Source organism: Dermacentor andersoni, chromosome 10 (genome assembly GCF_023375885.2).
Source record: "Dermacentor andersoni chromosome 10, qqDerAnde1_hic_scaffold, whole genome shotgun sequence".
NCBI lineage: Eukaryota > Metazoa > Arthropoda > Arachnida > Ixodida > Ixodidae > Dermacentor > Dermacentor andersoni.
This window is the reverse complement of record NC_092823.1, coordinates 67,102,498-67,174,586: the sequence shown is the minus strand read 5'-3', so window position 1 is coordinate 67,174,586 and position 72,089 is coordinate 67,102,498. Positions and strand designations below refer to the sequence as shown.

The window sequence follows — 72,089 nt, the reverse complement described above, 5'->3', positions numbered from 1 at the left end:
AGCGAAATATTTTTAATAAAAACACTGATTACAGGGTCATATGGCATAAACCATTTACGTGCTCGTGCTGCAACCAGGAAGATAACATAAGTGATTTTCATCTTAGCACTGAGTCTGCAATGAGTCTGCAGTCTTAGCAATGAGAACTGCTCACTTTCTCAACAAGAGAAATTGCGTTTGCACTGACGATACCTACAATTATACTTTTCTACAAGTTTTAACATATTGCTAACCCTGTTAGGTGTATACTTTGCCTGTGAAGCTGTGCTACCACTTAAGGAAATTAGGTGTGCTGCTCTGCGGTCCCCCTCAAGGTGACGTTAGCGCAGTTTCTTATATGCGGTAGTCTGTATGCAGGCTACTTGACATAAAGCACGCAGATCTCGCATGTTGGACTCCAGATAGCCAGATGCATAGATTACATGTGCATTATATGGTACACCTTGCAGATTCAGTACTTCCATTAGATATCGTAATATATCCAGAAAACGTTGCATGGATGTACTGTGGATCATCACAAATGCATCCAGAACATCAAAGTAATATGTTGTGGGGAGGTGAGCGCTGGATATATGTAACATCAAATAGATGTCCATATCATCTTGTAGATGTATTTATCGCATCTAATAGATATCCACAACCTCCAATAGATATCCATATTAACCACATTTACGTCTATAGGGCATCCATTGTACTATTTTTGGCTGATTCTTTTATTCGTCATGCATGCTTGAAATGGGCCTCTTCAATTTGTTGTCCCAGACTGCCCCAGACTGCTTGACACGCTACTACAGCCAGTGATTATCGGCGTACGCAGCTTCTCGGACAGTTCTGGACTGTTTGGGACAACAAATCAGTGCCACTATTACTAAGCGAAGAGAAACTCAAGTTGTCTCCACCGACTTTTATATTGTGAAACCTTTCATTGGTATCAACTGTTTGACAAGTACGTAATAATGCACACAATATTTGCAGTGAAATACAATGGCAGGCTGCTGCTGTCTGATGAAAATAAAGTGAACAGTAAAAATACAACATAATGTCACATCTTGGTTTCTGAATGGCACAATGAGCAGTTAAGGCACGAACCAATACAAACATACCACATATGCATAACAGCTAAGCATAAACATACCAAAGATAAATAAAATGATACTTTAAAAGCAACGCTTGCATATGAACACTTCTCATAGTGCAGTGTTAGTCCCATTCTCTCCAGTAAAATAAAACACAAATGGCACATTATGTGACGTATGTCTCATGAACAAAAACAAAAGCAGAATTCTCATATAGAAACATCAAAACACTATTGGACGAGTCCTGTATTCAGCAAAATAAAAAAATAGAAACCACGTAGTGAAACATAAAGAAGAGCAACAGCTGAATTCCCAAAAGAGAAAAATATTCTATAGGAAAAACAATCTGAAAACCACCAATACGTTAACACACGGGCAAATTCTGTAAGAGAAGCAGGACACCCCTTGCAGCAAAAGGGCGCCAAATTAGCTTCTCAATAAAGGAGAAAAATTCGGAACACAGCTGCTGCATAAAAAAATTGTTTTAACATAGTGTTCTCACTCAGAAATTAAGACTGTTATTATGACGAGGAAGTCATTCTCCTCGAATAAGTAAGCATGCAGTATAAGTACAAAATGGTATGCTCTATAAAATATTCGAGTAGCCTCACTGTACCATATCTCCACGCGAATGAGACTACAGCCAATTCGTGTGTAGATTCATGGATCATAAGGAATGTCAATGTAGTTGCAGCTAGTGGTTACTTGGTACCACAGCACAGTTGACATGCACTAGTCAACCAAATGCAGTGGTACCAGGCCACACCATGCTGCTCAGAGAGCTGAGCCACTTGTAGCAGTGTCAAATCAGCCATTTCCTTTTAAATCGTCTCACTGCTTTCCGTACACTTAGCCTGACATCAGGTAAAAGGATTCTATATTTGTCACATTTTTGAAAACATACAGCACTAGTTAAAATGCAATCAGGTGCAACCATAGGCCAAAGCTTTGATTCAGCTGATGCTCCAGACGAGGTGCTACTTCTGCATCTCTGTAGCGTTATCTGGTTGGTGTTCAGACACTGGGCTCAGCATAGCAGCAGTGCTCAATTTCACGGGCCCTTGCAGCAGTATTACCAAGGAAACATGGTGCATTGAGTGCTCATCTTAAGGATGCCTCTTCAAAGTAAACATTATTTTTGGGTGCTGAAGATTCTGACGTTTAGCCTTGCGATTGTTATTGTAACTACAAGTTAGACCGCTACCAGTTTCAAAAGAGGAAGAAAATTTGTCAGTGCTCCTAAGGGCACACGGTACGATGCTATGTCTGGCTGGCCTAACCTGAAAAAGAGGACAGAGTCTTTACAGCTATGCAAACACATCGCTTATTACTTACGTCGCATTCAGGTATTCCCCCTTACTTGAAGCAAATGCTTGAACGTTACTATAACGACAGGTGCAACCGTGCCCAACCCACTCACTGTTTCTCCTTGGGCGCGTGCGCGTCGGGCTTTATCTCAACCAAATGAAGCATGGGCTTCAAATAAGGCAAATGTCTGAATGCGTGGATAAAACATTAAAAGTAGCTTAAGACGCCCTAAAGTAACCTGTTTTCAGCTTCTGTAAATTCAGTGATTAGGTTAAAATCCCAGAGTGTAAATCTCCACCTATAGCATCTTATCACGGAGGCCGATCAAAGGCATCTGCTTAAATAGTAGAACTGACAATAAAATTTGTCCTTGCAAGCAGTAGAGCACAGCAAAGCTTTGTATAACGTGCAAAAAATCGACTGTTCAAAAACACGTGAAAGTACATTGCTTGTGCCTACAAATGCTACAAGCACGTAATACTGCACGCTGTACACAGGAGCTATAAAAACGTACAGTAGAGAGGTGCAACAAATCGTGCGAAATATCACGTGACTCTACAGACAGCCCTTATTACAAAAGACTTCCACCGGCAGACAGAACAAAGGCAATGCATGAACGGTGACTACCTCTCAACATCAAGCACTACTATCAAAAACATGTGCCAGAACCACTGAAACTGTCGTGCCGTTGTGCACAAAACCGCGAGGAGCACGTACAGTAGAAAAAAGACCAGGATGAGTATGAGAAGCTGAACGGAAACATGCGACAAAGGGAAAAAAGAACGTCGCTTCTCTATCGCCATTTGTTCGGGTTGCAGTTCTGCTGTTCAAACTAGTCTCAGCTATGCACCAATTGGCTCAGCTCAATACTATTCCAAGAAGAAACACCACGGACATGCCTTGAAGGGTACTGCCGAAACCGCTGGGCGTTTGCATTGTGCATCAGCTCTTCCGGCCCATGCAAAGCACTCATTACCGGCATAAATGAGAAGAAATTACAAAAACAAACCACCAATATACCTTGAAAGCTATGTACCTGCTGACGACCGGACGCCGCCGCAGAAATGGCAAAAATAAGAAATTAAGGGTCACAGCATCAGCACCGCACCCTAAAAGTGAGTCGTTGTGAGAACGGAAAGGTTGGCGCTATCCTGCTATCTTCTGCGGCCCTTCAGGGAGCACAGCATAAAGCAGCACGGCTCAGCCATAAAGAGAGCTCAGTGCCAGCAGTGGAACACAAGCACACAGATGCCCGCATATGCTTGCTTGCTGCACCATTGTAATGGCTATGCTTATGGTGGCGTATCAGATGCACGCGACTGTGAGAATAATTGATAATTGGATAATAATGCTGCGGAAAATCTCTTTAAATTATTTACCTTTTCTGGCGTCTTTAAACACCATTTTTAATTTAGTGCATAATCTATGGCATGCTTCCTGATCCTTGCTTTCGAGCATGCTTTGGATGCACATGTCATGGTCAAGTGACGGACGCCACGCAATAACTTCCGCACTGGAAGTTTGTCGCTGTTTAAAAGTTTGGTCGGGCTCAACAAAATAAGAGTGTCTTGACATAATTTTCATACAATTTTTTCTACTCTATATATCAGTTCATTCCCAAGCATGCTGTACCTGGTTTTTTCAATTACTTTTCCAAAGTCGGAAGTAAAGGTCATCAATTGCAAAAAAGAATGGGGCGACTATGGACATCCATTACATGTTCACAGATGATACCGCGCGATCGTCGCACTAAACTACAGGCTCCAACTGCTCAACATTGTCCACGTCAAAATCACAGAAGCGCGCGTAGACAATTGCGCAAGCTTTGGGGGCCTACAATGCACGTCAAAAGTACAAATTTTATGGACGCTCCAAGGACATCTAAAGCTTTGTGCAATGTACGTCTGAAGTACTCTTTTTAGAGAAGTTCCATGGGCATCTAAGAGGATGTCTCCTGTATGTCTCATGAACGAACTAAATGGATGTTCATTGGAGGTTCAAAACTTTGATGGCATTGTACGTCCCTTGGAAGTCATCATCATCATCACCCTGGTTACGCCCACTGCAGGGCGAAGGCCTCTCCCATTCTTCTCCAACAACCCCGGTCATGTATTAATTGTGGCAATGTCGTCCCTGCAAACTTCTTAAGCTCATCCGCCCACCTAACTTTCTGCCGCCCCCTGCTTCGCTTCCCTTCCCTTGGAATCCAGTCCGTAACCCTTAATGACCATCGGTTATCTTTCCTCAATACATGTCCTGCCCAGGCCCATTTATTTTTCTTGATTTCAACTAAGATGTCATTAACTCGCGTTTGTTCCCTCACCCAATCTGCTCTTTGCTTATCCCTTAACGTTATACCCATCATTCTTCTTTCCATAGCTCGTTGCGTTGTCCTACATTTAAGTAGAACCCTTTTCGTAAGCCTCCAGGTCTCTGCCCAGTAGGTGAGTACTGGTAAGTCACAGCTATTATATACTTTTCTCTTGAGGGATAATGGCAACCTTCTGTTCATCATTTGAGAATGCCTTCCAAACGCACCGCAGCCCATTCTTAGTCTTCTGATTATTTCCGTATCATCATCCGGATTCGCCGTCACTCGGCGCACGTCTTTATGTGAGCCAATGTCGCGCTCATGGACACGAAAAATATCTACCAACTACAGTCTAGCAGCTTCGCTATTGTAGGGGGTAATTGGGACATGTGCTTTCTAAAAACGAAATCACGATATAGCCCATCAAGCGAAAAATCCCACCTTAACATGCGACGGTGGCAAAACCCATGTGACCAAGTGGGGACGTCACGTTTGAAATAATGGCAAAACGTGCTGATGTCATCAAATCAAAGGTCGCGTGATGACATCAGCACACCAATGTCTCGTGATGACATCACCACAACTAAGGTTACGTTTAGTGAGACGGGCATCGTCAGGTCATGTTACAACCTTATGAAGTCATGTGGTGATGTCGTTGCAACAAATGTGACGTCACGTGATGAGATCATCTTTAAGTGATGATGTCACCAGATGACGTCATGTGATACCTCTTGGAGAAGCAGCACACTTCTCGCTTCCCGCTTCTTTTCACTCTCCCTAGGATCGGCGCACATCTTTATGTGAGCCAATGTCGCGCGCATGGACACGAAAAATATCTACCAACTACAGTCTAGCAGCTTCGCTCTAAGATGTCCTGCAAGGTGACTACATCCTCAAGGCTGAGGATCTGAGTCCTTCTGTAACCTCTGGCCAAATCTATTTTAAAAGTGTTTATTTCGGATTCGGAAATGTAACGACTGATCCGGCGACCACCACCTCAGGTAAACCTTCAAAAGTGAGAGTTCTTGGTCTCCTTACAACTTCTTGGAGCGTAAACACGCCCCCACTTAACGGGAACATCATGGTGCCTGTTTTTATGGCAGTTAGAATACAATCAGCAGGAAAGTCATAGCGTGGCTTTACTTTTTTGTTACGTTTTATTTGAAATGTTAGGTACACAGCCAGTTGGAAATTTTTTGTGCAGCCCAGCAAAAACTTCAAAGCAAAAATGATGCACACTCAGCTTGCATCTAATAAAATAGCTTTGGTCATAAGCCTTAATTTTGTTTGCTTCTCGTTACGCAGTAAAAAAAAAAGACCAGCACGGAAATTGCTCGTTCGCTGGGTTCCATCAGCGTATTTTTGTACAAAAAATCTGCCGCACACAATAGAAACATATGTGATTCAGTTGAACAGATCATGAAGCATATGTATAGTGGATTTATGCAAGTAGAACAGCAGAAAGTGATCGGCTTTCACTAAAGCTTTATATTTGTATGTGAATGACATGGGCTTTTTTTGCCTTTACACGTAGCCAAGGACTAACATTAGATGAGTACTTTTCCTCATCCGTAATACATGAGGCACCTATTAAAGAGGGCAGTTGGAGGTACAGATCAAGACCATCCATTCACGAAATACAGGAACTCTTTATACAGCACTTCTTTTCCTTTGAATCAAGCGCGAAGGTTAACACATTTCATTATTCCTTAATCTTCAGACCATGTGTTTCTCGAAATATATATTTTATAAAAATTGCGCAAGTGTTTTTATAGAGAGCAAGCGTAACAATTGGTTTACTATAATGCTGTCCTTAGTTTTCAAGATAAAATAACACTTTCTTCTGCATTCATTTCTCTATCAGGTGGGAGGAGAGTGCCGTGTGGTGCTTTCAAGATCAGCTTCAAAGCCCACGTAGTTCGGCCGTTGAACAACAATATAACGGCTGTAGACCCAATTTTCTCGCTGACCCTGCAGTGGACGAATGTTACTCCGGTGAGTGGAGTAGCGGTAATGAGGGCGGACTTGAAGTCCAGGCATCTAAGCAGCTTGCTCCGCACGCTTGGCAAATGGATCAGCATTGTCGGTGCTGGCCCATCATGCGTCAGGTGAACGCATACGCTATTCCAAAGTGAAGGCGAAAAGACAAGAAACCTATGGTTACGAACAGAAGTATCTTGCCCTAGAGTCACGAAAGATGGGAGGGTGAATCACTTCATGTGATGCTTTTCAACATACCCGGGTACCACATTCCCCGTAATCTCGAATATTTGGGTAAGAACCTGTGCTTTAAGATAGTGTTGAATGTAATGACTCCTTGCACCAGCTGGGTAGTAAATCTATTAGCTCAATCGTTAATAACCGTAGAATATTGAAAATGGTAGTGCAAAGAAATAAGGGATATATATGTTAGCAAAGTGGCTAGCTACATCTCTATGAAGTGGCTTTATAGTTCAGTACTGGTTCGAAGTGCCCATCGAAGCTGTGGGCCATGGTTTTCCAGTCATAGATGTCGAATGCGAGGAAGATTATACCAGCATGTCCATATGATATCTTTTCCTGATGGGTTTTCTATGAAGCTTCGCTCTGCAATAGCACAAATAACAATTTTCCCTATCAGCTACCAAGATGCATCAGAGAATATGGCGTGGATTCTATATGGTTCGGCCAATAAACCAAATCTTACGTTTCAACGAGCAGTAATACTGGGCCAAGTGAAATAACAAAGTATGTTTCATTAGCCACAAAGAAAACAGAGATGTCTATATCGCTCTGAGATCAGGAAGTATCTTTTTAAAACTTCACTGTTTTGAAAGAAAAACGCTTCTTTGTTACGAGCTTATGATATTATAACGCAAGAATAGCCTAATAATTTATTGCTCTTGCATTGTCTTGATAATGTTTACAGGTTACAAAAACCACTTCTCTCACTTCACTCCTTTACCGTGCCTCGTGCTAATGAAGCACATACAGTATTTCGCGAGTTTTTTTACGATGGAATAAATAGCGCCCACTTTAGGCACTAGTAATTAGTTAAAGCAACCATTACACACTCTCCCAGTTATTTTATATTACACTAGCCTTGATTAAGTACTGGAGGAGAGAAGGGAAGGAGCGCAGATCGTACATAACTGATGCATCAATTCTCAGAACTGTTCGGTGTCGATTCAACTGAAATATGGTCGTTGTTTGAGGTGGTGGTGGCAAATAAAAAAAAAAAATTGAATTTATGAACGCCACCGTCATATGGTATCAGTGAGTTCAGCGCTAATGTTCTTTAGCTCCGCAGAGCAATAGTTTAAATCAGTCTTCAACAACGCATACATGAATTCTCTGTGCAATTATCTTATTTCACTTTTGCGAGAGGATGCGCATAGTCAATTTTACCGAAGCAGAGTACACAATACTAAAACCAAATTGTAGACCTGTCATGCGCATAAAAGTAAGTTACCGTTGATAAAAATATGCTTCAGGCTTCCTGTTTTTGAGTGTGGCGCTGCAAGCAGGCAATCCTTTAAAATATAAATCAATCTGACATACCTTGGTAACCAAACATGGTGCATAAGAGATAAAGCACGTTTCGCATCTGTCGTATATATTTAAAATTAGGTTGTTTTCGCGAAAAATACGCGTCTGGTTTGCAGTTTGCGAGTACGTTTTTGTACTAGTGAGCATCGCTTTATATTTGGAATCAAACCGACGTACCTAGGTTAGTACAATTTCCGGGCAGATGCTAGGTCTCACCTAAAACGCAATTCAAATACGTGGTGAATGTAAAATTAGGTCTCCTATTGTGAATTATATGCATCTGGTTTCCTATTTCCGATTATGTTTTTCTAGAAAAGTGCATCGCTGTAGAATATAAATCAACTTGACATACGTTGGTCACCAAAAAGCAAAAGCGTTATACCGTGTAAACTCTGTCCATGAACAACTGTGTGGTACTTCTCAACATGTGTCTTTTCGGCTCTCATGAGCTACATAAAAAGCGATCCACTGGCGGGCCTTAATCAGTACTGCAGCTTTTGCGCGATCGAATATTTAGTCTGATTCTAGCATCTTTTCAGGTAGGTTTTTCACACCTCTATAAGCAGCTAAGAAGTTATATTCCGAATTTGCCGGATGATGTGGTAAAACGCTTAGGTTATTTCCTTTGTTAGCGTATTATCTTTTGATATCTATGACACCCTCAATGCTTCATTGCTTTAGCACAAAAAGTTCCTATATCTTCAACAAAAAGTTTCGTGTTCAGCAATGAATGCTCAGTTACAAAAATAAGAATTGTTTCGTAACTGTCGTAGTAAGGAGCACTCTAATCATAAGCTTAAAGTGACGCTTACAAAATAATTTTTCTAAAAGGGTGCGCACGGGCATAGGACGTTTTCCAAGCGAGAATCCAAATAATTCTGAGTTTAGCGGCATTGGCGCTAGGTTACTTATGTTTCCAGAATGTCTTTCCAAACACCCGAAAACAACAGCTCTCCCTCAGCGACAACACCAATACCGGCAGACTTGCTTCTCACATGAAAGATTTAGCCTTGAATCAATGTAATAGGCAGATGGGATTTGCTGCTAGAATCAGTGAACGGCCTTGTCAAACTAAATTTCTTCATCATGTAACGATCACACAGTGTATTGCTATCTTCCCACAGATGGCAGTCCTATTTGTCAGATAGGGCGTATGTGCAATGCTCCGTATGTGTAATGCTGCCATAAAGTACAGCTCCTAAACTAAGTAGAAGCAGTGTCTCTGAAAAAGGTCGCACGTATTAATAAACCAACAGAGGACCTACGCGGGCCAACCAAAGGCGTACTTGCATGATAAATATTTTAAATAAAAAAAAATATTGTAAACTACCTAACGTTCTCAGCACAGTGAATTTTCATTTTTCGCCACAGAATTCTGTGGCATGTAAGGCACATAATATGAACATTTCTCATCGTCCTCGCAGGCAGCAAAATCAATCTCATCGCCAAGATAAAGCTCACCTATGCAATCTTACTCCTCGCATTCCTTACAGGTAAGTGGGCTGCACAAAGTAGCAGTGCATTCCTTATAGTAAAGGGCAACGCTGTTTTTATATAAACGCAATACATGATCCTGGTACTTCGAGAGTGGGCACACACTTCGGCCACGTAGCATCACGTTCTCGTTTTATATGTAGTTTGAAAAGGCGTGAAGCGAGATTCTAAAAAATACGCACAGGATTGGATATTGTTCCGTCTCCTGCGAAAAAACATATTCCAAAATCTGGTGAAATCTTCCTTAGCAATTGGTGAAGCTCTAGCTTCACAAAGAAACTTAGACATAAGCTGTGAATTTTTTTACAATGGCACCTACCTGCGTGCAGCATCCTTCGCCATGATGGCTGATGTGGAGGAGAGAACCGAGGAGAAGAGTTGTTTCTGCAGTAGGTATGAATCATTCGCACGTTTGAGTGTTGTAACTCATTGCTTCCGTTTACGAAGCTAGAAGGTGCTTTTTTATGAAATGCCAAATACAAATGTCGCCAAACAAACTCGAGAAAAAGATATGTCTGAGTCCCCCCTCAGTACCGGTTTATTGACCGCAGTTCCATGAGTGTCACGTTCTGTTCTAGAGTGTCTATCTGCTTTTACTCCCTAGCATGATGAGCACTTGCACGATATAATGCATTTATCTCTGCAACGTAAAGTATAGCAACACAATGCAGAAAACAAGCCGCTGAGCATTCCATCCAGTTCGTTGTTGTAAAATCAAACTTGTTGAAATATATTCCTTAGCATAGCGGATGCTCGTCGCACAGTAATCCGCCCTGCCACTGTCGCCTAAGACAACTCGACATCTTGGTCAGCGAAATATTCTATTGCTTGCTGAACTACAAGCAATCACACCGCACGGCAAATACTTATTTACCAACGTGTCGAGCAATTGTGGAAGAAATACCCTAAAGAGAGGTGTACTCTGTGTTTAGAGAAGAAACGTATTTCTGGCTCTTCCTTTCCTCACTGGCAGAATGTGAGAACGTAGGCTGTTTGTACAAAACTGCATGCTTCACTGTATATCAAAATGCCAGGTGAAATAAAATTTACAGTAAAACAAATTAGGCACCCCTACTCAAGTTATCTTTTTCTAATCTTTTATATCATCGCTTCAACCAAATGTAAGCTGTTCTCCATTTCCCCTACTCAGTATTTAAAACCTAAATTAAACGTGTCTAGATGCCATATAAGGAATCTGATATTGCTACATTGATATGTTTCCGCTTTTGTGGCTCTATTCGTATCAGGTTGGATTGTGTATAATGCTTTTGATAACTTGCCTGCACAACAAAATATACGCACCGTGTTTGTGGTGAATCACACTGTGGAAGTTTCTTCGAGTGAATACCGAACGGCTAAGTCTGCCGTCGAAATGTCCGGTTTGCGCTGAGAAGGGTAGCAGGTTTGCAGAAAAGGGTAGCGGATGCCCGGACTCCGCTGCCTGCCTCAAGAGCTGCAAGGACCAGGGCGTAATACTAGGTTTGTGCATTCCTGATTTAGCAGACGCCTGCGTGTGTCTGGATATTAAGCTCTCCTTCGGGGCCGGAACCTCGCCTACACATGTGCTCAATAAAGGTACGCTCGTTACTGTCGCACACTGAAAACATTTGTTCTCATTTTATTCGCTGTATACTGTAAGTCTATGTGCATCGCCCCAGCGAATTGTCTGGTCCTGCAGCAGGTGCTCCAGAATCATCGGACGCAGCTTCTGCCCTGACTAAAATAGTTCTCATCAAATAATCCAACATAGCACACGTGGGTGTGCGACTGAACTAATCAATTTTCGTCTTGGAATCATCAATGCCGATTTTCAGTATGAACGTGCATTGATCGCTGCGATAGTGAATCACATTTGAGCTGATCAATAAAACAGTTAACTACATCAGTTTAGTTGATATGATGCTGTGTGGTGAACAATTACGTTTCCGTCATATTGTCATGTAGTATTGATGGCGAAAAAAAAAACAGCCGCAAAATTGAATGACGAATCTAACTTCCTCATTGGTGAACCTAATGAAACTTCTATCCCAGACTACATGGGGCAGGGACAGGAAGTGCTTAATGAATCTGTATAAGAGCCTGATTCGGTCAGAATTAGATTATGGTGTCGTGGTATACAACTCTGCCGCCCCGAGCGCGTTCAAGATGCTAGACCCTGTTCACCATCTAGGTATCCGCTTAGCCATGGGCGCTTTCAGAACAAGCCCGATTGAAAGCTTATATGCCGAATCGAATGAGTGGTCGCTCCACCTGCAGAGATCCTACATCTGGTTTACATATTTCCTTAAAGTGCGCTATAATCTTCAACATCCATGTTTTGGTAACGTTACCGATATGACGCGCGCTGCACTTTTCAGCAACCGCCCCTCTATAAGGCAGGCTTTCTCGCTGCGGGTGAAAGAGCTTAGCGATGAAATGCATGTCCCAATCCTCGAGCATCGCTTAGTGCACCTAACCAATCTTTTACCTCCTTGGGAGTGGCAGGTGATAGAATGTGACATATCCTTTATAAAAGTTACAAAGCACGCTCCTGAGGCCGAAATAAGAATGCATTTCCTAGAACTTCAGTATAAGCCCTCCTGCGCAAAGTTCTATACAGACGCTTCGAAGTCAAATACCGGGGTATCCTATGCAGCCATCGGCCCATCCTTCTCGGAATCCGATGTACTACATCCGGAAAGAAGTACCTTTACGGCCGAGGCCTACGCATTACTCTGCTGCGAAGCATATAAGAAAATCAAAACTTCCAAAAGCATCGATCTATACAGACTCTCTAAGCGTCCTGAAGGCCTTAATGTCACTCAGCAAACATAAAAATCTCTTATTTAATGAACTCTATTCGGTCTTGTGTAAAGTGCACGTATCTAACAAGAATATCATAATATGCTGGGTACGTGGCCATAGGGGAATCGAAGGTAACGCTCTGACGGACGAGATGGCCACGTCAATCACATCGCAAGCTGTTAACTCTACCGCAGATGTGCCTGTCACAGATCTGAGGCCTTTCTTACGAAAGAAACCGCGAAACCACTGGCAGTGCACGTGGGACGCGCAAACAAATAATAAACTGCACGTGATAAAGCCACAGTTAGGTTTCTGGCCCTCTCCAACAAAATCTCGGCGAACAGATGTCCTATTCTGTCGCCTCAGAATAGGACACACATTTGGCACCCATAATTTTCTGCTTACAGGAAGTGAGCCTCCAACCTGTGGTAGATGCGGCGAAAGGCTGACCGTCCTCCATGTGCTCCTGAAGTGTCGAGAAGCCGAAATGGAGAGAAAGAAACATTTTCCGTTTGCATACCATTATCACATCCCTCTACACCCGGCGATGTTTCTTGGTAAGGGGGCGCTTTTTAACACCAAGGCAGTCCTCAACTTCTTAAATGGTGTTGTCGTACATGTTATAAGCCCATTAACTTCGTAGAGCATCCTCGTTCCAGAGGATGCCGCTGCGATAATTGTTTTGCGTAGCACATGCCTCCAGGCCCTTGTGTTTCAAGGGCTCTAAGGAGGCAGTAGTGCTCTAGTCAATCTTATAATCTGATATATTTTACACATCGTGTCATTCTTTTGAAATGGATCTTAATGTTCATAGTACACGTCACCCGTCATTGCCATTTCTTATTATACAGATATTACACACTTTAGAGCGACCATTTTTAAGGCCCCTTTACAGCCACGTCACACCAACTTCATAGAAATCATAATTACACTGCAAAATCATTACGACAGACATGGCGCTCTTTGGTCATACTTGGCCCTTGCGCCATTAAACATCAAACATTCATTCATTCATCCATTCATGCCTGCGAGGGAAGAATGTTTACAGGTATACAGCTATATTTCACATAATGTCTGAGCAATAGATCTGGTTCACTTAACCCTAATAATGTCGAAACCAGCAGCAGTATGTGTTTTTATTACCTTTAACATAATTTACGAGGGCCCACTAAACGTACTCCATCTCTGCATCTGCATGTAGTGCTGAAACGGGCAGCTGTGGTGCGTCGGCTACGTTGAGGGGCGATGGTGGGGGCCATCCTATCATGCCAAATGTTCACGGCCTTTGACGAACCACAGATAAGGTTACTTGATCAACAGTTCTATTTGCAGAACTGCTGTCCTCAAGGTATAATTTTTATGGTGATTTCATACCTACAAAGGATTGCGATGTGATTATATCAACACGATCGCCCTGTCATGCCAGTTGCGCAAGCTTGCACGGTGACGAATCACCTTTCCCATAAAAGGTCTGCGCAACCCAGACATCACTCGTCTGGCTGCGCTCATCCGCAAGGCGACCAACGTGGGGCTCGCATGTCCTCTTGGAGTTAACACACAGGTACTCATGAACCTGGCATGCTATAAAACTGTCACCGAACTCATTACCAAACACCGCCATCGTCAGGAGTCACATCTACAACAAGTAGAACAACAAGTGCGTCATCTTAGGTAACGTAAGGCTACACCTAACACCAAAGCCCTTAGAGTTAGACTGCTACTCACTGTACGAGGTTAATTCCTACTGCAGGTATGACCTCGCTCATGCGGTATTGACCAGCAAAATAACCTGGTCCGTGGGGAAGAACGAGTAGCATATACTGCACCAGGCACAGCGCATGTCACCCCAGAGTCGCATACGAATATGGCCACGCCCAGTGTACATCCCATAGAATCCGCAATATCGGCAGTCGATCATTGCTGCCACATAGTGCATACCGAGATCGTGCACACCACTTCCTCAAATATAGCCGTGCTAAAAGAATCGTGGCAGCTACCCAGCGCCTTCCTCACTTGCCCATAATGAAAGTTGTCACATTTATGGACATCTTGTACAGCTTTGCAGAAATTCTGCATTCAACCGTACGCGCAAATATTATGAATCACTTACAGCAACACCTTTATGATCCGATCGAGATTGTCTAGATTACTGGTTATGCAATGGTCTCATGGAATGGACAAGCATTCTGCTTGGCTTGGGCAAAATATAGCCGATATACTGAGCCTGTCCAAGCAGGCCCACAACGATCATTAGCAATGCAGCCAGACCAAAAGCCATATAGGACTGGACGTGGGATATTACCCAAAGTGCAAAGCGCAAGGACCCTCAAAGCGCGCTGATGCGACCACAACAAGCCTGCACGTTCCTAGGCGTCACCGGAATGCACATTTTAAATGGCCTACAGGTGAACGGTTGAATACTTTGCCATCATAGCGGCGAAAACCCCAATAATCCCCATGCTGAAAGACCTTATCTCCCCATACTTCCTTCCACATCTCTGAGGTATGATACCTCTGCTAAATGCCTGAAAAAAAAAAACAGCTTTATGCCGAGACCAAGAGCTGATTACTGCCGTTATCCACGACGAAATCGAGATAGCTCAAAGCGATGCCCTGGACATCGGCTCCCGACAAAGCGCCTGTGCTCTTCCATATAAAGGGTTTTCTTTCTCTGTCCACAAGTAAGGCAGGAGTTGCCGCAGTTGGTATGTATAGGTGAAACAACTACTGCTGCGTTTAAACATTAAGCTTGTTTGCGTACAATTTCCCAATAAAGAAAAGCGTCAGGCAGAGAGATACGATCTCTCCAATGCTATTCACAGCCTGTTTACAGGAGGTATTCAGAGACCTGAATTGAGAAGAATTGGGGATAAGAGATAGTGGAGAATACCTTAGTAACTTGTGATTCGCTGATGATATTGCCTTGCTTAGTAACTCAGGGGACCAATTGCAATGTATGCTCACTGACCTGGAGAGGCAAAGCAGAAGGGTGGGTCTAAAAATTAATATCCACGAAGCTAATGTAATGTTTAGCAGTTTCGGAAGAGAACAGCTATTTACGATAGGTCGCGAGGCACTCGAAGTGATAAGGGAATACATCTACTTAGGGCATGTAGTGACGGCGGATCCGAATCATGAGACTGAAATAATCCGAAGAATAAGAATGGGCTGGGGTGCGTTTGGCAGGCATTCTAAGATCACGAACAACAGGTTTCCAATATCCCTCAAGAGAAAAGTGTACAACAGCTGTGTCTTACCAGTACTCAACTACGGAGCAGAAACCTGGAGGCTTACGAAAAGGGTTCTACTTAAATTGAGGATGACGGAACGAGCTATAGAAGAAACATGATGGGTGTAACCTTAAGGGATAAGAAAAGAGCAGATTGGGTGAGGGAACAAACGCGAGGTAATGGCATCTTAGTGGAAATAGAGAAAAATAAATGTGCATGGCCAGGACACGAATTGAGGCCGGAAGATAACTGATGGTAATTGAGGGTTACGGACTGGATTCCAAGGAAAGGGAAGCGTAGCACGGTCCAGCAGAAAGTTACGTGGGCGCATGAGATTAAGAAGTTTGCAGGGACAGCATGGCCACAATTAGTACATGACTGGGATAGTTGGAGAAGTATGGGAGAGGCATTTGTCCTGCAGTGGGCGTAACCAGGCTGCTGCTAATGCTGCTGCGGCGGCTGCTGCTGATTTTCGGACGAGAAGCTAAGGGCAATAAAGTGGTTAGATTGTATATATTGAGAAACGAAATCTAAAGCTTTTAACCACGATGGGCAAGCTGTTAGAAAAAAAATTTTGTTAGCGCTTTTCATGCTGAGCCCACAAGTATAAAGCCCAGATTGTTAAGCAATCATCTTCAACTTCTCTATCATCTTCTATCATCTGAAGCACAACTTCAAGCTGTCATCTATCAACTTCTCATCCGCATATTGCATGCGGATGGGAAGTGATTGTGTCGCTTGGAATGTGGGAAGTCATTAGCAGATCTACTTTTGTATGGACCATTTTCCAATTTCGCTGAACATAAATATAATTGAAATCATTAAACCGCAAGCCAATAAATCAAGCTAGTTTCCTGCATATGACTTCAAAAGTAGGTTTTCTGTAATCTTAAATAATTTCCTTTGGGATAGAAATACTGCTACCGAACGTTTGAAATGAATCGTCACTGCTGTCTGATGAAATACGTAATAAGAGAAATTTAATCGGTTTGATTTGCACGAAGTCAGCGTTTTCAAAGAAAAGATACGCCCTCTTGCTGTTTCTAATTAGAGCCTGGTTAGCACAAAGGCATATCATGAAACCAAAAGCCTTTAAATATCATTAAAATTGTGTTAGAAAGTTGGACACTTATTCAACTATATTTTTTTCTGTACCACGCGTGCAGGCGGGTGTTCTTGGAAAAGTTTCTCAGACTATTTCACTGAAAGCTTACTTCCTGGATCGCAGGGAGGGAGTAGGATATGACTGTGACAGCATAAAAGCAAAAATTGTTTATCTGTGATCGAAGTCAATCCCAGCTATACAATATCGAAACCAGGTTTGGGGAGTTTTACTAGGCTTTGTGTGCCACTGGTTTGAGCTGTTCCACAGAAACAGCTTTGGCCTGGTAAGGTTTAGCTATAATACTATGGTGTCTTTATACGCTTGTTGGTTTCTGACAAAGATAAGCAGTTGCCTTCTGATCATGGTTTTGCACTTTGGTTATTCGTTTCACCAGGCTATTGCATTCCCAAAGCATACGAAACGCAGAAACTTAATGCCTGCAACTGCATATGCAATGAAGTTGGCTAGCTCGTGGTTGAACTGACAGGTCCAACTTCTCTACGTTCCTATTGCTTCGACGAATTCACGCTCATGCTGGAAACAAAAATTATGTTTTGAAATAAGCACTTTCTAGCACATGGTCTTGTCGACGTATTTTGCGTGAGATTTCGAGCAGGGAACCGTATTCTTCAGGGGGAAAGCGCCTATAGGTGCACTGGAACATTTGCTTCACCATATCATTCGGTGCGTCAGTACAGGTAAGTTTAGAATGGACTACAATACCACATGTGACCAGATTTACATATACAATTGATTCAATCTGGTAAAGTAGTGGGAGAAATTAGACAACCGCATGTGTGCGCGAGCTTTATTGCCAGTCAGTCGTCGACTTCAACAAATTTACGTACACAAACAGATTTGCAGTAGGGGTTGGAGGCATACGCCTAGGAGGAAACCCTTGGCTTTGCAGCTTGTGGTGCAGGCAGTGGCGTCTGGGCATCCAGAGCCATAACCTGCAGCGAAGAGATGATGAAATTCGCAAGAACATTGGTTATTACGCTTCAATTACCTATTGATGGTAACCTATTCTAGTGACAGTGTATCATTGTAAGCTTGCTTATTTGAAAATTGTTATATCGCAACACACGTAATGCGCTAATCGAAAATTCAAGCATCCATGAATTGGTCGAGCCATCAGCTGATTTAGCCTAACGGGAACACCCCTTCGCACCCGACACTTTCGCATTGTCCACATCGACAACCTTATTGTGATGCGAACTAGTACGCCCACCACTACCGTGGTGAGATTTTCGTGGGTATCGGGATGAACACCCAGATACTCAGCCACATCCATATTGTCCCTGTCACAGATATTACCGACCGCTATAGGTTCTACATTGTTCAGTTACAGGTATGTTCAGCTCGAAAGTGGACAACTCCAATGACGTATATGATGTGTAGGCTGATTTACAACAGCGTGCCTTCGTCACAGCTAAAGGCTTTGTGGCTGTAAACAAGGACACACTCATACGAGAATGTCGATAAATACATACAATGAAAACTGCAAGGAAGGAGAAATAGTGCAGTAAAATCCTTACTAAGAGGACATGTTCAGTTTACACTTCTCACATTGGATTCGTCTCTACATGGCGTGGTATCGGGCACAGTGCGTCAATATGCCACCGGATATTCTCACCGCATGAGTACGCTCTAAAGATTAGAGATGATATCGCTGGAGTGAAGCGACCGATTTACTCTTCAAAGCCTTGTTCTGCTGTCACAAAATGTCGAGTGGAGTGAAATGCATTGTTCACTCCGTCACCAAGAGAGAGTGAAATGTGCTTTTCATTATGCCCTTCTGAGAGAGAGTAGAATGCCCGTTATGCTGTTGCGGCAGCAAAGAACAAAACCTAGCATAATCTTCTGCTTTAACTGCAGCAGGCTCGCCCCGAACATCACGATGTATCACACACGCACGCTGAGGAAAGAACACACCGTTTTGCTTCTAATAGAACATGCAACCACAGTTGAAATGAACGCGGAGCGCGCGCTCCACTTTTTCACTCGGAGTTTCCCCACCGCGCGTGCGCTCAACGTAGCGGAACAGCACAGCACCGGAGAAAGATGATCCGTCCAGCGAGCAGCAAGGAAGGCCATCCAAAGGAGATCGTGTGTCAGCCATCTCACTTAGCCGCGAAAACCCGACATTACTTCGTCGTTCGTTGGGTATAACGCAAATCTTTTACGGTCAGTGAATTCTAACTAAGGTGCACATTCTGGGAACATGACGTGGCATCGTCAGGAAATCGTCGAGGCGCTTAGCCGATGCGATTGTGAACGGACTAGGCAAGTGCGCTTTGTCTCTCGATGTCAATCGAAAAAGCCAGTCGTCGCGATAACTGCTTGCGATTGTATCACTTGCCGCTCTCCGTAAGAGCTTTGAAAATCGCAAGCGCTGCCAGAACCATGGTATGTTCAATAAGACGTGAGGCGAGAGGAAGCTTAAAATGGTTTGGTCACCAGCCAATGATTCCGAGCCTATGAGAAGCGTGCTTAGCCTGCTTTTTGTGTGCTTGTCTGAATTCATTCAGTTTGGCACTGTACTGGGTTCGGGATGCTGTTGAAGTAAGGAGTCACATAACAGAGGGACGTTATTTCGCTGGCGGCGAGCTTTCGTTATAAGTAAGCCGCGCGCTTGACGGTGTCTTTCGCCACAGGGCAATTGCGACTGCTGAAGTTACGTGCAGCGCCAGTGCTAGTTAGAAACTTTGCCGCAGGCATTCAGCTGCATGCTGCAAAAGGTCAATGGGGCGCGTTATCTTGACCCTACTGATAGCGCAAGAGGAATTCATGTTTTATACTGAAGAAAGTATAAAACCTATATAAGCGATCCTGCGCGCGACAGCGACAAGCAATACGATGGAGGTGGCTGTGGCGTTCGCTCGTCACGTACCAGTCGTATTCCGTGCGAGCGACGATGTTGAGCGACGTCTCCCCGGTGTTGCCGGTATGAGGGGTGCGAATGCGCGTTAAAACTAGCGTGACGCGTGCTTTAGTAATTGTGGTTGATGTATTTTACTGTAAAAAGTGGCATAAAATATTTCCGAAAATGTTGCAGTACGTTATATCCTTGCACGTATAAAAATTCAATCGTTTGCTCCTTCCGCGTGACAATTGGTAGTGGGAATCCGCGTGGCTAGTCGTGACAATCGGCATGGCTAGTCGTGACAATCCGCGTGGCTAGTCGCTCATAGCACTTGCGGGAGACGAGCAATGATTTCTAGATTTCCAGAAGCGAGCGATCTGCTCAAGCGACGGTCCGTTTTGTCGCTCAAAGCCGTCGCTCGTCGCCATCGCGCACTAAATCGCTCTCATGCAGTTTAGCCCTAAGACTGAACTGTTATTTCTCATGTATTAATATGGTGTGTATAAGTCTGATTTTATGTCTCCTGTTGCGGTTTTCGAGCATGGTGCGAATCATAACTGTGCTTATGTGTGCGAACACGGTGAAGTCTCAAGCAGCCAGTTATGCATTGGTATCCAATATAACGGCTGCTGTGTGGAATTACAATTGCAGGAGCGCTTCGCATACGCGCAGTGTTTTCGACATGCGTGTACATTTGCTAAGATGGTTTGGTGTTTTAGAGTTACGTCGTATGAAAAGCTAAATCGCCTTTCCTCTGATGGTCACAAGCGTGATGTGTGCATCTTGCTACTGCATAGCAGATATCTTTAGTGGAGAAATAAAGTATAAAAAAAAGCGTGTCTTTAAATTTGGTGTTACCAGTCACCTGTCGTACACAAAACAAATACTTGGTCTAATAAACTAACAACTGCGGTACAACTGCAAATTTTACATGCCTTCAAGAATGTAAAATGCTAGATTTCAAACTGCAGGAGTGTCGAGTCGGTCCAAAATGAACTCCGTTGCGCACCTCATAAATGAAAATAAGTTCATGCTTTTAGTAAGCTTAGATGCAAGGACAGCGAACTTTTATGTTTTTATTGAAATGCGGGTAACCTTGCCATAACCAGCCTTGTTGCTCTCTCTTATAAGCACATCCAGTCATATCCTTCCAACTGGAGGGCCATATTTTCATCACTAGTGAGCTTCATGTTTGCTGATATGATCCTCAAATTATGGCTTCAGCAGTGGCAAAACCAGAGATGGTGCGGGCAGCACACTGGGCACATGCTTAGGATGTCTCACAATGGTTTTTGTGGCATACCTGACTAATGACAGACTTATGACATCTGACAATATTCTATAATCTATTTGTTCGTAGGAGTATCTGAACATTAGTGCGGAACGAGGATGAATTGTCGGTTATTTATTTTTTCTTTAAATCTAAAAATTGAAGTTAGTTTAGCAGCTGACTGTTGTAGGTAAGGTATTCAGATGTTTCACATGCATTTCAGTAGGAAGACTAAGAGCAAAGACTTTTTTTAGTGTCATGACCTTGACTGTCTTGATGTTGTTTTCCACCACGTCCTAGTGTTGACTTTTGCACATCATATTTTTCAAGCACCTGCTTTATATAGCGCAAGAAGTCAGTTGCAAGGACACAAGGATGTCAAAGAGCCAGCCAAGCGAGTCTTCACGTAGGGCAGAGGAGCGCACGCCAAAGAATCAAAATACATTGTCATGCAATTTAATCAAGAAACCTAGAATGTGGGTATATTAGTTGTACCATTTCTATAAATCTTAACAAAATCTAAATACTTTATGTCACACCAAAATGAAAATTCCCACGTGCTCTAGGTAGACATTTTAACATGGCATACTTATGTAATCTCTCTGATGGGAAAGGGAAAATCAGGTATGCTCTCTGGAGACAAACATATAGGAGCAAGTGCCATATAAAAGTTTGAAATGTGGTTAAAAAAGCTCACTATTTTTGTGAGAAGCGACTGCTTTTTGTCTTGCCTCTCAACAGATATATCCATGTGATAAAGAATAGCGGTACAGTGAAATTGCATATTTGCTTAGTGACATGATGCGAACTTGCAATGAGGATGGCGCCTTTCTTAACTGTACAAAGCAACAGCTCATGCTTGGTTAGATGGTTACATACATTTAATAGCTTACATTTAACAGCACGTGAATACAAGGGTGCAAATACAAACCGCTGTCATTCTGTATTTTAAATGCTGACATGAGGCAGACAGATTTTCACGTCTTCCCTTTTAGCTTCTTTTTACACCTAATTTTAGAAGTATGGCTTCCTTTAGGTTACATAAAGGGGAAGCATTGGGGGTAGAGACTCCCATGTTTAAGAAGTCATTATCGTTTATGTGCATTGTCACGAAATCAGTTCATTAGAACCGCTCATGCCTTCCGAAGCGAAAAAAAGGAGCAATTGAGGCATTTAACTATGTTGGCCATGGTGCACACCTTACGTCTTGCAAGCCGGAGAGTCACTTGGAAGTGAACGTTATTTTTAAAATATAAAATAGTGGTTTCTACTTCTGTGAAATAGTCATGTGATAGCTTCTGGCAGGTACTTGATATTTTGATTAGAGTGACTCAATCTACTTGGCAGCCAAGTATGCTAGTGGAGGTAGAGATACGTTCAATGCAAAGAACTGAGGGCATATGAGTAGAACACTTGTTCAGCAATTGGCGGATGCGAACATACAGTGTTAAAAAAAAGCCTCTTCGTGTCATGGCTTGTGTAGACATAATTTTTATAGGGCAAAATAAAATAACGCATTTTTTCAAATGGTAAATTTCTGGACGTAAGATAGAGTGCACAGTGAGGCGATGTATTAATCTTCCCAGACACATATGTACTTGTTTTGAAGCAAAGATTCGGTTAATTCCGATAATTTTTCTTGCTTTAGCGCATCCTAACCACTTGAGTATGAAAAGAAGCTTTGGCGTCAGGTAGTTGGTTCATTGCGCAAGTATATGCATAGTCATTACAAAATGCAGATGCATGGAAGAGATATGTGAAACAGGATGGTGCCATTCTCAATTTATATTTTGCTTCTTTGTCTTTTTCATGCGATTCCCTGCCAGTACTTATGCTTATGTTGCCTTTGATGCGTCATATTTATCGTATTGAATTTTTGGTTCACATCTTAAGCCATGCTACACTTTAGTTAGATTGCATATTCAACGAATCACAATAATTGATGATGTAATTATGCAAGCTGCTCCTCGGAAGTTTAGTATTCCTACCTTAATGGATGAAGAACGACTGTGTATGACAAGAAATTTGATGCGCAAGATTGTAATGCCACTGCTCCTTGCACTTTTATACTCGGTTGCTACGCATTAGATAATATAGTCATTTTTTTATTTATTTATGAGAATGTAACGGATCAATCGCAACAGCACCAGGAAACTAGTTTAGCGAGGAGGCCAACCAAATTGGAAATATGATACGCCTCTGTACCTCTGAGACCGGGCCGGGATATGGCGCAGAACCACGACAAGACCTACTTGGAAACAATGGGATGCAGTCCGTACATGAATAACTTCATGTGAAATATAATCAAAGCTAGCCAGACCTGCGACCTTCCAAGAGAATACACAACACATTTCTAAATGCATTGTACTCTTAGTCAGGAACATCCATTCGCTGTATAGGTTGTTATCAAGTGAGCTGCTCTCTTAGAATAGGGCACACAGAAAAAGCATCTTGCACAATTTATCTACATTACCAGCCCCGTCCTTAGCAGCGCATCTGGTAATCTCTGTCATATAAGTACACAAGTTTTGTGCCAGAATTGCATTTGTTCGCCACTAATGTGGCGCATATTTCTTTTTGATGGTGGTGTTAATACTTTGTGAGTTTCCACATGCTTGCTCTGGGGTTAACTTTCGATTGTATACTTTATTTCTGAAAAAAAGGAGCCAATTGAAATAAAAGGATATTTATGCACTGTAATACTGATGAAACCTTAGAGAATATACTTACGTTTTATTACAAGATGTGTTCTAAATTTCATAGGCATCATTGCAATCTCATTTTATGTGTTTGTCACTTTGTTTCTCAAATTATTGTTCAGTTTGTCTCCTGACTTATCAATAAAAATTTTGACGTTTTAAGAAGGAAAATATTTCATTTGCGTAACCCGGTGACTACAGATTACATCCCATTCACCAAGCATAGGTGCAGGAGCTTCTTATGAAGGAATCAAATATTCCCCACATGTAAGTATTGCCAATCCCTTCAAACGTGGCCATGGATCTTCTTCGCGCGTTCCCACGATTGGGAAGAGAATATCACTCTGTTCTGAAGGAGTACAAGCACTCTGTTTCGGGGAGCAGAAACAATCGGCTTGGAGGAGCAGAAGTACACGGTTTGGAGGAGTAGAAGCACACCGTCTGGGGGAGTACTTTACCCTTGTGGGGAGAGTATTGGTACCCTGCGGAGGAGTACAAGCACTCCCTTGGGGTGGAGTAATAAAACTCTGTCAGGAGCAGTTGTCCTACTCTCAAAGTGGGTCGATCTACTCGAAAAGAGATAAAATATGGGACAAGCAGATTATCCCTGAAAGAGACTGCTTGGAACGTTTTCTTTTGAGAGGGTATCAAATAGTTGCTTGCTCAAGTTGACATCACCAATGTGATTTAACAAGAATACGGTACGCATATTTGTCACATTTGAAAGCCATTAGACGCAATATATGCAAAGACGCCTTATGCAAACAGAACAGCATAAGTGTTAGGATATCATTATGGCAATGATCCACACGCGTAAGAAAGCTTGCAGTCACTAGGAGGTTATCACACTTCGGTTGCCGACGTGTTGTCAACTGAAGTAAACATACATTCAACTAATAGTCGCAGAAAGTGTTCACAAGGCGCATTGAATGAATGTGACACAAAATTGCATAGTTAGCATGTTTCATATTCCGGTAAACACCGGCAGGTCGGGCGCAATTGCCGGTGATGAGAGGCGGCAACGTGTGTGGCCTGCACGGTGCAGCCACTGGTAGCACATAACTAAACGGGACAAAGTCAGAGCAATCTACAGCCCTTATAGGGTGTATAATAGTTCGCTGGTGGCTCAAATTTGCAGCAGAAAAAAATAATAATATTGTTCCTTGCATTTATGACTCCGTGTTTTTCTCGTTAACTCAGCGCCACCTGTTGGCTGCACCGTGGAGGCACTTCACGTTCGCATCACCGCTCACCTACAATGCGGCCCAATCCAGCAGTGCTTAGCGGAATACAGGATAAGCTAGAACAATCTGCAGTTTGACTTACCACCTCCCGTGCGCGTCTCGTCATTTCTCTCGTCGGCTGCAGTGATCATCACCGCGAACGCTGCATGCACAAGGACAAACAAGACATCAGCAACAAAAGATCGAAGCGAAAATAAACGTTTCTTTTCCAATCTAGAATATCCTTCTACGGTTAAACAGGATGCGTAGTCAGAAACATTGCTATTAATAACATGAAACAAGGAAGTATCCATTCGTGTTAATATTCACGGAAGCTCAACGTGACAATGTCGGTGCATGCGATGTATTAGATAAAGCCCTGAGATACAGCTATATATACAACGAGTCTCCTGTTCCGTGTCCAGTAGTGAATTTCGGGTATATTCTGAAAAATGATTCTGTTTTGCCTAATATCAAATCTGTTGATGCGGCAAGACTTACTCACCTGTAAGGAGTGCGACGAGCATGATGGCAGCGGTGAACTTCATCTCAGCAACGAGACTAACTTTCTTGTCTGCGAAGACAGAGAAAAGTACATCTTCTGTGGCTTTCGACACAGCGTACAAATCTCCAAAAGAAAAATAAAGTTTCGAGGACAATGAGTGTTTTCAGGCATATTTAACACATCTAAAATATTATCAACATCTTCCTGTTCATGAGAACCTATGCGAATCCAGAACTTTGAGAACCTAAGGCTTTGTGACTTGAGCAGTTATGTCTAAGGTTCAGCTTCGCATCATGACTTTTCTTGCACATTTTCGGATGAGCTGATTAGTCAACGTATTTCAAATATCATAATCAGAAAAGCTAAAATATTACGGAAAATCACAATTTCTATTTTAAATTCTAACATGCTGGACCTCGAGTCATCTCAGCACGTGGCTCTAATGCAAGCGAAGCGTTACAGAAAACTGATAAATTAGCAGATGACACAGTGATCGCTTTTAAAGTGGACGCGCAATAGCCAAAAATAGAGCGATAGAGCAGAAAATTTGTTGATTGCTCGGACAAATATGAACGTACCTGATGGGACGAAGTACAAGGCGGAGGCCAGCTACTGTATCGAGCAACTGATGCAAGGTGCACGAAGGCCCGACTCGCTGCCTTTTATATCTCTCTTCTGGCCAGAAATTAAAGTGCACGTGGAGTAAACTGTGACGTAGCTGCTTAAAAATACATTTTGCACGGATGACTGCCTTTGCTGTCGTTGTTTTCATGGCGTTCTTAGTTTGTTTAAATAATATAGCAATGAATACTTCGAAAGAATCTCCTTAGAAACAGGAAACAGGATACACAATTTTCTTATCGGTAGGCTCTTTTTATATCTATGTCGAAAGTTAGTTCTGCTTTAGGTTTTATGTATATTACATCCGGAAGAGAATGACTTGTCCTATCCTCTCATAAATATGAGCGGGAGAACATTTTGTAAATGTCCTACTACGGTATTTAGGATTTCTGAATAATTCTGAAATGAATAATTTCTTTATTTCATTTAGGATCTACAAGTAATTTCCCCGGTTTTCCTTGGTGTCTTTGTTTCTTGGCTTCTGATCATATAATTAACAAAAATCGGGTTCTCGGTTAACCCTCTTTCTAAAGGTAAGATGGTGTCAAAGCCATGTCAGTTGGCGGAAAGCTACATCGTCAGCAGAACCTTAAATGCGCACTTAAGGCACTCAGTCACCACATTTGTCAACACTTCTTTGGTAGTTTGCACGCCTTCTGGCGAGAAGCCTAAGGGGAAAGCATGCTTACAGGTATGCCGTTATTGTTCACATGTAGTCTGAACTATATATATGGTTGATGTAGCCTTAATCATTTCGACAGGAGCAGCAGTATGTGTATGTATTAGTTTTAACATAACTTGCGAGGGCACACTGAACGTACATTGTCTCAGCTACTGCAACTAATGCCCAAATGTGGACCTCTGGTGCGCTGAATACGTTGAGGCGATGGTGGCGACCATCCTGTGCGGTCGAATGTTCACAACCTTAATGAACCACAGATACCGTTACTTTACCAGAAGATATATTTACGGAACTCCTGTCCGCATAGGCATAAAGTGAACGATGATATGTAAATATTTCAGTATGTAAAAATACTGAAAGATATCTATTGCGGCCCCACAGCCACCGTATTCCTCCATAAGGAAAGCAACAAAATCCCAATAAAGAAAGGCGTCAGGCAGGGAGATACGATCTTTCCTATGCTATTCACAGCGTGTTTACAGGAGGTATTCAGAGACCTGGATTGGGAAGAAATGGGGATAAAAGTTAATGGAGAATACCTTAGTAACTTGCGGTTCGCTGATGATATTGCCTTGCTTATTAACTCAGGGGACCAACTGCAATGCATGCTCACTGACCTGGAGAGGCAAAGCAGAAGAGTGGGTCTAAAAATTAATCTGCAGAAAACTAAAGTAATGTTTAACAGTCTCGGAAGAGAACAGTAATTTACAATAGGCAGCCACGCACTGGAAGTCGTAAGGGAATACATCTACTTAGGGCAGGCAGTGACGGCGGATCCCGATCATGAGACGGAAATAGTCAGAAGAATAAGAATTGGCTGGGGTGCGTTTGGCAGGCATTCTCAGATCATGAACAACAGGTTGCCATTATACCTCAAGAGAAAAGTGTATAATAGCTGTGTCTTACCAGTACTCACCTACGGGGCAGAAACCTGGAGGCTTACGAAAAGGGTCCTACTCAAATTGAGGATGACGCAACGAGCTATGGAAAGAAGAAGGATAGGTGTAACGTTAAGGGATAAGAAAAGAGCAGATTGGGTGAGGCAATAAGCGCGAGTTATTGACATCTTAGTTGAAATCAAGAAAAAGAAATGGGCATGGGCAGGACATGTAATGAGGAGGGAAGATAACCGATGGTCATTAAGGGTTACGGACTTGATTCCAAGGGAAGGGAAGCGTAGCAGGGGGCGGCAGAATGTTAGGTGGGTGGATGAGGTTAAGAAGTTTGCAGGGACGGCATGGCCACAATTAGTACATGACCGGGGTTGTTGGAGAAATATGGGAGAGGCCTTTGACCTGCAGTGGGCGTAACCAGGCTGATGATGATGATGATGATGATAATGATGATGATGATGATATCTCCAGAAAGTGCTTGCAGTGGGATTACATCCACACCATCGCCCCGTCATGCTAGTTGCACACACTTCCTCACTGACGAATCACCTTTACTATACAAGGTCTGTGAAACCCATTCATCACTTGACTGGATGCACTCATCCGTAAGACGAAGAATGTGCGCCTCGAACTTGCTCTCCGAGCTAGCACAAAGGCACTCATGGATCTGCCACGCAGTAAGACAGTCACCGAACTCATTGGCAACCACCGCCATCGTAGGAGCTACACCCACAAAAAGTAAAACATCCGCTCAACATTTTACGTAGCATAGTGCTACACCTAATGCCACATCCCTTGCAGGCCGACTGCCTCTCATTGTACAACGTTTATCCATCCATCAGATATCACCTTGCTCGTGAGATATTCACCAGAAAAATAGCGAGGCGCGTAGGGAAGAATGAGTGGCATTTTCTGCATTATGCACAGCGCATGTCACCGCCGAGTCGCATACTAATACGGCCACATAGAGTGTACATCAGAGAGTATCTACAATTTCGGAAGTTGACCGCTGCCTCCGTATATTGCACACAGACCTTGCACACAAGCTCCAATAGCGCCGTGCAAAAGGCGATCGCGGCAGCTGCCCAGCCCCACGCTCATTCAACCACAATAAAAGAAACGTAGGCGCAACTATTATGACTCACTTACAGCAACATCTTCATCAGGCGATCAAGGAAGTCTGGATTACTGGTTTTCCAGGGATCTCAAGGAATTGACGACAATTCTGCATGGGTTGCGCAAGAAATCGCCGAATTATTGAGCCTGCTCAAGCAGGCCCAGAAGAATCAACAGCGAAGCAGGCAGACCAAAAGCCATATGGGGTGAGACGTCGGATATTCCCCAATGTGCACACCATAATTGAGTATCCTCAAAACGTGCTCATCCAACAACAACAAGCCGGGACCTCCCTAGGCGCCACCCATATGCACATTTTAAAAGGCCTGCAGATCAAAGATTGACCACTTCGCCATCTTCTTTCCGCACACTGCACCCCACACCCCCTTGCACTACCCTGAGGGATAGCACCACTGCTCATTGACCCAACAAAGCAACTTGGTGCCGAGACCAAGTGTTGATTACAGTCATTATCGGCGACGACCTGCAGAAAGCTCGATGCTCTTTGTGGGTACTTTGGCACAGTGGTAAATGAGGATCAGGAGGATTGCGTCAGGCGGCTTCTCAGATTTTGCAACGGCTTACTGTAAGCCATGTAGTGAAAGAGTGCAAAATATCTGCTGGTGATAATATCAGGGCTACTCAATTGTATCTCACTGGCAACAATCCCATGAAAATTTGCTCGCAACTAAACTAACAATACAGCCGACTCAGGCGTATATACCATAGTACTTAAGAAATGCACAGATACATTGTACACGCAGATGACACTTCCGAGTTTCAGAGCCTGGCTCTCAGGTGTCCATTTCATGCTCTAGATTTGATGTGCCACACTCATATTAGCGAAATCTGCGTCACTCTCTCTAATAATATTAAAAGTTTGTCGCACAATAGACATATTTTGTCTATTGAAATTACGCTTATCATATACCCTGTCATACTAGTCTTTGTTTTAGTCTTAATCATAAAGTATTTCTTTTCGGTTTGGCTAGTGCGACTGTATCAAACATCCAAATGCTCTATAGATGTTTAAAATAAAACCCTGCGAATCATTAAAGCACGTCTTATGAAGCCTCGCCTATAAGTCTCGCCTATAAAGCTTCTCCAGTAAACTTAAAATTGGGGTAGGGACAGGTGTTTCTAGAAAAAGCGCCCTAGCATGCATGAACCTTTTTTTTTCAAAGGATAACACTAACTGTGGTTTCTCCGTGATGGTGTATATTTTAGCTAAGTTATATATTATTGAACTGTATATTGTCCTGATGAACACCACTTTCCCAGCCCTCCAAGGTTTAAATGTGAGTTATCTGCTCTACCTTCCTTCTTACTGTAACTGCTATAGCAGTTACAGTAAAAATATACACAAAACATACACAAAAGCTAAAGCGGTCCTAACTTGGGGCACGGATATAAAAAGGGGCTACCGATAAGAAATTTATGTATCCGGTTTCCTGTTTCTCAGTATATTCTTTACAAGTATTCGTCGCTTTAAAATTCCAACAAACCAACAACGCCATGAAAACCACGAGAGCGAAGGCATTCACCCGTGCAAGTTACGTTCGAAAACAGAAACGTGGCAGTTTCCTCCACGTGCACCTTAATTTCCAGCCAAAGAAGAGATTTAAAAGACACCGAGCATCGGGCCTTTGTCCACTTATCATCAGTTGCTCGATCCAGCCGCTGCCATCCGCTTTGTATTTCGTCCCATCAGGTAATTTCATATTTCACCAAGCATAGAATCGATACTCCCCTCTTTCACTCCAGTTTACGCTACTGCGCGTAATTTTTGACAACGATTATGGTGGTATCTTTTAATTTAGCAGTTTTCTGTACCAGCTTGCTTGAATTAGAGCCACATGTCGACGTGACAAGTGCGATATGTTAGCATTTGAAATAAAAAGTTCTCATTTTCAATTAAATTTTAGCATTTCTAAATATGATAAATGAAATACGTGGACCGATGAGCTTACCAGAAAAAGTACAAAAGTAAGGTAGGTTGCGAAGCTGAGAATTAGACATAGCTGCTCAAGTCACAAAGCCTTCCGTCCTTAAAGTAAAAGTTTTCTCATAGGTCCTCATGAACAGCAACTAGTTGATAATATTTTAGGTATGTTAATTATGCCTGAAAGTACTCATCGTTCTGGGCACCTGAATCTTACTTTTGGTGGTCTCCACGCTTTGTGTCGTAATCGTCAGAAGATGTACTTTTCTCTTTGTCTTCGCAGACAAGAAAGTAAGACTCGTTGCTGAGATGAAGTTCACCGCTGCCATCATGCTCGTCGCACTCCTTACAGGTGGGCAAGTCTTGCCGCATCAACAGATTTGATATTAGGCAAAGCAGAATCCTTTTTCAGAATATACCCGAAATTACTACTGGACACGGCACAGGAGACCCGCTGTATAGCTGCATCTCAGGGCTTTATCTAATACATTGCATGCACCGACATTGTAACGTTGAGCTTCCGTGAATATTAACACAAATGGATACTTCCTTGTTTCATGTTATTGAGAAGAATGTTTCTGACTACGCAACCTGTTTAACAGTAGAAGAATATTCTAGTTTGGCAAAGAAACGTTTATTTTTGCTTTGATGTTCTGTTGTTGATGTTTTATTTCTCCTTGTGTTTGCAGCTTTCGTGGTGATGATCACTGCAGCCGGTGAGAGAAATGACGAGGCGCGTACGGGAAGTGGTAAGTCAAACTATACATAGTTCTTGCTTGTGCAGTATTCCTGTAACTACTGGAAGATCGGGTCGCATGGTGGGTGAGCGGTGATGCAAACGTGAACTGCTTCCACGGTGCAGCCAACAGGTGGCGCTGAGCTAAACGAGAAAAACATGGAGTCATAAATGCAAGGAAATATTTTGGTATTTTTCGCTGCTGCAAATTTGAACCACCAGCTAACTATAATACATCCTATAACGGCTGTAAATAGCTTTGACTTTGTCCGGTTTAGTTCGGTGCTACCACTGGCTCCACCGTGCAGGCCACTCACGTTGCCTCCCCTCATCACCGGTAATTGCGCCCGACTTGACGGCGTATAGTGGTTTACCAAACACGGTAACTGTGAAATTTTTGTGTCACATTTATTCGATGCATCTTGCCAGCACTTTGTTCGATAAAGTTTTCCTGTAAATACGGTCGGAGAAATATAAGATCAGTGTAATGTATAATTACTACCATTAACAATACGTCGGCATCCGAAGTGGGAACACGTTCCAATGACCGTAAGCGTTCTTTTACGCGTGGATTATTGCGGTAACGATATCTTAACATCTATACTGTTTTATTGACATAAGGCGTCCTTGCATATATTTTCTCTAATGGCTTACAAATATGACAAATATGTGTACCGTGTTCTTGTTCCATCTCATTGGGGATGTCACCGTGAGCAAGTACCTATTTCATACGCGTCCGGTTTGAATATCCGATGGCATTGTGACGCGTTGTGCCCGATGCCACGGCAAGTAGATAGGCATCCAATCTGAAAAGAGTAAACTGAACAGGTTCTATCTGTAGGGTTTTTTATTGCAGTAATTATGCTTCCACGATATTTCATTGTATATATTTATCGACATTCTCGGAAAACTGTGCCCGTTTTTTTAGCTGCAAACCCTTTTAGCTGTGAAGAAGGCACACAGTAGTCACTTAGCCTACACCTCATATACGCCATGAGAATTGTCCACTTTCGAGCTGCACATTGCAGTGACTGAACAAAGTTGAACTTATAGCGCTTGGTAATATTTGTGACACGGACAGTAAGGAAGTGGCTGAGTATCCGTGTGTTCATCTAGATACCCCACAAAATCACACCGCGGCAGTGAATGACGAACAAGTCGCACCGCGATAAGGTTGTTGATGTTGACAACACGAAAATGTCAGGAACGAAAGTGCGTTCCTGTTATTCTAAATGAGCTCATGGCTCCACCGAGTCATGGATCCTCGGATTTTCGCTTAGAGACTTACATGTGTGGCGATATTGCGATTTCCCAATGAACAAGCTATTCAGCGGTATACTTAGACTAAAGTGCGATAACATCAATAGGTGATTGAAGTGTAATCGATGGTCTTACGAATTTCATCATTTCTTTGCTGCAGGGTATGGCTCTGGATGCCCTGACCCCAGTGCCTGCACCACAAGCTGCAAAGCCCAGGGTTTCCTCTTGGGCGTATGCCTCCAACCTCTACTGCAAGTCTGTCTGTGTACGTAAATTTATTGAAGTCGACGATTGACTGGAAATAAAGCGCGCTTGCATTTACGCTTGCTAAATTTGTCCTATTGCTGTTCCAGACTGAATCATTTGATCATGTGTATATGGGGTGCTATAACGTACAACTATTTCAAACATTTTTCTTTCAATTCTGCATTCAGCCCCCCCCCCCCCCGATTGTTAAAAATATTTTTGGGCCACCCCCACTTCACCTGTATAGGACGTGACGTCAAGAGAACCGCGATAGCTCCCCATCTGATGTGACGTGTACACACTGATTATGCATGAGTTGACCAAACAAGTGAAAAATAGTTATTCTGATTCGACGCATTTTCGCCATTAGCCCCAGGCTATTGGTCAAAAGTTTCGGGCTGCACCAACTTCACCTGCCTGTCACGCGACGTCACAAAACCACAAAAACTAACCACGGCAAAGTCATGTGTGCGCGTTAAAGGTGTATTAGTTTGACGAACAATACTGAATTACTTCTGAATAGCCTCTTCGGAATAAAATATGGCTGCCGACGATCGCTGAGGCACTGGCTACTTGCTCCTGCGGGAGAGCGTGGGTGTATTTGCGTATAATAAATCTTTATGCGGGGCCGCGTAACGTTTTTGAGCACTTTCTAAACGTTTACGATCGCGTTCTGCGAACTCTTCTGTCCTGAGGATCCGCTTTAGTGCCATCCTTAAGCTTCCGTTGCATGCCGCCGCGATATTCGACCAGAAACCGCCAGCTAAATAAAAGAAAGCCGACCAATAGTAGACGCCGACACTACCCTCTTCATATTCAGTACAGCGGCTCGGCCCCACTGAATCCTTCTCCACTTGAACATGCTCCTCGCCTCTTATGAGCCAAGTAGATAAGACAAGCCGCTCAGTGTAGGCAATGGTACTCGTGTTTTAAGCAATCATAAGTGACCTCCTATGAACTAGGCGACCGCTTTATTCGTTGTTAAGACAATCCTGCGGGTGACTGCCTCTTGCTAGCGTCTGCGCTTACGCAAATTTCACGTCAGGAGATTGGAATAAGAACTTGTTGGAGTAGTTTTACGTTATAGGGCCCCTGATTACGGTATTGTAGTGCACTCTAAGCTTATCTGTACTGACACAGCGAATGATGTGGTGTAACAAATGTTCCAGTGCAGCCATGACGCTTTTACCCTGAGAAACAGGGTTCCCTGCTAAGACTCTCACGCAAGACACGTCGATTGCGGAGTACGCTAGCAAGTGCTTTCTTTAAAATATAGTTGTTATTTACAGCATGAACGTGAATTCGTTGACGCAGTAGGAACGTAGAGATGTTGGACCTGTGAATTCAACCACGAGCTAGGTAACTTCATTTTATATGCAGTTGCAGGCTGCAAGGTTCTTTGTTTCGTATGTATTAGCAACGCTACAGTCTGGTGAAGCCAGCAGTAATGAAAGTGGTGAACCATGACCAGAAGTGAACTGCTTATCTTTGTCAGAAATGAACACGGCCATATAGGCACAATAATATTGTAGCTGAACTCTACCAGGGGGCGGCTGTGGCTGTCGAACAGTTGAAACAGGTCGCATACATCACTCCCGGAAAGCTTTCCCAAATCTGATTTGGAAATGGTTGAAAAATTGAAAAATGTGAACAATTTTTTTGCATGCTGTCACCCTCTTACCCTAAACCCCTACCTGCGGTCAAGAAAACAAGAGTTATGTAAGATAGCTCAAGCATCATTTCCAGGAACACCTGTCTTCCCTTATTAGGTATTTCACCAGATATCAGTGACAACACATTACGAACGTTTGGCATCAGTGGTTCTATCCCAAAGGATATATTAAAGGTTACAGAAAGTCTTATTTATTGGAATGTTGTTTCATGATTTCAATTATAGTGATGTTCAGCCAAATTTGAAGATGTTCCTTACAAACGTATATTGGCTAATGATTTCACACATTCATAATGACACAATCACTTCTGATCCGCATGCTATATAGTACTCGGCATATAATCAAGCTTCAAATGTGTAGAAATAGCTACATCGTTCAGCCGAACTTTAATCTAATATTTCACGTTGCGTAGCTTATCAATCGGTGCTTGGTACTCAAGTACTCACATGAAAAGCGCTAAGGAAATTTTTATCTAACCCATTGCCCATCATGGCAAAAAGCTTTGGATTTCGCTTCTCAAAATGTACAATCTAAGCGCTTTAGTACCTTTAGAGACTCGTTCGGGAATCCAAATCATCTGTCCGTTTTGCACCGGCTTTTATTATTTTTGGCAATTTTCTGTTATGTCACGTACTTCGACACTTTTGAGACGTCTGCGTGCCTTCATAGCCGTGCCTTTGTGTTTGAGCCATGCGTACAGTACCTCATGATCGCATTTAAAGCACACAACTGCTCTGGGGGGTATGAGTCAATTATTTGAGGTTCTGAGAAAAATGTTGTTCTATTAGCCGCATATATATATATATATATATATATATATATATATATATATATATATATATGTATATATATATATCGAAAATCATCTATGAATTGTGGAACCATATGCTTTGCATATAAACCAAAGGGCACAATCGTATTTGCACACCAGAAATCCGAAAACAAATTATCCCCTGCTAATTACCTGCTCGAATTGCTCCCTAGCACTGTTTGTAACATAACTGGCACCTATTGATTCCTGGTTTACTCACATTCCTCTAGATGAACCACTTTTTTACATTCTGAGAGCGTGATTCTGAAAACTCATTTTAAGCAGACACCCTCCCTTAACTCGAAAACTGCGCCGCGCACCATACAATTGTGCTATTACAGATCGCGTATTTCTAGATTTGTCATATGTACTGATTGTTATAAGTCACCACCTTATACTTCGTAATCTTCAGAATATAAACATTCCTGCTATTGTTTTAAACTGACTATATCGTAATTATTGCTTCAAAATTTGATTCTGATGACTAGGCCTCTTCCTTCAATCTGCTACAGCTTGGTTCACCCAATGGTTCTATTTTTCGACCTCTTTTATTTCACACGTATAAACTCGAAGTATGATATGCTCCGCAGAGTTTGACGAAGTGCACAAGATCTATGCGTGGTGCTATGAGAATGCGTAGAACGTGTACTAGATGTGTGCGATGTACTGCGTTGATCTAATGAGATTACGAATGAGGTGCGCCAGATGGCGTGTGATGTGTACGCACTGTAGTCATATGAGCAAGGCGATATTTGAGGATGACTATTACATGCTTACAAAGTACGTAGACTTCGGTCTTGATGCATACGAAATCTCGTTATTGTCAGCGAGATTAGGGATGAGTCATTTGTGCTACTGGGAGAGCATGATCAATGCGCTCTATGACGATATCGAACCATTCTGACACACACAACAGCATAATTTACAAGGCGACAAATAGCCCAGTGTTCAACTTAATGAATTCCATTCAATGAACCCATAAATCTTCCGCAAAGCTGATGTCGGTACCAGTAATGCAATAATTTTAAATTGTGGACGTATTCACGGGTGAACACTTAGGGCAATACTACTGCCTCTGCATGACTCATTCATCGACCAGCCAATAGGCACGCGTTGACAATGATATCGCCCAAAGCTATTGTCCGAGAACACATCCCTTGGTCAGACGTGATCAGCCTAAGTTTTCAATGCCATATAGTGCTTGCGTACCACAGCATCCAGGAACCACTGTGCTTTGCTTCATTGACAAGGTAGTATGATAATGAGAGCTTTTACCTCAATATCAGTTTTGAGTTTGGGTTTTCAGAAATATGTTATGAAAGGAGACACAAGGGTTGGTTTTGCGGTTTATTACACTCATGTTCATTTTTAAAGTGCTCTTTTAGCAACGTTCCTCGTGCACATGTTTTGAGAAATACGTTAAGGAAGAAGGCACAAGAGTTGGTCTTGGCGATAAATGAACTCATGCTCTATTGAGGGTGCTATTTCTGCAATGCTCCTCGTGAATATGTTTTAAGAGAATAATACAAGCCCAAATTGCAAACGGCCGTGGAGCTGGCTTATGCCTTAAATGCGCACACGTTCCAAAAAACCGTTATTTACCACAGAATTTACAGAAAAGGCATGGAGGTGAAAGGATATAACAGAGTTTTACTGCTTGCATATCAATATAAGGCGAAAGGCGAATGGGGGAGAACAAATAGATCTGCAATGCATGTTGCTCGCACAACTGCGAAGAGGACACATGGCATGACAACTATGACCCTTGTTTTACAATGTTTATAAGCAGTCGTGCTATCTGATAATCCTCTGGAGGGGTAGAGAACTAAGAGGTTCCCTGACACACATATAAAGAAAGCCTCACAAATATCACCAGCGTTCTGGTCCTGATTTATTACCACCAGTCGCACACTGAAATACCAAAATAATGCTTGTGGGCTGTCGACTAGCAGTTCACCGCCAAATGACCTGTGCATCAAACTAACATATTTGTAAATCCAGTCATTTATACATTGGCCTCTTTGCTGACGTAGTAACCACTGCACGATAATGGCATTTGATATTCATCGACCCCTCTGTGCTCTACGTACTTGTTCTTGTATGTTTTTTGAAAGGTGTTCATGCACGCCTCTTCGTTATTGATGTGCCTTCACAGCAAAACAAGCTTCTGCCATGCCGAGAAAGCATTGTAGGAAACGCCGACTCGAGGCTACTTTTCTAAGCACTGAACAAACTTGCTTTGTTGGTTTTGGTTTGTGTTCATTGGTTCGATGCCCATACGGGTTGTCTGCTCATACTAAGACTGAGGGATGTGCTTCTGCAATTTCTACAGCACACTGAAAGGGCAGGTGCGGGCCTAATTTTCAGAAGGAATTACATTGACGGCCCCGTTCACGGCGTCTGTTACTTTCACTGAGTCAGGCAAGGCACCAGTCTTGATGTTTCTTCTCTTGCCCAAAACAACAGGTTTGGGTGCAGTGTTGTAGGAAGACAAGTTTCTATGGTTTCATTGGGTACTTTTCTCTTACGGCATCAAGTTTCTTTCTGCAACTCTCTGCACTGGTGCTTCTTTAGCACCGGCATGAAGTTGGCATGAAGTTGCGCATCCGGAAACTTGAGAACAATGATCCTTCAGATGGCACATGGCGAAGAAGGGATTGGCTTCGATGCCCTTCATTTTCTGTTGGCATACTACTGCAGTCTGTAATTTCTTCTGAACATGCTGAATTATCTTGAGGCCGCAAACTAACCCTAGTCATGTCTTCGAATGCAGAATTTTCAGGATGAGACTCCTGGCTTTGCAAGTTCATTCATTCATTCATTCATTCATTCATTCATTCATTCATTCATTCATTCATTCATTCATTCATTCATTCATTCATTCATTCATTCATTCATCTATACTGTCAGCCGGCACACGTGGCTATTCTAAATGTGATTGAAACGAACCGGCAAATTTGGTTAAATATTGTGTTTAGTTCTGTAATTCGTCTCGTCTATAACGTGATGACAACCACTAATTTAGTCAGTAACCACATCTTCGCAATCATGTTACCTCACTAAATGAAATCCAGACTATAAATCTGTAAGTGCATCCTTTCCTTCAAAGAAGCTTGCAAAGCAAAGAATCCTAATCCCCAAAGTGTACATTTCAAGGCATCGGCAGTCTCAGCGTGGTGCCTCAAGATAACTCGGCTAGCTGGGAAGGAAGGCACCAGGAGCCCGTGCTGACAGAGGATCACAGGATTGGACACGCAAGCATTCTTTGCATGGAACGATTTGGAGCAATTGAATATTTGTGTCTCCTGGGACATACGGCTAAATGTCAACTTCACGGTGACGCTAACAGACCACCTGTGCAGATAATCACAATAAATCTTGATGTATTGAAACCAAAAGAGCCCTCTGAAACAACAAAGGTTTCTTTAGGTGTTTTTCTAAGCGCACTAAACTTGAAACTGGCATTCTGCGCAAAGGAATGAACTTCAACAGTGTGGCAGTTCACCCAACCCTGACGAAAGTGCCCTGCACCATGAAACTTGCGAAAAGTCAGCTCTTTCTGACTCAAGACCACGAACTTAACCTTCCAGAACATATCATTTGGCTTGACTTGTGTCAGTGATCCTATATTCATCATTAGGAAACAGGATGCACTAACAATTGCAAAGTCATGTTATAGTCTTTATCTGCATGATTGTGTGGACGACAACAGATCAAAGGAGGCCCAGTGTGACTAGTGTTCCCGCCTAAGAGACCGTAATTTCAAGAAGTGTGAAATGATTTGCATAAGCTAACAATCGTAAAGCATACTTGCACACAATACCATGCACTTTATTTAGTCGTGTAAGTTTTTTTTTAGTTGTAGTGTGCGCCTGCGTTGTAGATAGTATTCAGTTAAAAAAAGTAGTTAGAATGAGCAATATATAGTACAATGACAATAATTTTGGCAGAAAGAGATATTTTCTCAAACCATCTGACCATTTCTTATTTAGAAAGCATCAAATTTTGTTAAACGTATCAGCTGTCAGATGATTCTCTACAAGCATATGTCTTTATGCCTGTACTATTTGCCCTATGCAAATGAAATACTGGTGTTTTATATACCAACACCCCAACATGATTATGAGGGAGGGTTTAGTGGGCACCTCCTGATTATTTTGAAAACTCGAGGTTCTTCAATGTGCGCTCAAGGCGCCTTATGTTTTTGGCTGTTTGCCACCACCGAAATGTAGGCATCGTGGCCGGCATATTATCATGCGCCATGTAGCTTAGCAGTGCAATGTCAAATTCACTACGCCACCACGGTCCTTATGTTGCTAACAGAAGGGTACTTTCGAAGAAATTTAGTTCGCTCGTCCTGTTAGTGCTGCTTTCTGAAATTACATTTCAGCCTTCTTACTTCACTTGCTTCTATACTAGTAAATATAGTCGATCAAACACTGCGTTTGCTTTCTTTTTTTTACTGCGATGCAACTTTCTTGAGCTTCCTGCTGATGTGACAGGTTATTCTGCCATAGTATTCCATGTTCCCTCAGGAGGGATAAGCATTTCAGGAAACGACTTATTCTTCATAAACTTTGTTCAGTACTCCATATATTCTCAATTCTGGAGCATTCTTACCTGTGTGAATGTAGGCTGAACTGTGTCATCCTAAGTGCTATCTTATTGCATAGGTGAAAAGAGATGGTTGGCTTTTTTTTACTCTTTCAGGTTCCCTGGAAGCTCTCACCTACTCAACACATTCCAATGGTCATCTGTCCGCAGACTGGGTGTATCAAAGTACCATTACAAAGTCGAATAAACAACGCTTGGGAGATGTATGACAGGATGTTGCTTATATTCAGAGGACATTACTAAAAACTAAAGGATGAAGGGATCTATAAAAAAATCTGTGTAAATAAATTTTTTTTACAAGTATTAGAATTTCCTTGACCTGACTTTTTTCGCCTTAACATCACTCATTAATGTGGAATTGAGCACAAATCATTACTGCAAGAAAACACTGCAGTAAGGTCACAAAAGGGGACCATGCATGAAGTACACTTATTGTCTGATACAGTTTGGTCGTTTCTGACATGTGTTTAAATATGCATCTTGAATTACTTTATGAAATATTCTCGGTCAGCGCACTCACAATACAACATTACTAATCACAACCAACCATGGCCTCGGCCTCACTACGCGAAACAACTCACTACCTTATCTGATTGCAGAAAAAATGTGGTATGTGTAAAACAGGCGATCATTAGAATATGAGCACAGAGTATTCAATCAGCATAGAATCTTGAGCAATATACAACCTCTGGAATACGATCGATGATGTTCACAATCTCACAGTAAGATTCATTCAATCGGACCATTCATTATGACGATTGGCGCTAAAAGTATCAAGATGAGTTTCGGACTATACATTTGCAACGTAGGTCGACTAACTGTGCACCTAGCATAAGTCCTACCATTCTGTTGCTAGAATATTCTTTGCTGCGTTCGATAACATCTCAATGTCTATCCATAGAAGTTTCGTTGCATTCAATCGGTGGGCCGATTTGAGGAGAGGAATAGCACGTTTTGTGCTTCGGCTTTAGAATAATGTGTAGCATTTTTTTGCTATAATGATAATGTAGTGATGTGGTGGTTTTAATCAAGGTAGACTGTATATTAAGAAAAACACCAAAATAAATATATAGGTAGTTACGTTTGTTTTTGTGCTTCTTTAAAGAAACTATTCAGTGTGGATGACGCAAGAAACATATTTGCGCTTGGTTAATATGCATTTGCACGATTACCTACCGCGCCCCGAACTGCAACACAAACTATGATACCGGCCAATTATTATTAAAAACAAATTGGTGCCAATGCCGCCGCAAATATGAAGCCACCCAAGTCGACGCGTATTTTGTTGAAACAACTTCGTGGAACATACAAAGGCCCACAGACACGATAAACGATATTTCTCTGCGAGTAGTTACGATCAGAGATCGACGAGACCTTCTTTTCGCTCTCTACCAACAAAAAAAAAAGACAACATCCGTGCAATGGCAGTGTCGCTAGTCACTTTTCACTGACCTTTTATTCTTGTACCATGAAACGGTGTTCTGTTTCATTTTGAATAGAATTTGCCAAGATTGCAAAGTGCACGCAAATTTTAACGCATATTTACCACACGTTTTTTTTTAAGAAAATTGTCGTTAGAATGGTGCAAATACTGTAATTAGTTCCTGCACTATTCGAAAATGAATATTTGCGCTATTCGAAAATATTATGTTGGTGAGTGGGGACAAAAAATCGAGAGAGAGAATGTTGATTATTCTTTTAAAAAGAACGAAAAAAGATCCACTTTTCTGCACTGCACGTTTATCTCGTCTGCTCCCGTGAATCGTTCCGTTCAACAATTTATGGCATACGTGTATTGACCCTACCTATTTGAAACGCTATGAGCTGCTTGGCGATTCATGTTATGGTGCGATAGGCCGGAAGCGTTTACATGCGTCCTGCTCTAAAAACGGTCATAATAAACTATATTTATTTTATTCAGAGTTGGTTGGAGATGCTGTTCGCAAGTAATATCCGGAGATCGTGTACATACCTGCAGTTATATTCGCCGGTCAACATTCGAAACCATTGTGCACATCTTTATTATGTAAACCTTCCTCTTATGTAACACCGCAACTGGGGTACTTAAACAAACTGAAGTGATTCTGATTGCGATGTGAGGTTAAAGCACATGAAGAACGCTTTGGTGATCGCTCAGTCGAACTGCAAGACTTCTTGCGCTTGATTAGTGAACTGTTGCGTGTCTGTTGGAGTAAACCTTCTGAGGGTTTTTAAAAAAGCATAGTGACATATAATTCAGTGACTCCGAATTATGAGTGATTTAGAAACATCGTGTAGCTGGAGCCAATTAGTAAGAGACGCATTGCCCTTTTAAGACGCCATATATAAATACTTCTCGAAAATATGCGTATTTTCTATCTAATTGTACAAAAACTTTCAAGAATAAGCCTAATCAACGAAAACAACAAAAATATTTGGCGGTATCTTCTTCAACAAAAACAGTGAGACAGAAGGCAGAACACAGGAAAGAGGTTTCCACCCAAACCACATGTCGCTACGTTTGGAACTTGTGACGCTTCTAAAGCCGCAGACACTATTTATTTATTATTTATTTATTTACATGTTTATTAATTAATTTATTTATTTATTAAAGATACCTTACAGGTCCGGAAAGAGCACTGGGTAAGTGTGGCTTCGCAAAATATAACAAGGTTTACGCAGCTTAAAAATATATAAATAATATATGAAAAGAACATTGTAGCATTTAAGTAAATTTTAATATAAAGAGAACATTGGTATTAAACGGTCTGTATCGCATGCGTAATATCTTGAAGTGAAAGCGAATCACGTCTCAAACTTATTCCTGCATGTCCTGCGTTCCTTTTGTAAGCCACGAAATGGCCTTCAATGCCGGTCAAAAAACGCCCTAGCATGCATGAACCTTTTTTTTTTTTCAAAGGATAACACTAACTGTGGTTTCTCCATGATGGTGTACATTTTAGCTAAGTTATATATTATTGAACTGTATATTGTCCTGATGAGCACCACTTTCCCAGCCCTCCCAGGTTTAAATGTGAGTTATCTGCGCTACCTTCCTTCTTACTGTAACTGCTATAGCAGTTACAGTAAAAATATACACAAAACATACACAAAAGCTAAAGCGGTCCTAACTTGGGGCACGGATATAAAAAGGGGCTACCGATAAGAAATTTATGTATCCGGTTTCCTGTTTCTCAGTATATTCTTTACAAGTATTCATCGCTTTAAAATTCCAACAAACCAACAACACCATGAAAACCACGAGAGCGAAGGCATTCACCCGTGCAAGTTACGTTCGAAAACAGAAACGTGGCAGTTTCCTCCACGTGCACCTTAATTTCCAGCCAAAGGAGAGATTTAAAAGACACCGAGCATCGGGCCTTTGTCCACTTGCCATCAGTTGCTCGATCCAGCCGCTGCCATCCACTTTGTATTCCGTCCCATCAGGTAATTTCATATTTCACCAAGCATAGAATCGATACTCCCCTCTTTCACTCCAGCTTACGCTACTGCGCGTAATTTTTGAGAACGATTATGGTGGTATCTTTTAATTTAGCAGTTTTCTGTACCAGCTTGCTTGAATTAGAGCCAGATGTCGACGTGACAAGTGCGATATGTTAGCATTTGAAATAAAAAGTTCTCATTTTCAATTAAATTTTAGCATTTCTAAATATGATAAATGAAATACGTGGACCGATGAGCTTACCAGAAAAAGTACAAAAGTAAGGTAGGTTGCGAAGCTGAGAATTAGACATAGCTGCTCAAGTCACAAAGCCTTCCGTCCTTAAAGTAAAAGTTTTCTCATAGGTCCTCATGAACAGCAACTAGTTGATAATATTTTAGGTATGTTAATTATGCCTGAAAGTACTCATCGTTCTGGGCACCTGAATCTTACTTTTGGTGGTCTCCACGCTTTGTGTCGTAATCGTCAGAAGGTGTACTTTTCTCTTTGTCTTCGCAGACAAGAAAGTAAGACTCGTTGCTTAGATGAAGTTCGCCGCTGCCATCATGCTCGTCGCACTCCTTACAGGTGAGCAAGTCTTGCCGCATCAACAGATTTGATATTAGGCAAAACAGAATCATTTTTCAGAATATACCCAAAATTACTACTGGACACGGCACAGGAGACCCGTTGTATAGCTGCATCTCAGGGCTTTATCTAATACATTGCATGCACCGACATTGTAACATCGAGCTTCCGTGAATATTAACACGAATGGATACTTCCTTGTTTCATGTTATTGAGAAGAATGTTTCTGACTACGCATCCTGTTTAACCGTAGAAGAATATTCTAGTTTGGAAAAGAAACGTTTATTTTTGCTTTGATGTTCTTTTGTTGATGTTTTATTTGTCCTTGTGTTTGCAGCTTTCGTGGTGATGATCACTGCAGCCGGCGAGAGAAATGACGAGGCGCGTACGGGAAGTGGTAAGTCAAACTATAGATAGTTCTTGCTTGTGCAGTATTCCTGTAACTACTGGAAGATCGGGTCGCATGGTGGGTGAGCGGTGACGCAAACGTGAACTTCTTCCACGGTGCGGCCAACAGGTGGCGCTGAGCTAAACGAGAAAAACACGGAGTCATAAATGCAAGGAAATATTTTGTCATTTTTCGCTGCTGCAAATTTGAACCACCAGCTAACTATAATACATCCTATAACGGCTGTAAATAGCTTTGACTTTGTCCAGTTTAGTTCGGTGCTACCACTGGCTCCACCGTGCAGGCCACTCAGGGTGCCGCCCCTCATCACCGGTAATTGCGCCCGACTTGACGGCGTATAGCGGTTTACCAAACACGGTAACTGTGAAATTATTGTGTCACATTTATTCGATGCATCTTGCCAGCACTTTGTTCGGTAAAGTTTTCCTGTAGATACGGTCGGAGAAATATAAGATCAGTGTAATGTATATTTACTGCCATTGACAATACGTCGGCATCCGAAATGCGAACTCGTTCCAGTGACCGTAAGCGTTCTTTTACGCGTGGATCATTGCGGTAATGATATCTTAACATCTATACTGTTTTATTGACATAAGGCGTCTTTGCATATATTTTCTCTAACGGCTTACAAATATGACAAATATGTGTACCGTGTTCTTGTTCCATCTAATTGGGGAGTTCACCGTGAGCAAGTACCTATTTCATACGCGTCCGGTTTGAATATCCGATGGCATTGTGACGCGTTGTGCCCGATGCCACGGCAAGTAGATAGGAATCCAATCTCAAAAGAGTAAACTGAACAGGTTCTCTCAGTAGGATTTTTTATTGCAGTATATATCCTTTCATGATATTTTCATTGTATATATTTATCGACATTCTCATAAAATTGTGCCCGTCTTTTTACATGCAAACCTTTTAGCTGTAAAGAAGGCACACAGTAGTGACTTAGCCCACACCTCATATACGCCATGAGAAATATCCACTTTCGAGCTGCACATTCCAGTTACATAACAAAGCTGAACTTAAAGCGCTTGGTAATATTTGGGAGACGGACAGTATGGAAGTGGCTGAGTATCCGTGTGTTCATCTAGATACCCCACAAAATCACACCGCGGCAGACGAACAGGTCGCCCCTCGATAAGGTTGTTGATGTTGACAACACGAAAATGTCAGGAACGAAAGTGCGTTCCTGTTATTCTAAATGAGCTCGTGGCTCCACCGAGTCATAGATCCTCGGATTTTTGTTTAGGGACTTACATGTGTGGCGATATTGCGATATCCCTATGAAGAAGCTATTCACCGGTATACTTAGACTAAAGTGTGTTAACAATCAATAGGTGATTGAAGTGTAATCGATGGTCTTACGAATTTCATCATCTCTTTGCTGCAGGTTATGGCTCTGGATGCCCTGACCCCAGTGCCTGCACCACAAGCTGCAAAGCCCAGGGTTTCCTCTTGGGCGTATGCCTCCAACCTCTACTGCAAGTCTGTCTGTGTACGTAAATTTCTTGAAGTCGACGATTGACTGGAAATAAAGCTCGCTTGCATTTACGCTTGTTAAATTTGTCCTATTACTCTTCCAGACTGAATCATTTGATCATGTGTACATGGGGTGCTATAACGTACAACTGGTCCAAACTTTTTTATTTTGATTCTGCATTCAGACCCCCGCGATTGGTAAAAAACACTTTTGGGCCACCCCCTCTTCACCTGTGTATGACGTGACGTCAAGAGAACCGCGATAGCTCCCCATCTGATGTGACGTGAACACACTGATTATGCATGAGTTGACCAAACAAGTGAAAAATAGTTATTCTGATTCGACGCATTTCGCCATTAGCCCCAGGCTATTGGTCAAAAGTTTCGGGCTGTACCAACTTCACCTGCCTGTCACGCGACGTCACAAAACCACAAAAAATAACCACGGCAAAGTCATGTGTGCGCGTTAAAGGTGTATTAATATGACGAACAAAACTGAATTACTTCTGAATAGCCGCTTCTGAATAAGATATGGCTGCCGACGATCGCTGAGGCACTGGCTACTTGCTCCTGCGGGAGAGCGTGGGTGTATTTGCGTATAATAAATCTTTATGCGGGGCCGCGTAACGTTTTTGAGCACTTTCTAAACGTTTACGATCGCGTCCTGCGAACGCTTCTTTGCTGAGGATCCGCTTTAGTGCCATCCTTAAGCTTCCGTTGCATGCCGCCGCAATATTCGACCAGAAACCGCCCGCTAAATAAAAGAAAGCCGACCAATAGTAGACGCCGACACTACCCTCTTCATATTCAGTACAGCGGCTCGGCCCCACTGAATCCTTCTCCACTTGAACATGCTCCTCGCCTCTTGTGAGCCAAGTAGATAAGACAAGCCGCTCAGTGTAGGCAATGGTACTCGTGTTTTAAGCAATCATAAGTGGCCTCCTATGAACTAGGCGACCGTTTTATTCGTTGTTAAGACAATCCTGCGGGTGACTGCCCGTTGCTCGCGTCTGCGCTTACGCAAATTTCACGCCAGGAGATTGGAATAAGAACTTATTGGAGTAGTTTTACGTTATAGGGGTCCTTATTACGGTATTGTAGTGCACTCTAAGCTTATCTGTACTGACACAGCGAATGATGTGGTGTAACAAATGTTCCAGTGCAGCCATGACGCTTTTACCCTGAGAAACAGGGTTCCCTGCTAAGACTCTCACGCAAGACACGTCGATTGCGGAGTACGCTAGCAAGTGCTTTCTTTAAAATATAGTTGTTATTTACAGCATGAACGTGAATTCGTCGACGCAGTAGGAACGTAGAGATGTTGGACCTGTGAATTCAACCACGAGCTTGGTAACTTCATTTCATATGCAGTTGCGGGCTGCAAGGTTCTTTGTTTCGTATGTATTAGCAACGCTACAGTCTGGTGAAGCCAGCAGTAATGAAAGTGGTGAACCATGACCAGAAGTGAACTGCTTATCTTTGTCAGAAATGAACACGGCCATATAGGCACAATAATATTGTAGCTGAACTCTACCAGGGGGCGGCTGTGGCTGCCGAACAGCTGAAACAGGTCGCATACATCACTCCAGGAAAGCTTTCCCAAATCTGATTTGGAAATGGTTGAAAAATTGAAAAAGGTGAACAATTCTTTTTTGCATGCTGTCACCCTCTTACCCTAAACCTCTACCTCCGGCCATGAAAACAAGGTGTATGTAAGGTAGCTCAAACAGCATTTCCAGGAACACCTGTCTTCCCTTATTAGGTATTTCACCAGATATCAGTGACAATACATTACGAGCGTTTGGCATCAGTGGTTCTATCCCAAAGGATGTATTAAAGATTACAGAAAGTCTTATTTATTGGCATGTTGTTTCATGATTTCAATTATAGTGATGTTCAGCCAAATTTGAAGATGTTCATCACAAACGTATATTGGCTAATGATCTCACACATTCATAATGACACAATCACTTCTGATCCGCATGCAATATAGTACTCGGCATATAATCAAACTTCAAACGTGTACAAATAGCTACATCTTTCAGCCGAACTTTAATATAATATTTCACTTTGCGTAGCTTATCAATCGGTGCTTGGTACTTAAGTACTCAGCATGAAAAGCGCTAAAAAAATTTTTATCGAACCCATTGCCCATCATGGCAAAAAGCTTTGGATTTCGCTTCTCATGATGTACAATCTAAGCGCTTTAGTACCTTTAGATACTCGTCCGGGAATCCAAATCATCGGTCCGTTTTGCAACGGCTTTTATTATTTTTTGCAATTTTCTGTTCTGTCACGTACTTCTACACTTTTGAGACGTCTGCGTGCCTTCATAGCCGTGCATTTGTATTAGAGCCATTCGTACAGTACCTCATGATCGAATCGATAAAACACAACTGCTCTGTGGTTTATGACTCAATTATTTGAGGCTCTGAGAAAAATGTTGTTCTATTAGCCGCATATATATATATATATTTATATATATATATATATATATATATATATATCGAAAATTATCTATGAATTGTGGAACCATATGCTTTGCGTATAAACCAAAGGGTACAATCGTATTTGCACCCCAGAAATCCGAAAACAAATTATCCCCTGCTAATTACCTGCTCGAATTGCTCCCTAGCACTGGTTGTAATATAACTGGCACCTATTGATTCCTGGTTTACTCACATTCCTCTAGATGAACCACTTTTTTACATTCTGAGAGCGTGATTCTGAAAACTCATTTTTAGCAGACACCCTCCCTTAACTCGAAAACTGCGCCGCGCACCATACAATTGTGCTATTAAAGATCGCATATTTCTAGATTTGTCATATGTACTGAATGTTGAAAGTCACTACCTTATACTTCGTAATCTTCAGAATATAAACATTCCTGCTATTGTTTTAAACTGACTATATCGTAATTATTGCTTCAAAATTTGATTCTGATGACTAGGCCTCTTCCTTCAATCTGCTACAGCTTGGTTCACCCAATGGTTCTATTTTTCTACCTCTTTTATTTCACACGTATATAAACCCACAACCGACGCGAAATGCGAAGGTTGTGGGTTCGTTTCCCACCTGCGGCAAGTTGTTTTTTCATCAACTTTAATTTCAATTAATTCTTCGTTTCTTTATTTCATTTATTAAGCACAATTAATTTCCCCTATGTTGTCCTTGGTGTCAATGTTTGTTGGCTTCTTATGATATTACTAATAAAATCGGGACCCTCGGTTAACCCCCTTTCTTCTCGTATATAACCGAAGTATGATATGCTCCACAGAGTTTGACGAAGTGCACAAGATCTATGCGTGGTGCTATGAGAATGCGTAGAGCGTGTACTAGATGTGTGTGATGTACTGCGTTGATCTAATGAGATTACGAATGAGGTGCGCCAGATGGCGTGTGATGTGTACGCACTGTAGTCATATGAGCAAGGCGATATTTGAGGATGACTATTACATGCTTACAAAGTACGTAGACTTCGGTCTTGATGCATACAAAATCTCGTTAATGTCAGTGAGATAAAGGATGAGTAATTTGTGCTACATGGGAGAGCATGATCAATGCGCTCTATGACGATATCGAACCATTCTGACACACACAACAGCATAATTTACAAAGCGAATAAAAAGCCCAGTGTTCAACTTCATGAATTCCATTCACTGAACCCATAAATCCTCCTCAAAGCTGATGTCGGTACCAGTAATGCAATGATTTTCAATTGCGGACGTATTGACGGGTGAACACTTAGGGCAATACTACTGCCTTTGCATGACTCATTCATCGACCAGCCAATAGGCACGCGCTGACAATGATATCGCCCAAAGCTATTGTCCGAGACTGCATCCCTTGGTCAGACATGATCAGCCTAAGTTTTCAATGCCATATAGTGCTTGCGTACCACAGCATCCAGGAACCACTGTGCTTTGCTTCATTGACAAGGTAGTATGATAATGAGAGCTTTTACCTCAATATCAGTTTTCAATTTGGGTCTTCAGAAATATGTTATGAAAGGAGACACAAGGGTTGGTTTTGCGGTTTATTACACCCATGTTCATTTTTAAAGTGCTCTTTTAGCAACGTTCCTCGTGGACATGTTTTGAGAAATATGTTAAGGAAGAAGGCACAAGAGTTGGTCTGGGCGATAAATGAACTCATGCTCTATTTAGAGTGCTATTTCCGCAATGCTCCTCGTGAATATGTTTTAAGAGAATAATACAAGCCCAAATTGCAAACGGCCGTGGAGCTGGCCTATGCATTAAATGCGCACGCGTTCCAAAAAAACCGTTATTTACCACATAATTCATAGGAAAGGCATGGAGGTGATAGGATATAACAGAGTTTAACAACCATCCAGTTTTACTGCTTGCATATCAATATAAGGCGAAAGGCGAATGGGGGAAAACAAATAGATCTGCAATGCATGTTGCTCGCACAACTGCGAAGAGGACACATGGCATGACAACTATGACCCTTGTTTTACAATGTTTATAAGCAGTCGTGCTATCTGATAATCCTCTGGAGGGGTAGAGAACTAACAGGTTCCCTGTCAAACATATAAAGAAAGCCTCACAAATAACACCAGCGTTATGGTCCTGATTTATTGCCACCAGTCGCACACTGTAATACCAAAATAATGCTTGTGGGCTGTCGACTAGCAGTTCTCCGCCAAATGACCTGCGCATCAAGCTAACATATTTGTAAATCCAGTCATTTATACATTGGCCTGTTTGCTGACGTAGTGACCACTGAACGATAATGGCATTTGATATCCATCGACCCCTCTGTGCTCTACGTACTTGTTCTTGTATGTTTTTTGAAAGGTGTTCATGCATGCTTCTTCGTTATTGATGTGCCTTCACAGCAAAACAAGCTTCTGCCATGCCGAGAAAGTATTGTAGAAAACGCCGACTCGAGGCTACTTTTCTAAGCACTGAACAAACTTGCTTTGTTGGTTTTGGTTTGTGTTCATTGGTTCGATGCCCATACGGGTTGTCTGCTCACACTAAGACAAACAAGGTTGAGGGATGCGCTTCTGCAATTTGTACAGCACACTGAAAGGGCAGGTGCGGGCCTAATTTTTCAGAAGGAATTACATTGACGGCCCCGTTCACGGCGTCTGTTACTTTCACTGAGTCAGGCAAGGCACCAGTCTTGATGTTTCTTCTCTTGCCCAAAACAACAGGTTTGGGTGCAGTGTTGTAGGAAGACAAGTTTCTATGGTTTCATTGGGTACTTTTCTCTTACGGCATCAAGTTTCTTTCTGCAACTCTCTGCACTGGTGCTTCTTTAGCACCAGCATGAAGTTGGCATGAAGTTGCGCATCCGGAAACTTGAGAACAATGATCCTTCAGATGGCACATGGTGAAGAAGGGATTGGCTTCGATGCCCTTCATTTTCTGTTGGCATACTACTGCAGTCTGTAATTTCTTCTGAACATGCTGAATTATCTTGAGGCCGCAAACTAACCCTAGTCATGTCTTCGAATGCAGACTTTTCAGGATGAGACTCCTGGCTTTGCAAGTTCCTTCATTCATTCATTCATTCATTCATCTATACTGTCAGCCGGCACACATGGCTATTCTAAATGTGAATTAAACGAACCGGCAAATTTGGTTAAATCTTGTGTTTAGTTCTGTATTTCGTCTCGTCTATAACGTGATGACAACCACTAATTTAGTCAGTAACCACATCTTCGCAATCATGTTACCTCACAAAATGAAATCCAGACTATAAATCTGTAAGTGCCACCTTTCCTTCAAAGAAGCTTGCAAAGCAAAACATCCTAATCCCCAAAGTATACATTTCAAGGCATCGGCAGTCTCAGCGTGGTGCCTCAAGATAACTCGGCTAGCTGGGAAGGAAGGCACCAGGAGCCCGTGCTGACAGAAGATCACAGGATTGGACACGCGAGCACTCTTTGAAATGGAACGAATTGGAGCAATTGAATATTTGTGACTCCTGGGACATACGGCTAAATGTCAACTTCACGGCGGCGCTAACGGACCACCTGTGCAGATAATCACAATAAATCTTGATGTATTGAAAACAAAAGAGCCCTCTGAAGCAACAAAGGTTTCTTCAGGTGTTCTTCTAAGCCCACTAAACTTGAAACTGGCATTCTGCGCAAAGGAATGAACTTCAACAGTGTGGCAGTTCACCCAACCCTGACGAAAGTGCCCTGCACCATGAAACTTGCGAAAAGTTAGCTCTTTCTGACTGAAGACCACGAACTTAACTTGCCAGAACATATCATTTCGCTTGACTTGGGTCAGTGATCCTATATTCATCATTAGGAAACAGGACGCATTAACAATTGCAAAGTCATGTTATAGTCTTTATCTGCATGATTGTGTGGACAACAACAGATCAAAGGAGCCCCAGTGTGACTAGTGTTCCCGCCTAAGAGACCGTAATGTCAAGAAGTGTGAAATCAATTGCATAAGCTAACAATCGTAAAGCATACGTGCATACATGCACTTTATTGAGTCGTGTAAGTTTTTTTAGTTATAGTGTGCGCCTGCGTTGTAGATAGTATTCAGTTAAAACAAGTAGGTAGAATGAGCCATATATAATACAATGACAATAATTTTGGCAGAAAGAGATATTTTCTCAAACCATCTGACAATTTCTTATTTAGAAAGTATCAAATTTTGTTAAACGTGTCAGCTGTCAGATGATTCTCTAAAAGCATATGTCCTTATGCCTATACTATTTGCCCTATGTAAATGAAATACTGGTGTTTCGTATACCGAAACCCCAACATGATCATGAGGGACGGTTTAGTGGGCACATCCTGATTATTATGAAAACTCGAGGTTCTTCAATGTGCGCTCAACGCACCTTATGGTTTTTGCATTTTGCCACCATCGAAATGTGGGCATTGTGGCCGGGATATTATCCTGCAGCATGTAGCTTAGCAGTGCAATGTCAAATCCACTACGCCACCAATGTCCTTATGTTGCTAGCAGAAAGGTACTTTCGAAGAAATTTAGGTCGCTCGCCCTGTTTGTGCTGCTTTCTGAAATTACATTTCAGCCTTCTTACTTCACTAGCTTCAATACTAGTAAATATAGTCGATCAAACATTAGAAGTATTAGAAACATTAGAAGTATTAGAATTTCCTTCACCTGACTTTTTTTGCCTTAACATCACCCCTTAATGTGGAATTGAGCACGAACCATTACTGCAAGAAAACACTGCAGTAAGGTCACAAAAGGGGGCCATGCATGAAGTCTGATACAGTTTGGTCGTTTCTGACCTGTGTTTAAATATGCATCTTGAATTACTTTATGAAATATTCTCGGTCAGCGCACTCACAATACAATATTACTAATCACAACCAACCATGGCCTCGGCCTCACTACGCGAAACAACTCACTACCTTATCTGATTGCAGAAAAAATGTGGTATGTGTAAAACAGGCGATCATTAGAATATGAGCACAGAGTATTCAATCAGCATAAAATCTTGAGCAATATACAACCTCTGGAATACGATCGATGATGTTCACAATCTCACAGTAAGATTCATTCAATCGGACCATTCATTATGACGATTGGCGCTAAAAGTATCAAGATGAGTTTCGGACTATACATTTGCAACGTAGGTCGACTAAATGTGCACCTAGCATAAGTCCTACCACTCTATTGCTAGAATATTCTTTGCTGCGTTCGATAACATCTCAATGTCTGTCCATAGAAGTTTCGTTGCATTCAATCGGTGGGCCGATTTGAGGAGAGGAATAGCACGTTTTGTGCTTCGGCTTTAGAATATCGTGTAGCATTTTGTTGCTATAATGATAGTGTAGTGATGTGGTGGTTTTAATCAAGGTAGACTGTATATTAAGAAAAACACCAAAATAAATATATAGGTAGTTACGTTTGTTTTCGTGCTTCTTTAATAAAACTATTCAGTGTGGATGACGCAAGAAACATATTTGCGCTTGGTTAATATGCATTTGCACGATTACCTACCGCGCCCCGAACTGCAACACAAACTATGATACCGGCCAATTATTATTAAAAATAAATTGGTGCCAATGCCGCCGCGAATATGAAGCCACCCAACTCGACGCGTATTTTGTTGAAACTTCGTGGAACATACAAAGGCCCACAGACACGATAAACGATATTTCTCTGCGAGTAGTTACGATCAGAGATCGACGAGGCCTTCTTTTCGCTCTCTACCAACCAAAAAGAAAAAAGAAAAACGTCCGTTCAATGGCAGTGTCGCTAGCCACCTTTCAATGCGCTCTTCTTTTTGCACTCAGAAGCGGAGTTCTTTTTCATTTTGAACGGAATTTTACCAAGATTGCAACGGGCACGCAAATTTTAACGCATGTTTACCGCATGTCTTTATTAAGAAAATTGCCGTTCGAATGGTGCAAATACTGTAATTATTTCCAGCCCTATTCGAAAACGAATATTTGCACTATTCGAAAATATTATGTTGATGAGTGGGTACAAAAAATCCACAGAGAAAATGTTGATTAATCTTTTAAAAATACCGAAAAAATATCCACTTTTCTGCGCTGCACGTTTATCTCGTCTGCTCCCGTGAATGCAACCGTTCAAATATTTATGACATACGTGTATTGTTTCCTACCTATTTGAAACGCTATGAGCTGCTTGGCGATTTATGTCATGGTGCGATAGGCCGGAAGCGTTTTCATGCGTCCTGCTATAAAAACGGTCATAATAAACTATATTTTTTTATTCAGAATCGGTTGCAGATGCTGTTCGCAAGTAATGTCTGGAGATCGTGGACATACATGCAGTTATATTTAGCGGTCAACGTTTGAAACCCTTGTGCACGTCTTTATTATGTAAACCTTCCTCTTATGTAACACCGCAACTGGGGTACCTACACAAAATGAAGTGATTCTGAATGCGATGTGAGGTTAAAGCACATGAAGAACGCTTTAGTGATCGCTCAGTCGAACTGCAAAACTTCTTGCGCTTCATTAGTGAACTGTTGCGTGTCTGTTGGAGTAAACCTTCTGAGGGTTTTTAAAAAAGCATAGTGACATACAATTCAGTGCCTCCGATTAATGAGTGATTTAGAAACATCGTGTAGCTCGAGCCAATTAGTAAGAGACGCTTAGCCCTTATAAGACGCCATATATAGATACTTCTCGAAAATATGCGTATTTTCTATCTAATTGTACAAAACATTTCAAGAATAAGCGTAATCAACGAAAACAACAAAAATATTTGGCGGTATCTTCTTCAACAAAAACAGTGAGACAGAAGGCACAACAGAGGAAGGAAGTTTCCACCCAAACCACATGTCGCTACGTTTGGAACTTGTGACGCTTCTAAAGCCGCAGACACTATTTATTTATTTTTTATTTATTTATTCGTTTATTAATTAATTTAGTTATTTATTCAAGATACTTTACAGGTCCGGAAAGAGCACTGGGTAAGTGTGGCTTCGCAAAATATACCGAGGTTTAGGCAGCTTACAAATATATAAACAATATAGGAAAAGAACATTGTAGCATTTAGGTAAATTTTAATATAAAGAGAACATTGGTATTAAACGGTCTGTATCGCATGCGTAATATCTTGAAGTGAAAGCGAATCACGTCGCAAACTTATTCCTGCATGTCCTGCGTTCCTTCTATAAGCCACGAAATGGCATTCATTGCCGGTCATTGAATGCTGGCCGGAGGGATTTAACCAGAATGTTTGTGCTCATTGTTGAGACTCAGCAGAAAGCCTTTTTTTCTGCTCTGTTGCCTACATGAAAAGTTGGGCGAAATGGGTTTGTATTGTGTTGAATTTCCATTCTAATTTCAGTTTTCTTCTACGTATGAAAAAGCGGTTTTTCTTATTTTGAACAGAACAAGTGTAACTAAACTACGATAATGAGTAGCTATAAGTAAATTGCAAAGTCCATATTCGTTGAAAATTTTATGTAAATAACGAAAACAACGGTAAAACAACAAGCGAGTATTAGCTGGTACAATTGATAAGCCTTGTCTCGATATTTGGACACGACTTGCTAAATAAACATTATACGCTAGACGCGTTGCGGCAGCAAAATTTGTCATTTGTTGGTCGAGACTTCCCTACAATATGAAAGCACCATTGGTTCGGGTAAAGCTTGCCCCTACGCCACTATCGGGTGATAAGTGGTGCCCCGTTTTCAGAACATTGCGTACAGCTTCATTTAATCGCGTCGTATTGACTAAGTACAAAGAATATTCGACTTTGCATATGTCTTGCCTACGTTTACTCGAAGTGAAGGGTGCCAATTGCGCGACGTAATGAACTTTGGTGGTTTTCACTGGTTCTTCGCTCATGTAGATGGTGATAATGGTGGTTGGAACATCATAACGATATCATTAAAGGTTATTAAACAATTCGCATACGTGTCAGCAATGAAAGCAGTCTGCTGTCACTGTTTGTGTTTTCAATATTAGTAATGTTTCTGTTGTGCGCCCAATCGAATCAAATCGAACATTGTTTCAGTCCAGCTTCAAGCATAAATGGAAGTTTGAGAGGAAGAAACAGTCTATATGGCCACTAGGCTAATTTATCAAGCCCACAAGAGAGCACTGCCGGTTGCGACAAGAATAAATAACAAAAACCTAGCAATAATAGGCTCGAAAGATTCTGCACTCGTTTTGCATCGAGCAGCTCTATTCTACGGAATACATGATTATGCAAAAGTACGATAAATTGAAATTCGGGAAAGCGCAGCCAGCATAAAAAGAATCGATTAAAGAAGAAAGAAAACGAGAAAGTGAAGCATATTATTCGTTATGCACTTGTGAATCTTTGCATTGCATTCAGTAAAACGTTTACAGGTACGAAGGGGCGAAAATGGCAGTTAGAATAAGAAGGTAGAGAAGATAACTGTAGTCCTCCATAAAGAAAACAAAAAAATCCCAATAAAGAAAGGCGTCAGGCAGGGAGATACGATCTCTCCAATGCTATTCAGAGCGTGTTTACAGGAGGTATTCACAGACCTGGATTGGGAAGAATTGGGGATAAAAGTTAATGGAGAATGCCTTAGTAACTTGCGCGTCGCTGATGATATTGCCTTGCATAGTAACTCCGGGGACCAACTGCAATGCATGCTCACTGACCTGGAGAGGCAAAGCAGAAGGTGGGACTAAAAATTAATCTACAGAAAACTAATGTTTAACAGTCTCGGAAGGGAACAGCAGTTTAGGATAGGTAGCGAGGCACTGGAAGTGGTAAGGGAACACATCTACTTAGAACAGGTAGTGACTGCTGATCCGGATCATGAGAGTGAAATAATTAGAAGAAGAAGAATGGGCTGGGGTGCGTTTGACAGGCATTCGCAGATCATGAACAGCAGGTTGCCATTATCTCTCAAGAGAAAAGTGTATAACAGCTGTGTCTTACCAGTACTCACGTACGGGGCAGAAACCTGGAGGCTTACGAAAAGGGCTCTACTTAAATTCAGGACGACGCAACGAGCTATGGAAAGAAGAATGATGGGTGTAACGTTAAGGGATAAGAAAAGAGCACATTGGGTGAGGGAACAAACGCGCATTAATGACATCTTAGTTGAAATCAAGGAAAACGAAATGGGTATGGGCAGAACATGTAATGAGGAGGGAAGATAACCGATGGTCATTAAGGGTTACGGACTGGATTCCAGCGTAGCAGCATAGCAGGGGGCGACAGAAAGTTAGGTGGGCAGATGAGATAAGGAAGTTTGGAGGGACAACATAGCCACAATTAGTACATGACCGGGGCAGTTGGAGAAGTATTTGAGAGGCCTTAATTTGCCCTGCAGTGGGTGTAACCAGGCTGATGATGATGGTGATGAGGATGAAGATAACTGACAACTAACTCTGGGAGGGCTGGGAAAGTGGTGTTCATCAGGACAATATACAGTTCAATGATACAGAATTTATCTAAGACGTATACCACCACAGAGAAAACGCATAGCGTTACCCTTTGAAAAAAAAAAGGTTAATTCACGCTAGTCCCTTTTTGTAGAAACACTAGCCCCTACCCCGATATTAAGATTGCTGGGGTAATTTCATATCGTTAACGTATATTAAAAGGCATCGGCTTCATCAGACGTGCTTTAAGTATTCGCAGGGTTTTATTTTAAACAGCTATACAACATTTGGATGTTTGATGCAGCGGCATTAGCCAAACCGAAAAGCCATACTTTTTGAGTAAGACTAAATGAAAGGCTAGTACAGCACAGTATAGGTTAAGCTTTATAGAAAGAAATTTTTTATTGCGTGACAAAATTTTAATAATATTAGAGAGAGTCGCGCAGATTTTGCTAATATGAGTGTGGCACATCACACTGGTGTAGAAATCTAAAGCATGAAATGGACGCCTAAGAGCGGCGCTCTGTGACTCGGAAGTGTCCTCTGCGTGTGCAATGAATCTGTGCATTTCTTAAGTACAATGGTTCATGCATCAGAGTCGGGCTCTCTTAGTTTAGTTGAGGGCAAATTCTCATGGGATTGTTGCCAGTGAGAGACAATTGAGTAGCCCTGATATAATGACCAGCAGATATTTTGCACGTTTTGACCCCTTGGCTTACCGACCGCCGTTCCAAAATCTGAGAAGCCGCGGGATGCAATCCTCCTGATCCACATTTACCACTGTGCCCATGTACCCACAAAGAGCGTTGAGCGTTCTGCAGTTCGCCGCCGATAACGGCTGTAATCAACACTTGGTCTCGGCACCAAGTTGCTTTGTTGAGAAAATGAGCAGTGGTGCTATCCCTCGGGGTAGTGAAAGAGGGCGTGGGGTGTAGTGTGAGGAAATAGGGACTTGAAACATGGGGATCATTGTGGTTACCACCGAGATGATGGTAAAGAGGCTAATGCTTGTCCTGAAGGCCATTTAAAATGTGCATATCGGTGGCGCCTAGGAAGGTCCCGGTTCGTTGTTGTCGGATGAGCACGTTTCGAGTGTACTCGATAATGGTAAGCACATTGTGGAATATCCGAGGTCTGGCCCCATATGGCTTTTGTTCTGGCTGCTTCGCTATTGATTCTTCTGGGCCTGTTTGGGCAGGCTCAATATTTCGGCGATTTTTCGCGCAACCCATGCAGGATTCTCGTCAATTCCTTGAGATTCCTCTAAAACCAGTAATCCAGACTACCTTGATCGGCTGATAAATATGTTGCTGTCAGTGAGTAATATTAGTTGCGCCTAGGTTTCTTACATTGTGGTTGAGTGTGGAAGGGGCTGGGTAGCTGCCGCGATCGCCTTTAGCACGGTGCTATTGGACGGTGTTGTGTGCGTGATCTGTGTGCACTATACGGAGGCAGCGGTCAACTTCCGAAATTGATACTATCTGATACTATATGATGTACACTCTATGTTGCCTTATTAGTATGCGACTCTGGGGTGACATGCGCTGTGTATGGTGCAGAAAATGCTGCTCGTTCTTCCCTACGCGCCTCGTTATTTTTCTGGTCAATATCTCATGAGCGAGGGTATATCTGATGCAGGGATATACTTTTTACATTGAGTGGCAGTCTATGTGCAAGGGCTGTGGCATTAGGTATCGCGCTACTCTACGTAAAATGTTGAGCGGATGTTTTGCTTGTTGTAGGTGTAGCTCCTACGATGGCTGTGGTTGCCAATGAGTTCGGTGACTGTCTTACAGCATGGCAGATCCATGAGTACGTATGTGCTGGCTCGGAGAGAAAGTGCGAGCCCCCGATTGGTCGTCTTACGGATGAGTGTATCCAGTCAAGTGATGTGTTGGTGGCGCAGACCTTGTATGGGAAAGGTGATTCGTTATTGAGGTAGCCTGCGCAACTTGCATGACGGGGTGATCGTGTGGATATATTCCCAATGCAAACACTTTCTGGAGATATCATCTTTCTATTTATGCCTATGCGGAGAGCAGTTCCGTAACAATATCTTCTGGTAATGTAGCGGTATCTGTTGTTCTTCTAGGTTGTGAATATTTGGCAGTAGAGGAGGGTCGCAACCATCGCCTCAACGTATTCAGCGCACCAGAGGTCCACATTCGGGCATTAGTTGCAGTAGCTGAGACAATGTACGTTCAGTGTGCCCTCGCAAATTATGTTAAAACTAATACATACACATACTGCTGCTCCTTTCGAAATGATTAAGGGTAAATCAACCACATATGTAGTTCAGACTACATGTGAACAATAGCTGCATACCTGTAAGCATGCTTTCCCCTTACGCTTCTCGCCAGAAGGCGTGCAAACTACCAAAGAAGTGTTGACAAAAGCGCTGACTGAGTGCCTTAAGCGCACATTTAAGGTTCTGCTGGCGATGTAGCTTTCCGCCAAATGACATGGCTTTGACACCATCGTACCTTTAGAGAGAGGGTTAACCGAGAACCCTATTTTTGTTAATTATATCATCAGAAGCCAGGAAACAAGGACACCCAGGAAAACCGGTGAAATTACATGTACTTCGCAACTGAATTAAAGAAATGATAAATGACGGCAAATAAAGTGGGTTAAAAGACAACTTACCGCATGTGGTGAACGATCCCTCGTCTTCGCACTAGGCGTGCTATGCTCTTCAAACATTGCCACCAGGGGAACATCAGACCGGCCGCTCACAACCATTAGTGCCGCAGTCCTCGCTGATAGGAGCTACACCCCAGACTATAGACACATCTGCTTCTCTTAAAACTCTCTCGCATTTCTTCTCTATTTCACGTATCTGCCTTCTATAGAACTTTGTTTGCTCTGTGACGATGCATCCCATAAAATAAGCACTACACAATGTTTCAACGTCTTACTTCCAATAACCCGATAATGCCGGCGTATCGTGGCTGAATTAAAAATTACCCGCCAGATCCCATTCTTATCCGTACGAGAAGAGGTGCCTCAATCCGCAAAAGCGTGTCAAATATTACCAGCCCCCTCCCTGGTTTTCAATAGGACAATGATGATAATCAGGGCGTTGCGCGCGGCCTTGATGAAAAGGAAACGAAGAAAAGCAAGCACACTTCGCGCGGGGATTTGTTGGGCCAATTTTGGGCTGGAAGGTAAAACTCATTCGTACATAATGGCTCTTACATTTCGTTCCTCGCATACTTTCCCACAATTGTAATATTGCTCGCCCCGTGGCACTAAAACATGAGTGATACGCAGTATGCAAAACTCTTATATATGTTGGCATGATAATGCTGTGTACATAGAAGCAAAATGGTTCCATTCGCTGGGGTTGCAAAGAATATATTTGAATGAGCTGGTACTGCTGCGATTGACGGGTGCATATCGTATCAATTAATTTTTTGCCGATATTTTCTTGAGGGGAAGAAGAGCAAATTAAAAACAGCTTCTCATACAGCTTTTCACATTTACAAACGATTTACACTCTAACCTTGACGCAGGCTTCACGACGGACTGTATTTTTTTGGACTTCGCTAAGGCATTCGACAAGGTGTGTCATGCTCTACTCTTACACAAACTAAGCATCGTAAACATGGACCCTACACTACTTAAGTGGATCTGTAACTTTCTTACATCGCGCGTCTAGTTTGTTTCTGCTAATGAATGTACTTCCTCTCTAGCCCCTGTCGGCTCGGGCGTCCCTCAAGGATCTGTCCTGGGCCCACTTTTGTTTCTTATATACATTAATGACTTACCTATTAATATTTCATCAAAGATATGTTTATTTGCTGACGATTGTGTGATATACCGCAAAGTTTCCAATAACTGCGATATAACAGCTCTACCAACCGACTTAAATAAAATAACTGATTGGTGCAGCACGTGGAAAATGCAACTTAACATTAAGAAGTGCAAAACTATGAGGGTTTCTCGTACTAACTCTAGTTCTCCAAAATATTCTCTCACTAATATATGACTTGAGTGTGTCACCTCGTATCGTTATTTAGGAGTGACCATAACTAACAATTTGTCTTGGAAAACGCATATTGATATCATAGTGTCCAAAGCAAACCGCACTTTAGGGCACCTGCACCAAAATTTTTTTCGTGCACCATCATCATTAAAACAATTACTATATACCACTTACGTTCGCTTGCAACTTGAGTATGCTTCATCAATACGGGATCCCTGGCATTCAACACTAATACATACGCTGGAAGCTATACAAAACCGTTAAGCCCGTTTTATTTTAAATAACTTCAATCGGACAGCAAGCGTAACACACATGAAATGTTTATTAAACCTGCCTCTCTTATCCGACCGCCGAAAACACTAACGCATTTCTCTTTTTCACAAAATCTATTATCATAACACCTTTTTACACACTCTTTGGATCAGGCCAGCACCTTTCATTTCTTCTCGCCGTGATCATAATCAGAAAGTTAGCATATCTCATTTCAATACTACCATGGGCGCAAATTCATTCTTACCAATGACTAGCAATGACTGGAAAAGCTTATCCCCTTCATGAACAGGTATAATTAATCCACTTATGTTTAGAAACGCACTTGAAAACGAACTTTTGTAATATACTTACCATTTGTCTTGCATATGTGTATGTACCTTTCTCTATTGCAGCGTTTTCATCAGTTTTCATCAGCATCATGATCAAAAAGTTAACAATGCATTTTGTAAATCTACTGTACATATTATGTTTTTTTTAATCTCTTTACCATTGTGTACATCACATTTCTATTTGTATCTTTTGTACCTCTGTTTATTATCATCGGATGTCAACTCAAGATTTGGAATTATTACTGCTGTTATTTATTTTTTTTTGTTTGAGTTACTTTTACCGATGTTTACTTTGTATTTTCTTAGCCCCTCCCCTCTATAATGTACTATGTACCTTGAGGGTAAAATAAATGAAATGAAATGAAAGGCATTTTAAATACCGTAGTTCGGCATTTACAAAACGTTGTCCTACTCATATTTATGATAGGATAGGACAAGTCATTTTTCCGGATGTAATATACATAAAACGTAAACAGGACCTAACTTGGGACATGGATATAAAAAGAGCCTACAGATAAGAAAGTTATGTATCCGGTTTCCTGTTTCTAAGTAAATTCTTTGCAAGTATTCATTGCTATATTATTTAAACAAACCAAGAGCACCATGAAAACGACGACAGCAAAGGCATTCAGCCGTGCAAAATGTTTTTGTAAGCAGCTACGTGACAGATTCCTCCACGTGCAATAAATTTTTTTTTGCCAAATGAGAGATATAAAAGACACAGAGGATCGGCCCTTCGTGCACTTTGCATCAGTTGCTCGATACAGTAGTGGCCTCCGCCTAGCATTTCGTCCAATTAGGTAGCCCATATTTGTCCGAGGAATCAACAAATTTTCTCGTCTTTCGCTCTATTATTTGCTACTGCGCGCCTATTTTAAAAGCGATCACTGTGTTATCTTCTAATTTATCAGTTTTCTGTAACGCTTCGCTTGCATTAGAGCCACATGTTTAGATGGCTTCAAATCCAGCATGTTAGAATTTAAAACAGAAATTCTGGTTTTCTGTAATAGTTTAGCTTTTCTGACTATGATATTGGAAATACGTCGGCGTATCAGTTTATCCCAAGATGTGCAAGAAAGGTAATGCTGCGAAGCTGCGCCTTAGACATAACTGCTCAAGTCACAAAGCCTTAGGTTCTATATGTGCTGGATTCTCATAGGTTCTCATGAACAGGAACAGGTTGATAATATTTTATGTATGTTAAATATGCTTGAAGGTACTCATCATCCACGGCACTTGAATTTCACTTTTGCTCATCTGTACGCTCTCTTTCGTAAGCCACAGATGATTTATTTTCCTCTTTGTTGTCGCAGACAATAAAGTCAGACTCGTTGCTGAGATGAAGTTCACCGCTGCCATCATCCTCGTCGCACTAATTACAGGTGAGCAAGTCTTGCCTCATCAACAGATTTGATATTATTCAAAACAGAATGATTTTTCAGAATATGCCCGAAATTCACTACTGGACACGGAAGAGGAGACCCGTTGTATAGCTGCGTCTATTTGCTTTATCTAATACATTGCATGCACCGACATTGTAACGTTGAGCTTCCATGAATATTAACACGAATGGATACTTCCTTGTTTCATGTTATTGAGAACAATGTTTCTGACTAACCATACTGTTTAACAGTAGAAGAATATTCTAGATCGGCAAAGAAGCCTTTATTTTCACTTTGATGTTCTGTTGTTGATGTTCTGTTTGTCCTTGTGTTTCCAGCGTTCGTGGTGATGATCACTGCAGCCGACGAGAGAAATGACGAGGCGCGTACGGGAAGTGGTAAGTCAAACTATAGATAGTTCTAGCTTGTCCAGTATTCCGCTAAATACTGGGAGATCGGGCAGCATGGCGGGTGAGTGGTGATGCCAACATGAAGTGCCTCCACGGTTCGGCCAACAGGCAGCGCTGAGCTAAACGAGAAAAACGCGGAGTCATAAATGCAAGGAACTATTTATTCATTTTTCGCTGCCGTAAATTTGAACCACCAGTGAACTATAATACACCCTAAAACGCCTGTAAATAGCTCTGATTTTGTCCGGTTTAGTTCGGTGCTACCACTGGCTCCACCGTGCAGGCCACTCAGGTTGCCGCGCCATATCATCGGCTATTCCGCCCGACCTGCCGGTGTTTACCGGAATATAAAACACGCTAACAGTGAACATTTTCTGTCACATTTATTCAATACGCCTTGTGAGCACTTTCTTCGACAATTAGTTCCGGTATATACGGTCGGCGAAATATTAATTCAACGCAAAGTATATTTACTACCGTTGACAGCGCGTCGGCAGCCGAAGTGCGAACACCTTATAATGACTGCAAAAGTCCTTACGCGCGTGGATTATTGAAATAATCATAGCTTAAGACCTATGCTGTTTTGTTGACATAAGGCGTCTTTGCATATATTGTGTCTAATGGCTTTCAAATGTGACAATTATGCGTACCATATTCTTGTTAAATACCATTGGGGATGTTACCTTTGGCAAGCACCTATTTGATACACTCTAAAAGTAAAGAGTTCAGGGAAGTCTTTTTCAGGGAGAACCTGCTTGGCCCACATTTCACTCTCTTTTCGAGTAGATCAACCCTCTTTGTGAGAGAGTAGGACAATTCCTCCTGACAGAGTTTCGTTACTCCACCCCAAGGGAGTGTGTGTTTGCAGAGTACCAATAACCTCCCCACAGGGGTAAAGTACTCCCCCAGGCCATGTGCTTCTACTCCTCCAAACCAAGTACTTCTACTCCTCCAAGCCGATTGTTTCTACTCCATCAAACACTGTGCTTTTACTCCTTCAGAACAGAGTGCTAATACTCTACCCAATAGTGTGAAAGCAAGATGAAGATCCATGGCCACGTTAGAAGGAATTCGCAATACTTACATGTGGGAATATTTGATTCCTTCATAAGAAGCTCCTGCGCTTAGGCTTGGTGAATGCGATGTAATCTGTAGTGTCCGAGTTACTCAAATGAAACATTTTCTCTCCTAACATGTCAAAATCTTTATTGATCAGTCAGAAGACAAACTGAATAATAATTTGAGAAAAGTAAGGACAACCACATAAAATCAGGTTGCAGTGATGCCCATGAAATTTAGAACACATCTTGTACTAAAACATAACTTTATTCTCTAAAGTTTCATCAGTACTACAGTTCATAAATATCCTTTTATTTCAATAAGCTCGTTCTTTTCAGAAATAAAGTATACAATGGAAAGTTAAACATAGAGCAAGCATGTGGAAACTCACAATGCATTAACACTATGTTCAAAGAGTAATATGCGCCACATTACTGGCCAGCAAACGCATTTCTGGCACAAAACGTGTGTACTTATATGGCGGTGGTTGCCAGATTAGCTGCTAAGCATGGGGCTGGTAATGAAGATAAATTGGGCAAGAAACTTTTTTTGTTTGCCATATTCTAAGACAGCAGCTCATTTGGTAACGTACTATACAGCGTATGGTTTATTCCTGAGTAAGAGCACAGTATATTTAAAAATGTGTTGTATATTCTCATCTAAGGCGGCAGGTCTAGCTAGCTTTGATTATATTTCACATAAAGTTACTCATGTATGTGTTGCATCCATTGTTTCCAAGTGGGTCTTGTCGTGGCTGTGAAGCAATATCCTGGCCCGGTCTCAAACCTGTGCAGAGGCGCATTATATTAGCTATTCGGTTGGCCTCCTCACGAAAGTAGTTTCCTGGTGCTGTTTGGATTCATCCGTTACACTCTCATAAATAAGCAATAAAAATTGACTTCATTATCTAGTACACAGCAAATGAGTATAAAACTGCAAGGACCAGTGGCATTACAATCTTGCGCATCACATTTCTTGTCATGCACGGCAGTTCTTCATCCCCATTACGGTACGAATACTATACTTCCGAGGAGTAGCTTGCATATTTACATGATCCGTTATTGGCAGTCGTTGAATATGCAGTCAAACTAAAGCATAGCACGGCTCAGGATGTGAACCAAAAATCAGATGTGATGGATATGATGCATCGAAGGCAACAAAGGCATAAGTACAGGCGCGAATTTGCACGAAAAAGACAAACAAAGAAGCAAAACATAAATTGAGAATGGCACCATCCTGTTTCACATATCGCTTCCATGCATGTGCATTTTGCATGCGGCTATGCATATACTTGCACAATGAACCAACTACCTGAAACGAAAGCATTTTTCCTACTCAAGTGGTTAAGATGCACTGAAGTAAGAAAAATTGTTGGACTTCACAGAATCTTTGTTTCAAAACAAGTACATATGTGTCTGGGAAGATGAATACTTTGCATCCCTGTGCACACTATCTTTAGGCCAGAAATTTACCATGTGCAAAAGTGCTTTAATGTTATTTTGCTTCATAAAGATTATGTCTACAGAAGCCATGACATCATAGGGCTTTTGCTTAACACTGTATGCTGGCATCCGCCAATTTATGAACATGTGTTCTACTCATATGCCCTCACTTCTTTGCATTGAAGGTATCTCTACCTCCACTAGCATACTTGGCTGGCAAGTAGATTGAGTCATTTTAATGAAAGTATCAAATATCTGCCAGGAGCTATCACGTGACTATTTTACAGAAGGAGAAACCACTATTTTATGTTTTAAAAATAATTTTCAATTCCAAGTGACTCTCCGGCTTCTAAGACGTAAGGTGTGCACCATGGTGAACATAGTCAAATGTCTCCATTGCTCTTTTTTTTTCGCTTCGGAAGGCAGGAGGGGTTCTAATGAGCTGATTGCTTGACCATGCACACAAACCATAATGACTTCTTAAACATGGGATTCTCTTCGTCAAATGCTTCCCCTTTCCGTAACCTAAAAAGAAGCCATACATCCAAAATTAGGCGTAAAAAGTAGATAAAAGAGAAGCCCTGAAAATCTGTCTGCTTCATGTCAGCCTTTAAAATAGAGAATGGTACTGGTTTGTATTTTCACCCTTGCATTCACATGCTGTTAAATGTAAGCTATTAAATGTATGTAAGTACCTGACCAAGCATGAGCTGTTGCTTTTTATAGTTAACACAGGGGCCGTGCTCATTGCAAGTATGTATCATGTCACTAAGCAAATATACAATTTTATTGTACCACTATTTTTTTTTATCACATGGATATATCAGTTGAGAGGCAAGACAGAATCTAGTCGCCTCTCAGAAAACTAATGAACTTTTTTTAAACACATTTCTAACTTTTAAATGGCACTTGCTCATGTGTTTTTGTCTCCAGAGAGTATACCTGATTTTCTCTTTCCCATCAGAGATATTACATGAATATTCCATGTTAAAATGACTGCCTAGAACACGTGAAAATTTTCATCTTGGTGTGACATACTGTATTTTGATTTTGTTGAGATTTAGTGAAATGGTACACCCAATATACCCACATTCTAGTTTTTTTTTTTTCATATTGCATGGCAATCTATTTTGATGCAATGGAGTGCGCTCCTCTGCCCTACATGAAGTCTCGCTGGGCTGGCTCATTGACATTCTTGTGTCCTTGCAGCTGCCTTCTTGCATTATATAAAGGGGGTGCCTAAAAATATCGTGTGCAAAAGTCAACACTAAGACAATGTCGAAAACAAGATCAAGACAGTTAAGGTCACGGCACTAAAAGAAAGCCTTAGCTCTTAGTCTTCCTACTGAAATGCATGTGAAACATCCGAATGACTGCAACAGTTAACTGCTAAACTAACTTCAATTTTTAGATTTAGACGAAAAATAAATAACCGGCAGTTCATCCTCGTTCAGCACCAATGTTAAAATACTCCTACTAATAAATAGAATATGGGATATCGTCAGATGACATAAGTCTGTCATTAGTCTGGTATGCCGCAAAAACCACTTGTGACACATCCTAAGAAGGTGCCCAGTGTGCTCCCCGCACAATCTCTGGTTGTGCCACTGCTGAAGCCACAATTTGAGGATCATATTAGCAAACATGATGCTCAGTAGGGATAAAAATATGGTCGTCTAGTTCAATGGATAGGACTGGATGTTCCTATAAGAAAGGACAACAAGGCTTGTTATGGCATGCTTACCCACATTTCAATAATAACATGAAAGTTCACTGCCCCTGCATATAAGCTTACTAAAAGGCATGAGCTTATTTTCGTTGATGAGGTGCCCAACGGAGTTCATATTTGACAGACTCGACTACTCCTGCAGTTTGAAATCGGGCATTTTACATTCTCGAAGGCATGTAAAAGTTGCTGTTATACCGCAGTTATTAGTTTATTAGACCAACAATTTGTTTTGTGCTCGACAGGCGATTGGTAACACGAAATAAAGCAACGTTTTATTTTGATACTTTATTTCTCCACTAAAAATATCTGACATGCAGTAGCAAGATGCACACATTCCGCTTGTGACCTTCAGAGGAAAGGTGATGTTGCTGTTCATACGACGCAACTCTGAGACCCCAAGTCATATTAGCAAATGTACACGCATGTCGAGAACAACAAGCGTATGCGAAGGGCTCCTGCAATTGTAATTCCACAGAGCAGCCGTTATATTCGATGCCGATGTCGAATTCACCGAGTTCGCAGACATAAGCATAGTTAGGATTCGGACGGTGCTCGAAAATCGCAACAGAAGACATAAAATCAGACATATACACACCATATTGACACGTGTACTTATCTTTATCGGGCGACTACGTTTCGCCACCTAACAAATGTAATCGCACAGCGCGGGACGCGCCTGCATGTATCCGAAGTTTCTGGAAAGTTATCGATGCTTCTACCCGGCTGTCTGTTGTCGCCGAACGTTGTGTTATCTGATTTCATCGCGTGACGCGAATGGTGTAGAACATTGTGGAAGGCACGCGGGTCCGAACGATTAGTCTGGAACATTCGACGACTGCTGTATAAAAGCCGACGGGCTTGCCTCGCTGATCAGATTTTCGACGATCACCGACAGTGTTCGCCGCTATCGTTGTGCTATAAGTGTAGCCTGTTTTTGTGGGCACAGGTTCGCCCAATAAAAGTTAGGTTTGTTCTTTACAGTATTGCTGCTGTGTTCTTGAACGTCACCACCACGTGACAATATCAATACATGAGAAATAACAGTTCAGTCTTAGGGCTAAACAACATGAGACCGATTTAGTGCGCGACGGCGACGAGCGACGGCTTCGAGGGACAAAACGGGCCGTCGCTTGGGCACATCACTCGGTTCTGGAAATCTAGAAATCGTCGCTTGTCTCCCGCAAGTGCTATGAGCGACTAGCGAATAGCACGAAGCCGGTACTGGATGTACATCACTCAGACACTACCGATTGTCACGCGGAAGGAGCAAACAATAAAATTTTCATACGTGCAAGGATAAGAACGTACTGCAAGGCTTTCGGAAATATCGTACGCCACGTTTTACAGTAAAATACATCAACTTAAGTTACTAAAGCGCGCGTCACGCTAGTTTCAACGCGCATTTGCACCCCTCATACCGGCAACACCGGGGAGACGTCGATCAAGATCGTCGCTCGCACGGAGTACGACTCGTACGCGACGAGTGAATCCCACAGCCACCTCCACCGCATCGCTTGTCGCTGCCGCGCGCAAGATCGCATACATAGGGTTTATACTTTATTCAGTATAAAACATGAATTCCTCTTGCGCTTTCAGTAAGGTCAAGATAACGCAGCGAACGGACTTCTTGCAGCATGTAGCTGAATGCCTGCGGCAAAGTTTCTAACAAGAACTGGCGTGGCACGTAACTTCAGTGGTCGCAATTACCCATTGGCGAAAGAGACCATCAAGCACGCGGCTTATTTACAATGAAAGCATGCCGCCAGCGAAATAATACCCCTCTTTTATGTAACTCCTTATTTCAACAGCATCTCATACCCAGTATACTGCCAAACTGGATAAATTGAAGCAAACAAAGCGCATAGGCTCGGAATCATGGGATGGTGAACAAACCATTTTAAGCGTCCTCTCGCCACACGTCTTATTGAATATACCATGGTTCCTGCAGCGCTTGCGATTTTCAAACCTCTTACGGATAGCTGCAAGTGATACAATCGCACGCAGTAATCGTGACGACTGGCTTTTTCGATTGACATCGAGAGACACAGCGCACATGCCTAGTCTGTTGTCAATCACCTCGGCTAAGCGGCTCGACGACTTCCCGGCGATAACATGTCATGTACGCAGAATGTGCACCTAACTTAGAATTCACTGACCGTAAAAGATTTTTCGGTATATCCAATGAAGGACGAACGACTGTTGTGTTTTCGCGGTGACGCGAGATGGCTGACACGCGGTCTCTTTTGGATGGCCTTCGTTGCTGCTCGCTGGACGGATCATCTTTCTCCGGTGCTGTGCTGTTCCGCTACGTTTAGCGCGCGCGCGTTGGAGAAACTTCGACTGAAAAAGCACAGCGCTCGCTCCGCGTTCCTTTCAACTGTGGCTGCCTGTTCTCTTAGAAGCAAAACGATGTGTTCTTTGCAGAGCTTGCGTGAGTGATACATCGCGATGTTCGGGGCCAGCCTCCTGCAGTTGAAGCAGAAGATTACGCTTCGTTTTTTTCTTTACTGCTGCAAGAGAAAAGGGGCAGTCTACTCTCTCTCAGAAGGGCAGAATGAAAACCACATTTCACTCTCTCTTGGTGACGGAGCAAACCGTGCATTTCACTCCACTCGACATTTTGTGAGGGTAGAGCAAGGCTTTGAAGAGTATATCGGCCGTTTCGCTCCTGCGATACCCTCTCTAGTTTTTAGAGTGTACGCGTGCGGTGAGAATATCCGGTGGCATATATACACACTGTGCCCGATACCACGCCATGTAGAGACGAATCCAATGTGAGAAGTGTGAACTGAACATGTTCTCTTAGTAAGGTTTGTAATGCAGTATTTGTCCTTCCGTGCTGCTTTCATTGTATGTATTTATCGACATTCTCGTATGAGTGTGTCCTTGGCTACAGCCACCAAGCCCTTGAGCTGTGATGAAGGCACGCTGTAGTAACTCAGCCTACACATCATAAACGTCATTAAAATTATCCACTTTAGAGCTAGACATACCTGTAACTGAACAATGTAGAACCTATAGTGCTCGGTAATATCTTTGACAGGGACAGTATGGACCAATCCGTGAATGCTCGAATTTTCGATTAGCGCATTAGGTGTGCCCCGATATAGCAAATTACTTATAAGCAAGCTTTCAACGTTACACTGTGTCTAAAATACGTTGACATCAGTAGTTAATTGAAGCGTAATAATCGATGTTCTTGTGAATTTAATCATCTCTTCGCTGCAGATTATGGCTCTGGATGCCCAGACCCCAGTGCCTGCACCGCAAGCTGCAAAGCCAAGGGTTTCCTCTTAGGCGTGTGCCTCCAACCTCTACTGCAAATCTGTTTGTGTACGTAAATTTGTTGAAGTCGATGACTGACTGGCAATAAAGCTCGCTTGCACATCTGGTTGTCAAATTTCTCCTACTCCTTTACCAGACTGAATCAATTGCATATGTAAATCTGGTCACGGTATTGAAGTCCATTCTAAACTTATCTGCACTTACGCACGGAATGATATTGGTGAAGTAAATGTTCCAGTGCACCGATAGGCGCTTTCACCCTGACAAATGCGGTTCCCTGCTCAAAATCTCACGCAAAACACGTCGACTAGACCGTGCGCTAGAAAGTGCTTATTTTAAGATATAATTTTTATTTCCAGCTTGAGCGTGCATTCATGGAAGCAATCGGAACGTAGAGAAGTTGGACCTGTCAATTCAACCACGAGCTAGGCAACTTCATTGCATATGCAGTTGCAGGCATTAAGGCTCTGCGTTT

General features: G+C 42.1%; 2 protein-coding genes and 1 long non-coding RNA gene across 3 annotated transcripts; 2 read left to right on the top strand and 1 right to left on the bottom strand.

Annotated features, from left to right (window-relative positions):
• Positions 1-17,348: 17,348 nt before the first annotated feature.
• LOC129380679 (uncharacterized) lies at positions 17,349-26,036 on the bottom strand. The gene is made up of 4 exons (XR_008608866.2): positions 25,978-26,036; positions 25,400-25,468; positions 24,998-25,057; positions 17,349-17,789 (listed from the first exon to the last, which is right to left on the bottom strand). It is a non-coding gene; the product is annotated as an uncharacterized lncRNA (long non-coding RNA).
• Positions 26,037-30,362: 4,326 nt separating this feature from the next.
• Positions 30,363-40,296, top strand: LOC129380678 (uncharacterized). Its single transcript, XM_055062429.1, has 5 exons — positions 30,363-30,422; positions 30,937-31,005; positions 31,343-31,402; positions 32,810-32,914; positions 40,090-40,296. Exons 2-5 carry the CDS (start codon positions 30,963-30,965, stop codon positions 40,200-40,202), a joined length of 321 nt encoding a protein of 106 aa, XP_054918404.1. The 5' UTR covers positions 30,363-30,422; positions 30,937-30,962; the 3' UTR covers positions 40,203-40,296.
• A 3,074-nt stretch (positions 40,297-43,370) lies between these two features.
• LOC126544001 (uncharacterized) lies at positions 43,371-71,722 on the top strand. The gene is made up of 7 exons (XM_055062428.1): positions 43,371-43,419; positions 43,934-44,002; positions 44,340-44,399; positions 45,802-45,906; positions 63,621-63,689; positions 64,028-64,087; positions 71,558-71,722. Exons 2-7 carry the CDS (start codon positions 43,960-43,962, stop codon positions 71,668-71,670), a joined length of 450 nt encoding a protein of 149 aa, XP_054918403.1. The 5' UTR covers positions 43,371-43,419; positions 43,934-43,959; the 3' UTR covers positions 71,671-71,722.
• The last annotated feature ends 367 nt before the right edge of the window (positions 71,723-72,089 follow it).

Bases quoted from the DNA above. Each gene is read 5' to 3' on its own strand.
- LOC126544001 (XM_055062428.1), top strand. From the start codon at position 43,960: ATGAAGTTCGCCGCTGCCATCATGCTCGTCGCACTCCTTACAG. The intron at 44,400-45,801 runs GTAAGTCAAACT...TCTTTGCTGCAG, and splicing joins CGAGGCGCGTACGGGAAGTG to GTTATGGCTCTGGATGCCCT. The intron at 45,907-63,620 runs GTACGTAAATTT...TTGTTGTCGCAG, and splicing joins TCTACTGCAAGTCTGTCTGT to ACAATAAAGTCAGACTCGTT.
- LOC129380678 (XM_055062429.1), top strand. From the start codon at position 30,963: ATGAAGTTCACCGCTGCCATCATGCTCGTCGCACTCCTTACAG. The intron at 31,006-31,342 runs GTGGGCAAGTCT...TTGTGTTTGCAG, and splicing joins GCTCGTCGCACTCCTTACAG to CTTTCGTGGTGATGATCACT. The intron at 32,915-40,089 runs GTACGTAAATTT...TTACTCTTTCAG, and splicing joins TCTACTGCAAGTCTGTCTGT to GTTCCCTGGAAGCTCTCACC.